Below are 72,089 nucleotides of genomic sequence, written 5' to 3'. Positions count from 1 at the left end.
TGGCGATCTGGAGCTGATGGTGAACAAGGAATTCCTGAGATGTCTTTGGCACAAAAAGATGATTTTATTAAAGCACGGGGATAGGATCTTGGGCAGAAAGAGTTGCAATGGAGTTGTAAGGAGTGACTGGTTATATTCTATGGAGTTGGGGCAGGTAAAGGCAAAAGGAAGGCCTCCAAAAGGACTTTCATACCCAAAGGAGGACTCCTAAGATACTGGGGGCCTAGCTATTGTCACCCTAAGGTTGTTTTTCCTCTAGTAAGGCATTAGCATTAGGACAGTAGGGGTCCTGGAGGAATATTCTACGCTGTATTGGCCTCAAGTATCTGTCAATGGGCTGCAGGTTATAAGGAAATTTAATTTTACCTGCCATTTCCTGCTTGCCTTTGTTCCCCACGTCACTATGGAAGGGAGGGTGGTGTTAGGGCTCCAGGAAACTGAGTCTATGGGTTTCTGGAGGTTGGGCTATTGATAAGATTGCCTTTTTTTTTTTTTGTAATTTACTAAAACATTTCTAAACTAATGGAGACTCTGTCTGCATGACTATGATCTCCATCAGTTAGTCATTGGTTTTCTCCTTCTCTTAGCTTTAGGGCAGCCAGGAATGCCTGAGGAATGTCACACAGATTCCACCTGTGGTGCTTTGAAGGGAGGGGTGGGGGAGTTGCTAGCTTGTGCTTTGCATCCAGCTGGCCTTTGGCTGCTTCCTCAGAAGGAGCAGCCCTACCAGACTCATGGCCTTCAGCAGAGGCCCTCAGTCAACCACGACAAGCCCACAGGGAAGAAGCTGAAGGGATGAAAACCCCTACCTCACACTCCTCCTTTGGACCTCAGATCTTTCATCTGTCAGTGTCTCCTATTGGCAAAAAACAACCAGAGACGAGATGTGGACTGCGTGTTGATGGCGTCCATGTAGGTCAGTCTCCCGGAGCATAGAGCAGGGTGGGGCGGGGAGGAGTGGAAAGAAGGTCTGGACGGGCAACGAGAAGATGGCCAACACAGCATGAATAACACTCAACACCGCACATGGCAAAAGTAAGATCGCTATAAGTGGCAGTACTGATGGGGGGAGTGCTGAGGGCATAAGGTGGGCTGAGGACAAAGTACAAGCTACACCACCCCCCACCCTCCAGGTGGGATATGTGTGGTAGTCCTTGGACACTCCCGCCTACTCAAAACCAGGAAAGGACAGAAAACAAATGGTTAACTGATAGAGATCACAGTCATACAGGACATGGGTCCCCTGTGTGTGAAATTACAAGAAAAAGGCGATCTTATCAATAGCCTAACCTCCAGAAACTCATAGACTGAGTTTCCTGGAGCCTCAGCATCACCCTCCCCTCCACAGTGATGTGGGGGAACAAAGACAAGAAGGAAATGGCAGATTAAATTAAATTTCCTTATAACCTGCAGCCCATTGACAGATACTTGAGGCTGGCAGAGTAAAACATTTCTCCAGGATCTCCCTACTGTCTTAATGTTAATGCTTTGCTAGAGGGAAAAACAACCTTAGTTCCACAGTATCTTGGCCTCCAATCATCTGTGAGTCTTTAGCATATGAAAATCGCTTTGGAAACTTCCCTTTTGACTTTCCCTCCCCCAGCCCCATAGTATATAACGAGCCACTCTTCACAGCCCCAATGCAGCTCTTTCTGCCCTCGGGTCTTGTCCCCATGCTTTAAAAAATCACCTTTGTGCACGAAAGACATTTTCAAGAATTGTTTCTTGGCCATCAGCTCCAAACCCCACCATCACCCCAAAACCTCATCAGTGCTGTTAAATAAGTTAACACACACACATATGCACACGGGAAACTCAAATAACTTCCCCAAATGATGAATAGAACCTCCACTAGAATCTAGTTGACCTTGAAGGGAAGGAAAAAAGTCTTTTCCCCTAACCATCTTGGGTTTTCTGGCTGAGGCCCCATAAATTAGACTAACAAAAGACAAATTAACAGGAGAAAAAAACCAGCAGAAGTTCATTAACACCCGCATCCAGTTCACAAGAGAGACAGAGAGAGAGAGAGAGACAGAGACAGAGACAGAGACAGAGACAGAGACACACACACACACACACACCCTGGAGCTTAGAGATCAGTATCTCAAAGGAGTGATTAAAACTTGGGCTTGTACAGCATCTTGACAAAAATGTTTTTAGAGACCTGACAAGACAAAGGAAAGGACTTTGAGTTTCCAGGGGCACCAAACCGTGGGAAGGCAAGGATATGGGGAAACTGGTGGTTAAGAAGGACCTAGAATTTTCTGCAGTGATTAACCTCTGTCCTTGTAGGGGTGTGTGTGGTGGTGGGGGGGGGGCATCTTTACATATTATGTCCTGCTTTTAGGCAAATATAAGGGGAAGGCAAAGGGCTTTTCTTATATCTGCTTTGTCTCAATTACCTTCAGCTCAAAATCATCCTTATGCCCAAGTGCTGTATTTGGGAGTGGCATATTCTGCTACCTTTCAACCTCTTCAGTCAGAGTCGAAGGCTTTTTCGACTGCATTCTTCCACAAAATATGCCAACTTTCTGCATCAACACTGACAAATTGCCCTGAGCCAAAGACTCTCGAAACTTAAAGACCGTAATATTTGCCCTCAAAAGATGTTAAGGGGGATGCTGTCCAGGCAAATAAACCGCATTTAAGCTAGAGATTCAGGGAATCAGGCATTTCCAACTCCTCACACACAGCATTGGATAGCAAGTGAGGCTGGGTGTTCGCTTGCTTAGAAACTAGGCTGGGGCAGTGGTGACCTTGGTTTAAACCAGCACCTTGGTTTAAATGCAGTTCCCGATGACCTTTAAGTAGCTCACGTTAAAACAAACACTTGAAGGGTAGAATAGCTTCCTGGATTGGTCCCCAAACCACACTGAGATAAAAGGCAGTCTTATTTGTCCTGACAGGCATTCAGGCAGAAACGTCTCTGAAGCTGGTTAAAGCAGTTCCTCTGCAGCCCTGGGATCAGCCCTAAATGTTTATACAACTCTCTGACTCTTGGGAAAGGCAAGGCCACCTGATTGTTCTGCTATTTCTGTGAGCCTCAATAGTTTCAGAAGACTGAACTGTCAGGTGGGAATTTTGTAAGCAGAACAGCCAGGGTTCTTGGAGTCAAAAGAAAAATTAACACATCTCTTTGTATACAGAGTAGATTAGCAGCTTCTTTTTGACTTCACATGCTTTCAATTTCAAGGACTAAAAAAAAAAAAAGAAAAGAAAAAAAAACCCCAAAAACCCACAGGCAGAGGCACCAGCCATCTCTGCTCTGCCAGGTTCACATTTCCCTGGCTGGAGCTGGGTGTCAGGATTCTGAACAAACACCTTTTGAAATGTCACTTAGTTTCCCAGAGGATCAGATTTGGATAAATCTCTTTCTTTTACCCAGTGACCTCAGGTGACTTTTCCTCTCAATCCCCTGTCAACCCCATATGCCACACAACAGAGAACTTTAAGATAGTCTTTTGATTCCAAATCTGTCACCATGCTCCAGGCAAGATGTTGTCAAATCCAGAAATTTGCATGTGCACATACTCTCTTTATGTAATAATCCAAACCCATAAGCGTGCATGTAGCCTTATCTCCTCATCTAAAACCAAAAGTCCAAAAATGTCATTAATACACACAGACAGGAGCTCCTGGATGGCTCAGGTCGTTGAATATTCGACTCTTGATTTCAACTCAGGTCATAATCTGAGGCTCATGGGATCAAGCCCTATGTCACTACATGTGGGGCCTGCTTGAGATTCCTCTCTCTCTCTCTCTCTCTCTCTCACTCTCACTCTCTCACTCTTGCTCTCCCTCTGGCCCTTTCCCCTACTCATGTTCTCTCTCTAAAATAAAAAAAAACATATATTTAATAAAAAAAATACAGACAGTTGCTCAGATAGAAACCCAATCTATAACCACCAGAATTTGTACCACACTTTTCACATAATATATCTTATTTGTTCTTGTTAGAAACCTCTGAAGTTATCATTAGCTTGTATATTTTACATATGGAGAGAAAGCTGGTTTGCAAGATCTGTCCAACAACACAGAGCTGATAAGGGGCAGAACCAGGACTAAAGTATCAGTCTATTCCAATTCAAAATTCTTAGTCAAAAGAGAATTGTGGCACGCTTTCCATTTATTTAAGATAAGCAACATTAGAACATAAGTAAGTTTACAGTATTTTGAAATGACAAAAGTCAAATCTATTGCATTACTTGGTGTTTGAATAAAAATCTTTAAGCTTCAGGATTTATTTTCTCAAAGAACTCTTTACATGGAGTCTGAAACAGGTTAAAACTTACTGAATAAAATGATGCTGATTAATAATACAGTTTGCTTAAAAAATAATTCATTTTTGTTATACATCTTTCACTGTTTGATCCACGAGCCCACTTAATATTTAGGGATCTTCATATGAAAAGCACTGAATAATAACAAAATAGCTCACAGCCAAGAATGAAAGCTCGTAGAATTGAAATACAGTTTTGTCGTAAGTTATGAATTTTATTCTCGAGATTTTAGGCTTAACTAGTATCCTTCATGACAATATTCTTTTAATATTGTGACCAACTAGTACATTTGCTTGTGATGAAACCCAGCTCATCACCCCTCATCATTATCACCATCATCATTATCCAAAAATAGAGCTAAGAAAAACTCACTGATAAAGAAGATGGGACAAGAATTAAGTTTTCAAAGAAATGGTGAGGGACATCTAACTACCCTCTACATAGACAAGTCTATTTTTCAATTTGTGAACAGAGTTCCTACTGCCACAGCTCTCTGGCTCCTTTGGGACTTCCTCCCCTACCATGATGAATTCTTCAATGAAAATGAAATATCTTTTAGTAACTCTTTTATTTTTAATTTTTTTAAAAATTTACATCCAAATTAGTTAGCATATAGTGCAACAATGATTTCAGGAATAGATTCCTTAGTGCCCCTTACCCACTTAGCCCATCCCCCCTCCCACAACCCCTTCAGTAACCCTCAGTTTGTCCTCCATATTTATGAGTCTCTTCTGTTCTGTCCTCCTCCCTGTTTTTATATTATTTTTGTTTCCCTTCCCATATGTTCATCTGTTTTGTCTCTTCAAGTCCTCATATGAGTGAAGTCATATGATTATTGTCTTTCTCTGGCTAATTTCACTTAGCATAATACCCTCCAGTTCCATCCACGTAGTTGCAAATGGCAAGATTTCATTCTTTTTGATTGCCGAGTAATACTCCTTTGAATATATATACCACATCTTCTTTATCCATTCATCCATCGATGGACATTTGGGCTCTTTCCATACTTTGGCTATTGTTGATAGTGCTGTTATAAACATGGGGGTGCATATGTCCCTTTGAAACAGCACACCTGTATCCCATGGATAAATGCCTAGTAGTATAATTGCTGGGTCATAGGATAGTTCTATTTTTAGTTTTTTGAGGAAACTCTATACTGTTTTCCAGAGTGGCTGCACCAGCTTGCATTCCCATATGTAACTCTTGATGTAAATGCAGTATGAAGTGTGCAGGATCATCTCTGAAATATTCTTGTCAAAAATGTTTAGCCCGAACTTAGTCAAGCTTTCAGATCTCACTTCCAGTTCATAGAAAATATAAGGGATAGAAGATCAAGCTGAACACTAAGAAGAAATAATTAGACAAATTCAGAATATGGAGGAAATTCCAAAAGTAACCATCATGGGGAAAATGAAGGAACTGTTCTAGATTGGAAGATGGAACAGACGGATGTAATGAATAAAACTTGATTGGATCCCAACTCAAGGAAATCTAGCTATAAAATATGTATTTGGCAAATAATCGAAGATATTTGACTACTGTCAATATAATAGATAAGAGACACTTCTGTTGATTTTCTTCAGAGAGATGATGTTGTGGTAAATAGAATGACCTTACTCTCTCCTTCAATATGGTCTCTCCACATAACTAGCGTGGTCTTCCTCATAGCGTGGTGGACTCTGGGGAGTTGGACGATTTATGTAACTTCCGGGGGGAGAGGGAAGGCTCCTAGGTTCTTAAAGACAAAGCCCCAAATTGGCATAGCTTCACTTTCACTACATTCTGATGTTCCAAGCAAATTGCCAGACCAGCTCAGATTGAAAAGGAGAGGCAGTCTGCACTTCCTGATGGGTGGAATAACACACGCTTACAAAGTGGGAAGGAACTAACGACCGCCATCTTTGAAGACTATCTACTCTCCACCTCCAAAAAAAACAGATTAAATATCTCAAGTGGTGGAATGAAAGCCACACCCTCCACAATCCAAGAGAAATCTAGACATTGAAAACATGCCTCTTTTATAAATAAAAAATTCATTGAGAAGCTCAAACCAAAGGCAGTCAAGCATTTAGTCTACAAAGCATTTCTTTTCTCTCCCTTGTATGCAAGTCTAAGGAGCAAATGCAGAAAAGGACAGAGGTAAGACACACAAAGATTAGGATATTATTCCCTCGAAAATATTTTATTTTAGCCCTATTCTCGTTTTCAGGTTTTCTTTCCCGCTCTGAGCAGTACTTGAAGAGTGAATCCAATTGAAACAGTTGAAAATGTATTTTACTGATTTTTGTCTTCCTACTATCTTTGAGAGAATTTGACATACTGAGTACCCAACAAATGTCTGTTGAATTCACTGAATGATTTATATTTATCATACAAACCGTTATGCATCTAGGAGTTAGGGTTTTAGGAAATTAAAAAGAGCTAAAGAAATTCGTGTATTTGCCACAATTGAGAAATGAGCTGTTCTGGTTCACAACTATGTAGAACAGAACCATGAGCCCAGCAGTAAGCAAGAACTTTATCTCCGCAGTCAAAAATAATTACTAACGGGGGAGCAGAGTGGTTCAGTCAGTTGAGTGTCCGACTTTGGTTCCGGTCATGATCCCCCAGCTCATGGGTTCGAGCCCCGCATTGGGCTTTGTGCTGACACCTTGGAACCTGGAGCCTGCTTCAGATTCTGTGTCTCCTTCTCTGCCCCTTCCCTGCTCATGCTCTTTTTCAAAAATAAGTAAATATTTTAGGGGCACCTGGGTGGCGCAGTCGGTTGAGCGTCCGACTTCAGCCAGGTCACGATCTCGCGGTCCGTGAGTTCGAGCCCCGCGTCGGGCTCTGGGCTGATGGCTCAGAGCCTGGAGCCTGTTTCCGATTCTGTGTCTCCCTCTCTCTCTGCCCCTCCCCCGTTCATGCTCTGTCTCTCTCTGTCCCAAAAATAAATAAACGTTGAAAAAAAAAATTAAAAAAAAAATAAGTAAATATTTTAAAAAAATAATGATAAATCCCGTTGAAAAATTCTACACTTATTAAGAAGCGCTTTCAGACGTCGCTTCAGAAAATATTCACGATGACCTTAGTCTTCCATTAGGCATATGACGATGGAGGTGGCTGGGACTGCAGAAATGGCTGCGACAGATGCTGATCCTGACCACATTACGAGGAACCAATGCAGATGTAGATGCTTGCAAGTTTTTTACTTTGGGTGGTGGTAGGTACTGAACTGTGTCCCTCCCAAATTCATATTCAGAAGTTCTAACCCCCCAGTGTGACTATATTTGGAAACAGAGACTTTAAAGAGGTAAGTAAGGCTTAATGAGGTCATATGGGTGAACCTCAACGAATAGGGCTGCCTGTCCTTAGAAGAAGAAGAAACACCAGGGTGAGTGCACAGAGAAAAGGCCATGTGAGGACATGGTGAGAAGGTGGCTTTCTGTCAACGAGAGACATACCTCACCAGAAACCAATCCTGCCAGCACCTTTATCTTGGTCTCCCAGCTCCCAGAACTGTGAGAAAATAAATTTCTGCTGGTTAAGTCACTCAGTCTGTGGTATTTTGTCATGGTAGCCGTTGTACGCTAATAAAGGCTGGCAAACAGAGCATTCATATAAATATGCTCCCATAAAAGCTTATTTTTAAAAATGAGATAATTGAAACATACAGAAAATAGCAGAGAATTAAATATATACACACATGCATATATATACACATATGTATACACACATATACATGTGTATATATGTATGTATACATATATACACACATACATATATACATATATATGTATACACATACACACATATACATATATATCTATATATGTATATACATATATGTATACATACATATATACATATATGTATATATATATGTGTATACATATATACACATACACCCATATATATATATATATATATACACAAACACACACAATATATACATCCAACCACTGATGTACCACTCAGATTTTAACAAATGTGGACAGCCTGTATTTGCTTCAGATCATTAAGAAATAAATTTTATATTTCAAGTGTGCTTGGTGCCCTTTAGATCTGCTTCCATATCCTCCTACCCCTCACAACTATTCTGAAGCTGGAGGCCGTTCCTGTCCACACTTTTTTGTACTTATATATATGCATGTGTCAAAAAGCAGCATATGGCACTGCTTTGTATTTTACATAAATGATGCCTGTACATACTTTTCTTGCAACTTTACTTCTTTCCCTCAACATGGTCTTGAGGTTTATGTGCGCATTTTGATCCATGTAGTTACAGGTGAATTATTTCCACTGCTCTGTCGTTTTCCACTGTATGGGTGTGCCGCTGTTGACTTCTCCATTTTCCTGCTGACAGATACTTAGGTTGTTAGCAGGGTTTCAGAATTCTAAACACTACAGCCTAGACCAACCTTGCATGCGCGTCCTACCACAGAGTGCTTGCGTCTGCAATTTTACTAGCTATTGCTCTCCCAAATGATTGTGCCAATGGTTGGGCTTTTAATTTTTCCCAGATATGATAGATCTGAAACCTTTATTCATTGTTTATTGTTTTATGAAGAATAAGTTACACACAACGAGCGGTGCCATCCGATGATCTTTGATGAGCATATTAACCTGTGAAATCAGAACGATCATCCTGTTTCCCAGTGCTCCCATGCAATCCATCTCTCCCTCTGCCTCGACTCCCAAGGAAGCACTGGACTGTTTTAACAGTAGACTAATTTTCATTTTGGAAAATTTTATATAAATGGAATCATACAGTATGCTTTCTTTGTTTCTCGCTTCTTTCAGTTTAGTGCTGTGATTTTGAAATTCATCCACAGTGCTGTGTGTAGCAGTAGGACGTTCCTTTTGTTGTATGGAGATTTTCTGCTTATCCATTCACCCTTTGGTGAATTTAAGTTATTTGCAGTTTGGGGCATTACAAAAAAAGCCTGCTATGAACATTTCTATGTGGCGGTTTGCTTTCGTTTCTGTTGTAAGGACAAAGGCTGCGTGGCATGATAGGTAGATGTTTAACTTTACTCAAGGTTTTTATTTGCATTTCCCTAATGGTAATGCTGACCACCTTTTCATGTGCTCATTGGCCATTCATAGATCTTCATTGGTGAAGTGTCTCCTTAAATCTTTCGTTCACTTCCTAATTGGGTGACTTCTTATTCTTGAGTTGTGTAATCTCTTTATGTATTCTGGAATTCTGGATACAGTTCCTTTATCAGATACTTTTGCCAAATGTTTTCTCCCAATTTGTGGCCAGAAATTTCATTTTCTTAAGCATGTTTTAAAGAGTACAAGTTTTTTGAAGAGCAATTTCTCAATTTTGTGTGTGTGTGTGTGTGTGTGTGTGTGTATGTGTGTTGTGTCGTTTCTGCTTTAAGAAATCTTTACAAATGCGGGGTTCACTAAGGTTTTCTCCAGTTTTCTTCCACAGGTTTTAGCTCTTTTCTTTAGGTCTACATATGGGGTGAAGGTGAAGATTCACTGTGTGTGTGTGTGTGTGTGTGTGTGTGTGTGTGTGTGCATGTGCATGTGTGTCTAGTTACTGGCACCATTTGTTGAAAAGACTATCTGTTTCTTTGAAATGCCTTGGCACTTTGGTTAAAAATCAGCTTACCATATGTATAAGGTTTATTTCTGGATTCTCTGTTCTGTTACATTGATCTATATGTCTATCTTTACACCAGTTATCACTGTCTTGAGTGCTATACCTTTATAGTTTGGAGATCAGGTAGTGTAAGTCTTCCAACTTTGTTCTATTTGTCCAGAAGTTTTGGCCAATACATTTCTTTTTTTTTTTTTTTAATTTTTTTAATGTTTATTTATTTTTGAGACAGAGAGAGACAGAGCATGAATGGGGGAGGGGAAGAGAGAGAGAGGGAGACACAGAATCGGAAGCAGGCTCCAGGCTCTGAGCCATCAGCCCAGAGCCTGACGCGGGGCTCGAACTCACAAACCGTGAGATCGTGACCTGAGCTGAAGTCGGACGCTCAACCGACTGAGCCACCCAGGCGCCCCTGGCCAATACATTTCTATGTACATTTTAGAATTAGCTTGTTGAGTTTTACAAAAATTTCAGATGGGATCTGGATTGTGATTGTGTTGAATCCATAGGTAAATTTGGGAGCACTGACATCTTAATATTATCAATACCTCACCATGGTATAGACCACCATTTACTTAAATCTTTCATTTTTCTCAATACTCCCCTAGAGTTTGGTGTAGAGATCTTGCACATCTTTGGTTGGACTTATGCCTAGGAATCTGAAATTTTGCTGCTGTTGTAAATGGTATCTTTTTTACATTTTCTTTTTTAAACTATGTTGCTGGTGCATAAACCTTGCAATACTGGTTCTAATAGTCCTCTGTACATGCTATTGAATTTTCTAATGCATAATGTCACTGAGTAAATAATGACAGTCTTATTTACTTTCTGATCCTCATACCTTTTGCCTCTTTCCTAGGCTTACCAGTGCAATATGGAGCGAGAATAGTGAAAGCAGGCATCCTTGTCACATAACCGATCTCAGAGGGAAGGTATAGAAGGCAGAATAGCCCCCAAAGATGCCCGTGTCTCGGCTCTCCAAAACTTGCAGACGTGTTACACGGCCAAGGGGGGGTTAACGTTGCAGATGGAATTAAGGTTGTGTATCAACGGGCCTTAAAGTAGGGAGAAAACCTAAATTACCTGGGTGGACCCAGTCTAATCACAAGATTCCTTAAAGATGCAAGAGGGAGAAGGAGGAGTCAGTATCACAACACGGTGATTGTAGCACAGTGAAACCTGTATCAGACTCCTAACCTGCAGAACTGTAGGATAACCGATCTGTGTTGTTTTTGAGTCACTAAAGTTTGTGGTAATTTATTACAGTGGCAAAAGAACACTGATACAGATATTTGAGACTTTCCAACAGTATGATGTTTGCTGTAGGGTTTTTACGGATATGTTGTCTCTTTGTTTTGTATTCCTTCCAGTTTATTTCTGAAGTGTATTTTTAACTCTAGTATTTGCTCTGAGCTGTCGGCTCTCATTTTCTTTCCTCCTGTTGCTTGCCTATCGAATCTGAGATTTTCCAATGTTGATGTTTGATTGTTCTTCCTTAGCTTCTATCATTTCTTGAATTTCTTTCTTCCGTTACTTTTTAAAGAATATTAGATCACAGTTTTTTGCTGCTTTGTAAACATTATTGGGCATCTTCGTTTTCTGTGGGTGTATTATACAGGTTGTTATCCTGTTTTCTTAGAGGATAGTAGGATGTGGTTGTGTGTAAATTGAGATGGATTTCCCTATATTTTTCGATTTCTGTGTAGGAGGTGAGGTGCGCCAGGACAGTTTCCTAGTTTTGGGGTCCTAGGGTTCTGTCCGCTGCAGTTACTAGGCAGTGGCTTTGTGTGTGCTGTTAGTGCTCTCTGAATTCGGTCCTGTTTGGTCCCCTCTTCCATCCATCCTTCCCTTGTCAATGCTTTACACCAACCACCTCCCCCAGGACAGGCCCACTAAAGGGTAAGAGCTACTTCTGATGACTCGAAGCCCACGTGGCCCCAGCACCCTCATACTTTTCTCTGCAGGCTCCTTCTACTAGCTGCCAACCACCGAATGCTGAACGGCCCTCTCTGCTTCCATTGTGGTTTTGGAGCCACCAGTGGGGATGGCCACATCGCGAGTCCCCCTTAGGTTGCTTCTGCTTGTTCCTCCAAAGCTGTTGTTCCCACGTGATCGCACGGCTACTGATGGTGTTAGCTCCAACTGCTCAGATTCTGGGATTCACAGGGTTACTCTACCACCTAATTTAGGGAAGATGATGTCACTGTGTTTTTCTTTTGCTATAGGATAGCTCCTGGGGGTTCGGGGAGATTAAAAAACCATCTGCTGTCGCTACCATTGTGCTTCTTAAAACTGATTTTTTAATTTAAAATGATTTGCATTTTTCTATTTATATTTTAATGCCCACGATAGGGCAGACTATGCTACAATAACACATAAATTCCAAACTTTACAAGCACTTCTTTCCTGCTCATGTAACAGCCCAGCTCAGTGGATGGGCTCTCCTGGTAGTTTTCCGAGTGGTGACGAACATGCCCTGGCCGCTTCCAATTGGCAAATTCCTTGTTTATATCCAAATGGGAAGAGAAGAGAGTGGTCAATCATGACCACTGCGTGTGAAGACAGGGAGTTTTATTGCCATTTTCAGAAGTCGCATATTATCACTTATCCCAACATCTCAGCACTCAGCCACACGGCCCCAAACTAACCACAACAGAGGCTTGGAAAGGTAGAGCAACATAAGAATCTTTGCCACAACTCTGCACCGTTGGCCAAGTAACCCTGGGAGAAAAGACAGACTGTAAAACATTAAGACCCTGCCTATCTCTTTATGCATCTGTAAAAGAATTTCAGATGTCATGTGATCAAAGAACACTCACCATCTGTTTTTAATAAGGTTTTAATTCCATCAGTACAAAACTTTAAATAAAACAAAACTTTGTGATTCTGATTGTTTTTACGTCTGCAAAAAACCTTCTGCTGGTTTTCCACAGCCTCCAATTGCTGGCAAATTTGGGGGAGAATAAGAAAGTATATAATTAAACAAAATTAAATCGTCTCCAATTATAAAGGTTCCAGTTACACATGGCTTTTGGAATTTTAAAGAATTAAACTATACCACTAATACACAAGGGGGATGGTGGTTTAGCATCACTTAGAAACATAAATGTGTTCACAAACATTCTAAATATCCAATATACATACTTCAGAAGAACAGTGACCTTAAGACAATGATTTTTATTACCTTTAGTCTACCAAGCTTGACACTATAAATATACTCATTCAAAAAATTAACACAATATTTAAATAAGAGTCAAGTTCATGAAAATTTACAAAATATAACCAATGTATTCTGACTTATGATCACATCTTAAATATTTCAGCTTTATTCTTCTAGCCTGGTCAGGCCATTTAAAAATATCTGCACACTATTTTAACAAATTCAGGATATAAAACAGTAGGAATTTACTAAGTTTTCCTATTATAAAAATTAATATAGCAATTCTCAAAATACTGAAAAAACCGTTTTATGAAAGCAGTACCCACAATATAACAACTTATTTAAGAACACATCTTCAAAAGGCACATTTGAATTACTAGTATTTATCTCAAGATAGTAGTTGAGTTTTGAATTTCCAGTCAATTTCCCATGATCTCAGCATTACGATCACGGAAGGCCGGGGTTGGAGGTAGGAGAACACAGGTGTCCAGTGAACTTTCCTTAAGGCAGCGGTGTTCTCACTTGCCACACCCATGGAGCCCAAGACAGGGGGGTGAGGGAAAGGGGGGGGGGTCTGCACATCTGTCTTCCGTCCTAATCGAACCCTCAGGAAACACCTTTTACACGAAAATACTTAAGTAAAAAAAAAAAGAAAATCACAAGACAGAAAGCTAAAAAAAAAAAAAAGAAAAAAAAAAAGGAAGGCCCAGAGCACAAACTGCCAGTTTAGTTTGAGTGGTAGTGTTCCTTGTTTGGGGCCCGAAGAAGAGGATGAAGCTTCTGGTTCTTCAGAATCACATCTTCATACTGGGCTCGTCTCAAGTTACATCATCCGGGAGTTCACGGTGCTACAAAATCCTAGCATGTCAGACATACTGGTTTTCAAAATCAAACCTAAATGACTTTATGGTTATCTCTGTCATGTTCCCCTTTAGCAAGGGCTGATATTCTACAGTTGACTGTAATTATATCAGCATCAGTAACCTCAATACCCTACAATACTATAATAACTACTGTTATTTTTAAGGACTTCTGCCTTAGGACCCCAAAATGCAATCCAATATGCACTTTGAGGTATGGTTTACTTTTCAGTGAAGTTAATACTAACTGGAGCACTACACAGACTAAGATCAGTAATCTAAAGTACTAATTGACTACGTAATTGATTCCATGGAAGAAACAAAAGGGACTTTTAGTGCTATGGTGGAATTTCAAAATATTGGCGATCTACTTTAATTTCGTATTATTCCTCTCCAGTCTCAGCTGAGTGCCTCCATTTTCTAAGAAGGGAGAGTATCTTTAGATTTTTCCCCTTACTTTAACAAAATAATTGACCAAAAATATTCTGAAGCACAGAAAATAAAATGGTCACCTGTTACTTAACCAAGATATAATTTTCCATTCCCTAACAATGGTCACTTTAGGGGCAATTATTCAAGTTCTAAAATAGCGGCTTTTTAAATTAAGGCAATATTATTCTTACCAGATTTTCTATTAACCACTCTACTGAAGTTCACATGAGCAGTTTCACCCTTGAAGGCCTTTTATAATGTAAGAAGAGTGAAGACAACGTCCTTCTCAGTGTTTATAAAGAATACAAAAAGTTATTCAAAGTCAACAAATACCTTATGTTTCTACTTGGAATTCTAAAGTAATTACAGTCATTTCAGAATGTGTAAACCATGAAATTACCTTTTAAACGAACAAAACAACATAAAATACAATTTTTCTACAAAAATACAATTTAGGAGATATACCACTTCTTCCCTGAAACAGAAATTTAATATTTGGACAAAAAACTGTAAACTTTTGATTACATTCAAAAGATAACCTTTTAAAGACTTACATTATTTGAGGTTTTGGCAACTGGAGATCTTAACAGCAGATTCGCCCTGCGGTAATGTTCTAACAACATAATAATGCCAAATGTTTTTTTCTCTTACGCTTACATCTGCTACCAGGAAGAGAAAAATGGCTTCCTGCAGTGGACGGTCTGGGTGAATGAACTGCTGAAGTGGACAATGCGGCCCTGATTTCTACCTTGACTGCGTTCCACAATCACACAAGGCATTTGTACCAACTGGACAGGACTCTTCCCATCTTTCAATGCCTGAGTAAGATTTAAGATCTGTGGAAAAAAGAGAGATTTTCACCAGTTCAAATAAGATAAAAACCTTCATTCAGTTCACTGAATAATGGCTATTTTAACCATTTATTCATAACTACAATCTTTATGTCATCCACTTCTGCCCAACAGAGATGACAAGGAGTAACTGCTATAAATACATACTAGACAGACACAAAAATAGACACACACGAGCGTACAAAATTAGCATTAAATAACTTTTGCCAATTAGTAACTTTAAAATATTCTAGAATGTACTGATGTCCAGAAGCAATCAGAAGACTGAATAAAGTGAATGGTTCCACATACTCCATTTGACATAGAAGCTAGACAGATTCTGGTCTAAAGAGTCTGCTTTTTCCATAATTTGGCTATTGTAGACAATGCTGCTGTAAACATCAGATACGTGTATCCCTTTGAATCAGTATTTTTGCATTTGCTGATTGCAGTGCAATGGCCGAATCGTACGGTAGTTCTATTTTTAACTTTCTGCAGCACCTCCATCCTGTTCTCCAGAGTGGCCGCATCAGTTTGCATTCCCACCAACAGTGTTTGGAAGGAGCTCAAGTGTCCATCGACTGATGAATGGATTAGGAAGATGTAGCACATATATACAATGGAATGTCACTCGGCCATAAGAAAGAATGAAATCTAGCCATTTGCAGCGAGGTGGATGGACTAAAGAGTGTTATGCTAAGCAAAATAAGTCAGTCAGAGAAAGACAAATACCGTACGATTGCACTCATATGTGGAATTTAAGGAACAAAACAAACGATCACAGGGGAAAAAGAGAGAGGCAAACCAAGAAACAGGCTCTTAACCACAGAGAACAAACTGATGGTTACCAGAAGGGAGGCGGGCAGAGGGATGGTTGAAATAGGAGATGGGGATTAAGGATGCATTTATTGTGATGAGCACTGGGTGTTGTACCTAAGTGCTGAGTCACTAAATTGTACACCTGACACTAACATTACACTATATGCTTACTGGAATTTAAATAAAAATTAAAAAAAAAACAAACATTATCCACTTATTCAACAAAAAAATTTGTTGCACGCCTACTACGTGCTAGGCTCTGTTCTAAGTGCTGGGGCTATAACAGTAGAAAAAAACAAAACAAAACCCCCATTTTCACAGAACTTACATTTTAGCAGGGGGAGGAGTCAATAAGCATGAATAAGTAAATTACAACATGTATCACAGGGTACAAGTGCCATGGGAAAGCATTACACAGGCATTGGGTTACAGAATTTGGGAAGGTACCCATTTAAAATAAAGTTTCATTTAAGAGTTCACTCTTAAATAGAAAAAATAAAACTAGAAAGAGTAAAATATATTACATGTTTAAACATACTCTTAGAATTGCTACTTGAGCACATAAATAAGGGTGTGAAACTCAACACATAGCTTACAGCCTATTCTACTCTGTTCAGATAATAATTCAGTTTCTTTTTTCCCCCTGCATATCAGGTAAAAAAAAAAAAAAACTCCCTTTGTTATGTACTTTAGAAATAAAGATGTCTTCTTCAAGTATTTGAAAATATCTAATAATATACAGATAGTATGCATTTTAGTGGTTCTTATAAAGATTATTTAATAGTGATAAGCATAAAGGTTTCAACATAAAGCCATACTAATAAATAAAATTCACATTACTTTGAACAGTATAAACTGGATGCTTTAGATCCTGGAAAATCTGAAGTATTTAATACCTCAGGGAAATAAATCTTTACTAGCTATAGTAGCTACTCAATGTATTTATGTTTTAGATTCCGTTTTAAGTTCTTCCCTTAAAATTTCCAGGCTGGATAACAAGACACAAAGAATTTATGAAATTCACATTTATAAACATTGTTCTTATCACAAAAATAAATGTGGGCACCAGCATGGCTAAGGAATGAAACGTTCTGGTTAGTTTCCTCTTCTGGTTTTAAAAATTCTATTCTAAAATTGTTAGTCTAAACACAAATTTAAGTAACACCTAATATTTTCCTGACTCTAAAGACATGGTTGTTGGGGCGCCTGGGTGGCTCAGTTGGTTAAGCATCCAACTTCCACTCACGTCACGATCTCACGGTTTGAGTTCGAGCCCTGCGTCAGGCTCGGTGCTTACAGCTCAGAGCGTGGATCCTGCTTCGGATTCTGTGTCTCCCTCTCTCTCTGCTCCTCCCCCCTCATGCTCTGTCTCTGTCTCTCTCTCTCTCTCAAAAATAAACATTAAAAAACAGTTAAAAAATAAAGACATGATTGTTGTAGAGAATCCAGAAAACAGAATGGTATAAACAAAATGAGAGTCATTCTACAAGATTAACAATTTTCAAATATATAATAGCAAATATTATTCAAGCCTAAGAACTATCCTAAATATTAATGTTTCTTTGAAAATTGTTAAGACACTTGATAATCTTGCATTTATTTACTAAAGAAACATCTACTGAGCATGTACTATGTTGGGGAGGAGAGAAGACTGAATAGGAGGAAAAAACTCATGAGAGCCCTCTAAATTACACACTTTCTAGAAACAAAAAGCCATATGAACAAATAACTGGAATAAAAATTGATAAACACTTTGGGGCGCCTGGGTGGCGCAGTCGGTTAAGCGTCCGACTTCAGCCAGGTCACGATCTCGCGGTCCGGGAGTTCGAGCCCCGCGTCAGGCTCTGGGCTGATGGCTCAGAGCCTGGAGCCTGTTTCCGATTCTGTGTCTCCCTCTCTCTCTGCCCCTCCCCCGTTCATGCTCTGTCTCTCTCTGTCCCAAAAATAAATAAATGTTGAAAAAAAAATTAAAAAAAAAATTGATAAACACTTTAACAACAGTAGACCTAGGCCCGGACTTAAAATCTGAACCCCTCCACTACATATCACCCATTTTTTCATTTCTCAAGAGATAAACAAATCTATTATTGTATGTTTAAAAATTTTTTAATGTTTATTTACTTTTGAGAGAGAGAGAGAGAGAGAGAGAGAGAGCACGCGCGCGCACACGAGTGGAGGAGGGGCAGAGAGAGAGAGGGAGAACCAGAATCTGCACCAGGCTCCAGGCTCTGAGCTGTCAGCACAGAGTCCAACGCGGGGCTCGAACCCACGGACCATGAGATCATGACCTGAGCCGAAGTCAGATGCTTAACCGACTGAGCCACCCAGGCGCCCCAATTACTGTATGTTTAAATTAGAGAAGACTATTTTTAGAAATAGGTTAAGCATTGTAGGCAAAGAAGAAACACTTCAGAAGTCTCCATCTATGCCGCGTTTGAGAACTCGGTAGTGATGTGACGGTTAGGCTGAGGGCGGATGGTATAAACTCTCAGACTTCTGCATATAGACTTTGCTCTCCTTTAGCCCATTTCACTGGTCCTCAAATGTTAGTGGGTATAAGAATTACTGTACTATCTAAAACCACCCATAATCGCTTTATGGTTGATTTTAAGCTATTTTTTAATAGTAATATTCCCAATATATTGTTTTCACATCAAATTTTTGAGTAAAATGGACATCAGTATGTGTATTTCCAGGGAGTGCTGCAGAAAACAGAATGGCAGGAAGAGTCTAGAAAGACAGAACTGGAGCTTGAAGGAAAACCGTCCTCCAGATGAAGAGGAAAATGCACCTGAGGAGTGGCAACAACACACACAAGGGCACCACTGGGAGACGAGAAATGGGAGGGAGTAAGAGTTAAGAGTGACCAGGCTTAGAGGAAGCCATGAGTGACGAGTGCCAGGGCAGGTGTACAGGACAGAGGCAGACTACTAAAGGTCTTGTTGACTGGCACTGGAGCCTGTACAGTGACAAATCACGGAAGCTGTAAGTCACAGGAGACATGGTCAGATTTGCTTTCAGAGACATGGCTCTGGTTGAATGTGAAAGACAGGAAAAGAGGCCAGGATACCATTTAGAAGATCATTAAATGCAGAGAAGTGATGATAAGGGTCTCAGGCAGAGGCAATGCCTAAATGCAGACTGAGACCCCCTCATTTCATAGATTCAACATCTTAACCCTTTTGAGCCAAGTTTCCTCCACGTAAAATGCAGATAACTGTGTAGAGCTGCTATAAGAATAAATGACACCAAACATCAAAGTATCTAGTAAAGGGTAAAGTACTCAAGAGGTACTAAAGTGTTACTTTCATTGTCTTTAACATCAATTGTTACTGAATCTGCAAATGAGCTTCCGGTTTATAAGTCACTGAATAGAAGTTCACTGTGTATTCATAAGACAGCTTTATTTATTATTTCTGCCACTTTCTCAGACCACGTGTAAAATTATTTCACCTAAGTATTTTCTGAGGTCCAGTGTTCCCAACAGGCATAGGCAGAACACAAAATGAATGGCCTTAGACTCTTAACTATAGAACAAACCGAGGGTTGCTGGAGGGGAAGCGGGTGAGGGGATGGGCTAGATGGGTGATGGGCATCAAGGAGGGCACTTGTGATGAGCACCGGGTATCATATGTAAGTGATGAATCTTTAAATCCTACCCTTGAAACTAATATTACACTGTATGTTAACTAGTTAGAATTTAGGTAAAAACTTGAAATATAAAAAATAAATAAAATAAAATGAACAATCTTATTGAACCTGATCATGACCTACTGCTATTTAACGTAACATTCGAAATCTTTAACTTTAATAAACATTACTAGTTCCAGACTGTTTTTAAAAAAATGACTTCATACTAGCTCTTAGTTCCAGTCCCAATCTTTCTGAGAAGAATTAGAACACGTCACTGATAATGTGTGTAAGACTAAAAACTTACTGTAAATTAGGGCAAAAGACTTGGCTGTACCAAAGCACAAGTCTGGAGTTAACTGGCAAAACTGGAGGGCAGAGGGATTTAAGGAAAATTATAAACAGTAGAAATAACACAAGTATTTTGACTTCGTTAAGGAACTGGCTGAAAAATGATTTTGTTGCTTGGAATATAGGTTACTGTTATTTGTTTTTGTTTGTTAAACTTCTGTTTCAAAGCACTGATTTACTTTAGAACATAAAATAAAACCTGATTTTTCAGATCAGCTTTTTGAAAAAAACAGTTAAAACCAGAAAGCTACATAATCATGCATGGTCAGGGTACCTTATTCTTTCCGGCTATCAGAAAGACAAAAACCAAACCAAAACCAAACTAAACAAAAATGGGGAACCTGGGTGGCTCAGCTGGTTAAGCATCTGATTTCAAGTCAGGTCATGATCTCACGGTTTATGAGTTTGAGCCCCACAAAGGGCTCTCTGCTGTCAGCACAGAGCCCGCTTCAGATCCTCTATCCGTCCCCACCTCTGCCTCTCCCCTGCTCACTCTCGCTCTCTCTAAAATAAATAAACTTAAAAACAATTTAAAAAAAAATCAAATTAAAACATACAACCAAGGCATCATTTTATTTTTTTTCTCCAGAACTTGATCTTGTCATTTTTAAATTTTATTACATGCATTTGTAGAATACCTTAACTCCTTTGTGAATGAGATAGGATATGAACAAATAAACCTAAAAGAGCAGACAGCCTCTGGTATATCTTTGTGACAGATCTCAGAACTGGAATGTCCCCTATCTTTTCAGACAAGCATTTTAAAATTTGTATTTAAGGGGCGCCTGGGTGGCTCAGTCGGTTGGGTGTCCGACTTCGGCCCAGGTCATGATCTCGCGGTCTGTGAGTTCGAGCCCCGCGTCGGGCTCTGTGCTGACAGCTCAGAGCCTGGAGCCTGTTTCAGATTCTGTGTCTCCCTCTCTCTGACCCTCCCCTGTTCATGCTCTGTCTCTCTCTGTCTCAAAAATAAATAAACGTTAAAAAAAAAAAAATTAAAAATAAATAAATAAATAAAATAAAATTTGTATTTAAATTCCTCATGTACTAACTTTAATTTACAACAAAAGCTTATTCAATTATTTAGAGCTTTTCCCTGAAAAACAAAATTCCTGAGAGGGGTGCCTGAGTGGCTCAGTTGGTTAAGCGTCTGACTCTTGATTTTGGCTCAGGTCATGATCTCACGATCAAGCCCCACATCCAGCTCATCAAGGAGCATGGCGCCTGCTTGGAATTCTCTCTCTACCCTCCTCCCCCCCATCTCTCTGCTCCTTCCCGCTCCTGCTTGCTCTCTCTCAAAATAAATAAATTTAAAAAAATTCCCAAGATAAATCTTTACGGATAAGAGAATTCCAGAAGATGGAGAATATTTATACATCACTTTGTTTTAAGCAAAATGGTCATCTTAGGGCATAATTATCTATGCCAGAAAATGTAGCTCAACTATAGTTTGGGATGGTGACACTCTTCGACATAATTATAATCATGGGCCACCTAAGCCCTTCATGCCTGCCTGAGTCACCTAACTCGGCTCCCTGCAAGGCCCCCTGTCTCTGGCCTCCTCACCTGCTGAGCAAATCTGCACCTGACTGTCCAGCCTCATCTTCCCTAGTGGTTCTTAATCTTTGCTGAGTTAGAGACACCTCTGGTTGAGATATAAATTCCACCCCAAAATGCACATACAAACAGAATTTAGCCTAATTCAGGCATTCACAAAAGAAGGTCTCCTCTCTGGAAATTAGTTTTTTGTGTACTTTTTTTCCCCCAGAAATTAGTTTTATCACAACCCTTTCGAATGGTAATCTCTCACTGCTCTGATCCCTTCCACGTGGAATCTATATTCTGGCACTTAAGGCTTCCAAGATCTGGCTCTAGCCTTCTTCTCCAGCCACTTCACTTACTATTTAAAACTTATGACTCCAGCAAAGCACTGCATGAATGCAGATAACAGAGAGCACAGAGAGGTGTACAAGCGAATAATCCATCCTTTTCCCTGACCCCTGGCCTCCTCATCACAGCAAATGTTCCATGACAGGAGGAACTGGGTCTTGCTCACAGTTCTATTTCAATCACTTCCTGGTACTAGTTCTGTCAATAAATATTTGGTGTATGAATGATTATTTAACTTAATCATATCTATTTGTTAAAGTTATATAATGTAATCCTCAGTACAAAAACTAGACTGGTCTTTTTTGCCACAGGTATGCAGCAAATAGTTACCTGAAATTAAACGTGTATTTTAGGAAGAAAAAGTTAATTAGTAAGTCACTAAAAGACAATGTTTACAGTAACTTATCTGTTCATTATACTTAACACTATAAAATTATTCACAATGATTTAGTTTCAAGTTTTCCTTCTGGAATCTAAGTACTGTCAGTAGAGTGGAAGAACTAGACATTATCCGTAGACCAGCCAGCCTGCACACCCACACCAGCAGACCTAACGCCTTGTACCTCTAATTAAAGAAAGACGGAGTGACAAGACTGAGTTACTATTAGTACTTTTTTGCCTCACTCAGTGTTCAACTTTGGTGATATGGCGATTTACTGACTGTGCCAGCAAAGGCCAAACACATTCTATGAGAGAAATAATCAAAAGGCAACAGAACTCGGCACTGAAACATCCAAGCAAGTGGACTTGAGGAGGAAAAATACAGTAACACTCAGGAAAATAGTTATCAAAATGAAGACAAAGAATTCACAGGAGAGTGAAACTGGTTAACTAAACAATACACAACAAGGTCAAAAATGCCTAATTTAGAACAAGACAGGAAAGATGCTATTGAAATCAACTTCATTTTTAATCATACGAGCTATTTTGGTTCAGCATAAAAGAATTGCATCTTTGGGTCACAATGGAGAGAAGGGTTAACTACTACCGTTTCAAAGAGAAACTGTCTTCTTAAGGAACAAGGTCATAAAAAGGTAACTTACCTGACCCCTCATAACAGACATCTGACTTTCAAAAGTAGCTTTGTTAAATCTTCTGTCAGTCTTTATGGGAAAGGAGGAAAAAAACCTACATTATTATAATTCCAAAAATCAAGAAATTTGAAACAAATATTTGAAAACAAAGGAACTCTTCAACTTAGCACATAAGGCCATTCCAGAGCTTTCCTAATAGATAAAATAACATGTAAAGAGTATTTTTACTTGAAGTATTTTTGTATGTCTCTAGAATGACAAGCATAGTTTATTTATAATCCACCTGGTCCCAAAAGGATTTAAAATGACCTTCCAGCCAATGGGTTTAGGTGTTTTTGAGAGAATTAAACTACAGCAGCTCACCAAATATTTATTACAATTTATGGAGTACTTTTGTAAAAATTCAACTTTTGAAGAAAACAACTTGTCAGATTTTAATAGAGTCTTACTTCAAAGAACACTCATAACCAGTGTAACTTCACAAATTTATGCTCCTGTAAAGTAAAGCTGTTAATTCCTTTTTAAGTCAGGCTCTACACCAGAAGCAGTAAACTGCAAATTAGCTCTATTAAGAAAATCTCGTTTGAGATTTATTTCGTTTTCCGCAAGAATTAAAACGAAAAATTTATTTACCTTAAAAAGTTCATGAAGATCTTCACATAAATCTTGCACAAAGTTCATGTCGGAAATATACGGTAGAATCAAGTTTCTTACTTCTTCAGAAAAAGGAACTTTTGCTTGAGGAAGCCAAGCCCAGTGAAATGGATCTGAAAGAAAAAGGAGAGAGAAAGAGAGGAAGAAGTTATCAGAGAATAATCATCCTGATTCCCAGTTTGGGTGGTGAATTCAGATGGTAAAGCACAGTAAAGTATTATTTAGAACTAGTCAGCTTCCTGAGTTTTAAATAGTAAAAGGTAAGAATTTTGATAATCAGTCTCTCTCAGACAGCCCTATATCAAAAAACACATCTGAATCCCTGGTTTCTAAACTTGGAAATTAAGGGACACCTATAATTTGTTCACATACACCAGATCAAATACCATGGCTAAGATTTCCCTGCCCTCCTCCCAGTTACAAATGATCAGGAATGGACCACTCACGAGTGTGTGTGTGTGTGTGTGTGTGTGTGTGCGCACGCATGTGTATGTGCACGCATGCACATGCGTGGAAATATATGACGTTCCAAAGTCTTATCTAAAAAATTTTTTTAAGTGTTATTTACTTATTTATTTTGAGACAGAGAGAGAGAGAGAGAGACAGGGAGAGAGAGAGAGATTGCAAGCAGGGGAGGGGCAGAGAGAGAGGAAGAATCCCAACCAGGATCCATGCTGTCAGCGCAGAGCCTGATGCAGGGCTTGAACTCATGAACTGTAAGATCACGATCTGAGCCGAAATCAAGAGTTGGAGGCTTAACCAACTGAGCCACCTGTGAATGTTCCAAACTTTTAAATCATTAGTAGGTGAATAGGCAAATGTCTCTAAGGGATCAAAGATCCATGACTTCAGGCTAATTCTAGTTCTCTCCTAAGAAGACTGTTAAATCTACACAGTACTAGGATGAGAAAGATTCGTAAAGTTGTAGAATCTTCTGGAGAGGGTGCATATTCAAATTCCTGCAAGAAAGTATATGTAAGGCTTATGACAAGATGATCACCCACGGAGCTACTGTGGGCACATCCAATGAGAACCTCCTACAGCTAGAGTCATTCCTTCTGACTTCTCTTTTATTATCTCCCCGTCCACTGTGGGAAGTACACAGTCCATTCCAAAGAAAGCCCTTCCTCCGGCCCACATCTCCCTGCAGCTATATCTAATTTCCTTTTTACTTTTCCCTGACCAATCACATAAAAGCTCTTATTCCATGCCTGCCTTTACTTCTGATCCCTATCCCTCAACTTCTATTATCACCATTCAAACCGCTCTCCCCTAAGACCACCAGCCATCTCATAAGAGTCTCTCCAAAGGCATACTTGCAGTCCTCATGCTACTTAATGTCTCTGTAGAAAGTAGCAGTCTTCTATCATCTCCCTTTGTGAAATTCTCTCCTGTGTGGCTTTGGAGATACTACTCTCCCAGAGTGTACTTTCTATCCTTTAAGCCACTTCTTTTGTTTGCTGGCTTTTCCTCTTGCCTTCAATGCCACCATTCCCCCCTTTCTCTCCTTCATTTATTTGCTAAACATTCATGAGACATTCACTGAGTATTTGTGTACCTCACAGTGTCCTAGTGGTGGTATTTGTTCTCCTTGAATTCCCTGAGGTAATAAACACCACCATGGCTTCCGCTACCACGGTGACAGTTTAAAAACTATATCTTCAATATCAACTCCTCTTTCAAGTTCCAGATCTCTAATCCTCAACTGCATATTTGGTAAAATTTCCCAGATGTATTGTAGGAGCCCTTAACACTTTTAAAATACAATTTGCATATAAATTCCAAACTATTAGAGGGAAAAAACAATGAAACAAAGACATCTCAAGCCAATTCAACAAAAGATAGGAAAGGAAAAATAAATTGGAATTCATGGTCAATAGAAAAAAGTAAGATGGCAGGAAAAGTTCAAACACATTATTTATTGAGACTTTAACTAGAGTTAAATGTACCTTTTAAAAGAATCTCAGATTGGGTAAAAAAATATCCAGTTAAGTGTTGGGCATAAGTCATATGCTTACAACAAAATGATGGAAGTTAAAAATAAAAGTATAGAATAACACCAGGTAAATGTTAATAAAAAGAAATGAGGTGTAGCAATGTTACAACAGATAAAATAAGAAAAGTAAAAAAAAAAAACATTGAGAGGGATAAAGTGAGATGTATTTCACACTAATAAAAGAACAAGCCACCAACAATATAAAATGCTGGGCCTTTATATATGTCAAATACACAGCAAAAAATGTACAGAAATGCAAGAAGAAATTGCCAAAATCACAATCTTAGTCAACTTCAACTCTCAAAAATTAACAGATCAAGTGGTCAAAAAAATAATATGATTTGACTAACAACTACAAGCTTTAATTAACAGACAGATGCAGAACTTAGTGTCCAGACAAGTTCTTTTCAAGTACCTTTTAACTGGCCATCAACCAGATTACAAAGGAATTACTAACAAATTTCAATCAGCAGAATTTATGCAGCCAGTCATAGGTCACAAAGCAATAAAACTTGAAAATAAAAATGGGCAGGTTTTTTTTTAATCAACTGACACAGAAATTTTATTTACTTATTCATTAATTTTTATTAAAAAAAGGTTTTTTTAGGGGCATCTGGATGCCTCAGTCATTTAAGTGTCCAACTTCGGTTCTGGTCATGATCTCATGGTTTGTGAGTTTGTAACTCAGGAAGTTCTTTTTTTCTTTAATTTTTTTTAATGTTTATTTTTTATTTTCGAGACAGAGAGAACATGAGCAGATAAGGGGCAGAAAGAGAGGCGGGGACAGAGGATCCGAAGTGGGCTCTGTGCTGAAAGCAGTGAGCCCAATGTGGGGTTTGAATTCACGAACCATGAGATCATGACCTGAGCCGAAGTCAGATGCTCAACTGACTGAGCCACCCAGGTGCCCCAATTATAATTCTATAAAAAAACTTTGTACCCATTAATCCAGATCTCAAGATGTCACGAACAATTTTAAACAAAATAAAACTAGCTCAAGAAGATGTAGCAAACCAGACCCTCAACCACAGAGGAGACTGGTAAGGCAGTTAAAGCACTACTCACTGCAAAGGGGAGAGGTAGGCCTAAACTGTTTTGTAAGTGAATACTACCCAAAACATTAAAGTTAAGTTCTATCCATATATTAAAATAGATGATTCTCATGTTACATACATTTAAAAACTTATTCTACAAGACTAACACAAGCCAAAAAACCAAAACCAGACACAGTCCCTCAAAAATAAGCAAACAAACATGGCAAGGCCCGTGTAGAATGTATCTTTGCATCCCCAACATCTAGAATGGAGCCCTAGTGAATGATTATTCTTCACCCAATTTTTCTTTTCCTTTTTTTGATATCCATAAGTTTTGTTCCCTTCCCATTCTGGAAAAGGGTGATTATAGAATGTATAGATGGTTCTAAACACTTACATGCTCTCCATTCATCAGGATGCTTAAAAGGAAATGCCAGACCATTATCAATTGCAGCTATTTTAATAAGTGATTCTTTATCATCAATCCATTTCGTTTCCTAAAGAAGAAAAAAATGGCTGCTGATAAAAAAATGTATATGAATATTTCTAAAAGATCAAGTATTAAATAAATTTTTAAAAATTATTGAAGTTTAAATACCTTTTATTTGAAGAGACTAAAAAATAAAAAATAAGTTGCCTTTTATTAAAGGTCTTACTATAAATAAAAAATAAGTTATCAGAAAGTACAAATTTCCACACTTGAAGGGAAGAAACCATCGTATAAATCAGTAAGAATTTCATAATCACTATTTTTTATTTGCTATTATAAATTCAGATAGTACTGGTTTCATTTCTTTCCTTTTGGGGAAGAGGACTTGGAATTATTAAGACTTAAAAATTTGTTGTTTCAGATAATTTACTGCTAGATATACTGCTTAAAAGTATGACATTTGCAAAATATTGGTATTTTTAAGAGAACTTAACAAAGCTACCTCATTAAAAATTTAGTCTTTCCTGGGGTACCCCGGAAATATTTAGTCCAAACACAAAATGTTTCTAAATAAAACTCTTCAAAGAACAATTATAAAAAGGTCCAGTAGAAGGAATCTCAAGATACCATTAATTACAGAAAGTAGGCCATTCCTAACTTCTACATTCTTGACAGCAAGAGGGATTTCATGTTAAAGAGTATTTATTATGGGGGTGCCTGGGTGGCTTAGTCGGTTAAGCGTCCGACTTCGGCTCAGGTCATGATCTCGCGGTTCATGGGTTCGAGCCCCGTGTCGGGCTCCGTGCTGACAGCTCAGAGCCTGGAGCCTGCTTCGGATTCTGTGTCTCCCTCTCTCTCTGACCCTCTCCTGCTCACGGTCTGTCTCTCTTTGTCTCTCAATAATAAACAAACTTTAAAAAAATTTAAAAAAAAGAGTATTTATTATGTAAAGATAAGACGGTTGCCATTAGCAAGTGGCCTAGATAAAAACAAAAGGTAAAAAAGACAATTTTAAAATGAGAAGTATTAGCATGAAGGTCCGTGTCATATATGTCTGGTTTGTTTCTTTTAGTTTATATCAAATATCTTACCTCACTGAAAATGCACAAAATACTTAAGAGCAAAAGAATAAAATTTTCAGTAAAATCTAATTGCTCAAAATACACCAATAAAATATATTTAGCAACTATTATGAAAATATATATTTATGTGTGTATTTTAAACCTATTTCTGCTGTAACTGCCATTTATTTTTATTTCTTTTCTTCTATTTACAATTTTATTGAGGTATAATTTACACACAATAAACTTCACATATTAGTGTACAATTTGATAAGCATCCGCGGATGTGAAACCTTCACCGAAAGTTTTCTGGTGTCCTTTGCAGTGGCTCCCTCTCTCGCTCCCTCCCTCTACCCCACCCGCAGGCAACCAGGGTCTGCTTTCTGTCACCAGGGATTAGTTTGCACTTTGTAGATTTTCACATAAATGGAATCAGTGTGTTCCCTTTGTGAGTAGCTCCTTTCACTCAGCAGGATTTTGAGACTCATCCACATTATGGAGTCATAAGACTCAGAAAGAAGTGAATTACTAAAATATAAACACGTCGACCAAAAATACCAGAACCTTTTTTACATAAAAGCAAAATAAATCTGGTGGTCGTGGTTCTACAACGAATTTCCCAAGTTCTAAAAAAAAGTACCAAGCTGGTATCATTCTTCTACTCTAATACAACATAAAAAATAAAGCTGCACAGAGATTTAGAAATTTAAAAAATGCAGTGTAAACAGGGGAGGAAAGAAAAAAGATGAGAAAAACAGCAAAAGGAGATAAAACCAAGGATCTAAGTGAAGGAAATGAAGAAATGAAGAAAAACATAAATTTAAGGAATCTTTTGGGGCGCCTGGGTGGCTCAGTCGGTTAGGCGGCCGACTTCGGCTCAGGTCATGATCTCGCAGTCCGTGAGTTCGAGCCCCGCGTCGGGCTCTGTGCTGACAGCTTAGAGCCTGGAGCCTGTTTCAGATTCTGTGTCTCCCTCTCTCTGACCCTCCCCCGTTCATGCTCTGTCTCTCTCTGTCTCAAAAATAAATAAAGCATTAAAAAAAAAAAAAATTTAAGGAATCTTTTATAGAAATTGTGTGTGTCTCTGTGTATAATTTTGAAATTTCCTTACCTTAACTTCCTTTCCCTGTTGCTTTTCGTATTTGATTAACCAATTGTCATTTCCCCTGTCTTTCAAAACAAAACAAATGTTACTTCATTTTTTATGGATATCATAGCTTAATATCAAAGGAAATATTCTAGTCACCTTTTGATTTTCAAGACCTTAACTGGTTATCTGTGGCACATGTGTACATATTAAAGGCTCCAACCTAACACATACAAGCCAAAAAATACTTACAAATGTTAACTAACACTTTTTGAGGGTTTACGCTGTGTCAGACATTGTTGTAAGTACTTAACAGGCACTAATTCATTTAATCCTTATAACCATTCTGTGAGGTATGTATTATCAAGAACTATTAAATCAAGGTTATTAAAATCAAGGATAACTTCTCTTCCCCTCAGGAAGAAAAAGCATGTACCTCTATTACCAAGCAAATTTCTGGGTAGGTTCTCACCTAATGTCTGTATAGAAGTACTCTATGACTCTACATCAAATTTAACATTAATCGAAGACCACATTAATTAAGAAGGCAACTCTGGAAAAGTATGTAATGCTTTTTCAGAAACTAGTATAAGTGAGCAAATATTTTGAACCAGTGGTTCTCAAATTTCAGCATGCTTCAGAATTACTGAGAGGACATGTTAAAACAGACTGGTGGCCCCCTATGCAGAGTTTCTGCTTTAGCAGGACTGGGGTGCACTCTTCTGAAAAGATGCATGTGTAACAAGTCCCCACATGAAACTGACCCAGCCAGTCCAGGGAACCATATTTGGGAACCACTGTTTCAGATGATCTACACCACTGCTCCATTCTAGCACAGAAAAAAATCAAGTTTAATGTATTTATAGACTATGCTAACAGTTACCTAAAGTCAAAATAAGCATCTAAAATAATTTACACAATCAAGTTTTAATTATTCATATTATGCAGATAATATTTCTGGCTTTGTCCTGCTGCTAAGAAATTCCCCAGGAGGGACAAGAACTGACCTCTACCACCCAGGCAGGAGACTGCTATGAGTTAGAATCTCCAGTACAAGATTAACTCTGCCCAAGGGAGTCAGTACTACATCTGTTTTCCAAGGCAGGTAGAGAAAAAGTGGCCTCCAGACTTCTGTATCAAAATTTTATGTCTTTGATTTAGATAACAAGAGTTGAATACAATCTGCAAACTAACAAGATTTGGGTAAACAAGTAAGAGAACTTCAATACCTGTATTTCTGATGATGTAATCCAAAATAACTAATCTTTCAAACTGTGACTGAAATTGTTTTCTAATATTCTCGGGCAAAGGGTCAGCTTCAAATTTCCTAAGCCAATATTCAGCCTCCTTGTAACCTTCAACAAATAACTGAAAGGAACCAATCTATAATTTTAAGAACTAGAGTTAGAAAAGAAAGTACAAGAACAAAGAAATTACTTCTTTAATTTCTCACCAGTATCATCATAAAATGTTATATAAACATTATAAGAAAAATAGAAGGGTTAACACTAATTTAGATAAGCCATATTTATCAAACTATTTTATACACTAACTTTAAACAGCCACATAAAGAATACATAGCAAAGTAAAAATGCTCAACCCTAGGCTTTTAAGGAGCATGGAAGCTATTTTAGGATAACTGAAAAAGAAAATGCACATGTGCCCTCAAGGTGAAAATCTCAACTCAGGCTGATGTTTTCTAAAAATATTCATTAAAATGAACTTAATTATAGTGGCCAAATATTACACCTATCCTGGTCATTTAATAACCGTGCATACTTTTATCTTATTGAAGAAATACTTTGGGATATTTTTTACAACATAAAATATGGAATATATCCTTATTTTTTTAAATGAATTCTTCAACTTTGCAGATTAAAGATCCGGTCACAAATTTTAAAGAATTAATCAATCAATCATAACATGGTTTTAAGTGGTTTTTAAGAAAATCCTTTCCTTGAAGATATGTCTGTTTTAAAAGGCATTTCTGTCATTAACATTACTAAATGTATTTATGGCACAGGACACATGGGTTACCTGGTTGGTCTCATAAATACAAATAACCACAAAGAAAATCTATTTCTTATCCTAACACTATGTTCTTATTGTTGGCCTGAAATTTTAACTATATATCTAAAAGGTTTTCTTTAAAGCACTTAATAAGTAGTCATAAATATGGAAATAATATCTTTCTTTAGTCACACTTAATTTTATCATATCCAAGGAATAACAGGCCTTGTAAAAATTTTCAAACTTCCTCCTTACTTGGAGTATAATTTTAAAAACAATTTAAGTTAACCATGAATTTCTATTCAAATTCTTTTATCTAGATATATGCTAGGCATAGCAACCACAAAACAAAATCACAGGTCACATTACATATATATATATATATATATATATATATATATATACACACACACACAAATTACATATATATATACACTTACATATATGTACACACATACATATATACATGCATATATTACATATACATATTACATACACATACATATTACATATATATAATGTAAAAATGTAAAATATAAAAAAATTAAAAATATATATAAATTGTATATACATATATATATATACACACACACACATATATATATAAAAGCCTGAAGTTTTTCTAGAATGTCTTCCCATTAACCCTTCCCACTCCTGCTTAGCCAGCTGCTAACCAATCCTTAGGTTTATCTAAAAGTGATAAGAAAAAACAAAATGCATTATGTAGTCCGTAAACAAGAATTACTACCACTTACTTTACACTATGTGCCAGGCACATACCAAGTACTTGACATGAATTTCTTCATTTTATCTCACAACCTCAAGAGGTAGTTTTTCTCATCCCAGTTTATAGAAACTGGGGCTTAAGGAGCAAGCAACTTGCCCAAGGGCTCAGAGCTAACTGGTAGAGGGGCTGTGAGAGAAACTTAAGTCTGTGCTTTTAGCCATTACTTTATAAAGCCTTAGATGCAAACTCCTCCTGGAAACAGTATCCCCAGTCCTCCAAGCTGGGTTAGACATCTCTCCTCTATCCTCTCTGAGAATTTAACCATCCTAACAGCTTTCTCATATCACACTGAGATTGCTTGTTCACTGAAAGCTCTTTGAGAATGAAAAAAACTATTTTCTTTATTATCATTATCCACAGCCTACAGCACACAATACTCAGGTAATACATGCTGAATTGTCCCCCCAAATAAAGTTTCTCACAGTAACTTACCTTAGGGGGGAGTCCTATCCGATGGAATTTTCTACCTACTTTTGGCACTTTCTCTAAAGCATACTTTTTGCCTCTAGATTTTGCACGGTCAATTGCACTGTAGTTAAATGTCTCACTGACAAGCCAAACCACCTAGAAACACACAGTTTAGAAAAATGGTTATGAGAATTTGCATTATAGTGTTTCTATTCATATACACCATGAAACACACTCTAAAGCTATAAATCAGCGAAGTTCAACCCAATCCTAAATGGTGCAGAGACTCTAAACTAGAAAGGCTTAGGGATTTTGCAAAGTCAGTTAAATGGTACATATTTTTGAGAGAGGCAGCTTAAAACTGGCCAGTAGAAGAAAGAAGTAATCATTCTGAGATGTAGAATTAGGAATGGATATTCTGAGGAAGTCTTCAAGTAAAAATTCATAAAGGCTAAATAGAAAGAATTTCTAGAACACCGATATTCTTCCGCCTTCTAAATGTTAGTTCTTTCTCTTCTTGTCTTGTCGTCAGCATCATCTAGGCATCAGCAGCCAGGGAGACTTGCTTGGACACTTTGAGCATCTCCCCCAGAATCAATTTATCGGTTACTCATGTCTCCGGATTACCAAAACAAGGGCTCAACTTCAGGTTCTGTCATCAGAAATATTACTAAAGTGTTTGCAGAGAAGTAGACTATAAATTAGAAGCACATAATGAAAACCAATTTTCTCCTTTACCTTTGTTTTAGGTACAATATTCAGATGCAGCTTTTCATCCACAAGGGAGGCACCAGCTTCAGAAAGGTATCCCTGATTAGGAAGCAGGCAGCCTCTACCAAAGCAGCAAGGGCAGCAGACCTTATGAACATATTTGGTCCATTTTGGATTCAGTTGACCATAAGGCTCTTCTGATTTGGGTTTAAATACACCAATAATTTTCTATATAAAATAGGAGACATTTTCTGAGACTTTTAATATAGAGAGATGATAACCCATAAAATGCATTTTGGTAATCTTTTTCTATTTCTTCCCACCAGATTTGGACATAACCCTTAAATATTAAGAGGTTTAGTTCTCATTGTGTTTTTATATCCATTCTCATTTAACAATGTAAAATCAGTAATCCTTTGGGCTAGTAGTTTTCAAACTGTGCTCTCAGCAACACTAGGAAAGGTGAGAGGGGAAATGAGAGTAGGGCTCTAAGACCCCCTACCACTTAACTAGATTAACTTTGACTTCACTTGTTTTATTACTGGACTTCCAACTTAAGAAAGGGTTCTGCTGATTTCATAATGTTTGAAAACTACTGCTCTAGGTCAGATAGTATCTATTAAATATCCATATTATGTGTTTACTTATCAGCTACTTTCTCACTAGATGTACATTCTAAAGGGCAAGGACTTTGTTAGGGCTGTATCCCAAGTACTCAGAACAGTGCCTGGTACACGGTAGGCATTCAAGCATTTGTTAAATGAACTAATAAAGCCAATGACAAAAAGTCATCTCTAAAATATAAAGGTAATGATAGGATATAGTGAATATCTATGTTGTCAGATTCTCCTACCCTAATCTTTTTCCAGTTATTTTTTTTGTGAATCATTTTAAATAAATTTTCTCCTCTTAAAAAAAAATTTGCCCATGGATGTCTAAAGTCTATAATCTTTATTACTGGTCTGATAAAATATATTCATATTAAATTTAGAGGGTGAATTATCCTTAGACAAGAAATAAAAATCTTACTATAATTTTAAGTACATAATTGCTTTATAATGCAGTAAAATCTGAGTCACTAGTAAAAAGTTAAGAAGAAAAAATTACTAAATCAAACTTGGAGGAAAGACTGAGAGACTGACATTACCATATATATATATATATATATATATATATACATATATATAGATATATATGTGCATATATATGTACATATATGTGTGTGTGTGTGTGTGTATATATATATATATATATATATATATATATATATATTTAAATCCCAAAAAAGACTGTTTTAAAATGTAACTTGGATCTTTGCAAAGAATATTAGGATGAAATCATAACCTTTTTTACTCCTGAAGAACTGCTGGTTATGTATCATTCAGGAAGCTTTTAAAGATAATAATACAGATTTCTGAAAATCTAGACTAATTGGAACAAAGTCCCATATCAACTTCTCTTTTCTGCCCTAGAATTCTACTTTGGTTCATTTCACGATGTCACATTCCAATGCCTTCAAGCTTCAGGCTGCCCAGGTTCCTCTGGCATAATGCTGGCAAATATTCCTAGGGCAAGCCTTTGAAAGTTTAAATTTCTACTTTGCTTGGCTAATATAGATACTGTAAAGTAAGGACTTACGAATATAAACTCAACAAATCTATAGCTGAATGTGAACATTCCGTAATTGCTTGAAACCAAGTACTAAAATAGGAAAGCAAACTGTGACTTAAAATGAATAGCGCTATTTCTAAATAGCAGAATGCTCTAGTTAAACACAAAACAACCCCCCACCTTTATTTTTGAAAAGAGGGTGCAATCAGATTAGGAAAATAGCTTCAGAACCTCATAATGACTCCACATTTAAATTAGTATTTTCCAAAATTTCTGTTATATACAGTAGATCTGTGAAATTCTCACCCTCTTAGGATCCTTCACAAAGTAACTTCCACTTGAACCTTGAGAGATTCTTTCTGGAAAAACTCCAAATTCTATTGCTTGCTCTGCTTTCAATATAACATCAGCAAATTCAGGATCATCCAGGAATGTATTCAATGCTGAAGAACCAACAATTATTGCATTAAAAAATCAATGTTGATATGGAACGTGACGAAGAAAGGCCAGCTATGAGAATGCTTGTGATAGGGACCTGTGATACTGGCTTAGGTTATTAGCATTAGGACATTAAGGTACAGAAGAACAAAAGCCATCACATGGCTTCCAGGATGCTCCTTCTCTAGGTTTAAGAAAAAATGTAATCGAGTATCACATGGGCTGCTTGGATCCTCGCTTTTTTCCCCCAACCCCACTTCTCTTTAAAGTTCAAGTACTGACGCATGAAAAACAAAATCCCTATTTGTTGAAATAATCATACTAATACCTCCGAGTGCTCTGAATTCCTCCTCTCTTCCAGTGATTCTGTTCTCCATTCCACCTCCCCTTCCAGCTGTGGTCACACCTCAGATCTATCATCACCAATACCTGCAACCTCCCCACACCTTTCCATTTCAAGCACCTTTTATCTTCCTCGTTCGTTCCCTCTAGTACCCTGAGTTCAAAAATTATTCCATCCCACTAGGACCCACAAGGCACTGACCTCCCATGCTGCTACTGATCTCTGCGTCCTCACATCCCTCGCTGGCCAGCTTAATTAAATTACGGGCAGGCATCATATAATCACTCTTCTTTTCCTCCCTCCCCTTATCATGGTCACCTGGAAAAATCCCATTAAACTCAACTGGTTAAACTCAACTGTCTGCAGAGTACACCTAGGCCTGGATAGCTGAACTTGACTACACAAACATACACAAACACAAGGCCTGAGAGCTCACTTTAATGTAAATGCATCCCCACAAACCTCAGGTGGGTCCTCCATGCCACCTGGGAAGCACACTACGTTCCTGTTTCGGACTGAATCTCTGTGTCCTCCCAAGGTATGTTCAAGCCCTAACTCCCCATGGAATTGTACTGAGAGATGGAATCTGTGGGAGGTAATCAGGTTTAGGTGAGGTCATGAGGGTAGGGCCCCCACAACAGGATCAATGCCAAGAGCATGCTCTCTCTCGCCCTGTGCCACGTGAGGACACAATGAGAAGGTGGTCCTCTGCCAGCCAGCAGGAAAGCCTTGATCTTGGACTCATCTTGGACTTCCCAGCCCTGATCGTGAAACTTCATCTTAGACTTTCCAGCCTCCAGGACTGGGAGAAATAAATGTCTGTTGTTTAAACCACTCAGTCTATGGTATGTTGTTCTAGTAACCTGAACTAGGACAACTCCTGGTACCGTTTCTCCCACTGTTCTGGGCAACTCTCTCATAACCTCCCCCCTCTTCACATTTCCAACACCCCCTCTTTCTCAGACGATCCTTAACAGATGCAATCAGAAATCAGTATCATCAGCCCTCCACACCACATCTGCCCACAACATCCTGTCTTCCACCTGTTACTACAGACGAACTAAGCTTGAAGATCAACTCATCCACTTTGTGTCCTAGACCCTATCTCTTCCTGATGATTCCAGGACATTTCTTCAGCAATCCTTCCCTGCATCAATATTTCCCTCTTTATTGGATCACTTCTATCACCATACTAAGCATGCTGTAATATTTCTCAGCCTAAATCTACTTACTCCCACGTTACTCCTAGATATTCCCTCATTTCTTTGATCCCCTGTATAGCAGAAGGTCTCTATAGTTATTTACATTTAATATCTCCAACATTTCTGCCTCGACTCTCTCTTGAACCCATTTCAATTAGGTTTCTGTCCCAACCACTCCATTGATAAAACTTTTGTGAGGTACACAGTGACATCCATATTGCTAAATCTAACCTCAGAACTTATCTTCCTTGACCAGTGCCACCATTTGACCCTGTTAATCACTCCTTCCTCCTTCACATGGCTTCCAGGATGCCCCTTCTCCAGGTTTTTCCATTTCATTGGCTCCTCTTTTTCAGTCTCTTTGTTGGCTCACTTTTACCTCGTGACAGTTTACCTTTAGGATGCCCCAGATTCAGTTCATGGTCCTCTCCTCTTCGTTATCAACACTGATGACTCCCAAATTTATTTGTCAAGCCTGGACTTCTACCTTCAACTCCAGACTACGATATTCAACATCTCTACTTAGATGTTTAATGGACAGCTCAAATTTTACCACCCAAAACTCAATTCTTCTCTTTATAACTCCACCTGACTGCTTCCCTCTCAGGTTTCCCTATTTCAGTTATTGGCAACTCCAAATCTTCCAGTTGCTCATGGAAATCCTTGGAATCACCCATGATCTTATAGTCTCACCTCCAACATCTAATCCATCGGTAGTTCGCATGGCTCTACCTTACACGAACTCCAGAATCCAATCACCTCTCACCATCTCCATTCCTTCCATGTGATTCAAGGGACTATCAACTCTCACCTAGATTATTGTAAGACTCTCTTAACTGCTTTCCCTCTTTCACCCACGCCTTCTCTATACTTGACAGAGAAGCTAATCATTTTTTTTAAGTTTATTTATTTTAAGAGAGAGAGACAGCAAGCGTGCACATGTACACATGAGCAGGGGAGGAGCAGAGAGAAAGGGAGAGAGAGAATCCCGAGCAGGCTCCTCACTGTCAGCACAGAGCCTGACATGGAGCTCAATCCCACTAATCATGAGATCATGACCTGAGCCGAAACCAAGAGTCAGGTGCCCCAACCCAGAACTTTTATAGTTCTTGGAACATAACAGGTAATCAATAAACACTTGCAAAATGAATGAACAATTAATCATTTAAAGTGGTACACAAGGCAAAAATTATTCATATTTTACTTTGGAAGGTATTTAAATGCTATTACATGCATTCAACATTATGAAAATTCAAAACATAAACTTACTTATTTTAAAATTTGCCCTTCATTTAGACAGAAATAAATTTTTTTTGTTACTAATTTTTAAAAGTATGTGCTAAGAAAAATGCTACAAAAAGTACTATTGGGCATATTTAACCTACTTAAATGAATAAATAATCCAAGTATTTTAGTTACATCACTACAATTGATGTGATAATTCCTAATCCTTATCTATCCCGTGAAAATAATTAAGAATGGAGAAACTTAGTCTTTCTTTATTCACTGTATATCCTGAGCACCTGGATGAGGAGTCAGCATTTAGTGGGTACTTAATATTTAACTGAATAAATGAAGTATTATTTATGTACTAGAATATGCCAGTAATAATGATCATTAGTCAAATGAGATTTCTTCTAGGCAAAGGCTTTTTTTTTTTTTTTTAAGTTCATTTTGAGAGAGTGAGTCGGGGAGGGGCAGAAAGAGGAAGAGAGAGAATCCCAGGCACTGTCAGTGCAGAGCCCAACACCGGGCTTGAACAAAGGAACCATGAGATCATGACCTGAGCTGAAGTCGAAAACTTAACCCACTGAGCCACCCAGGTGCCCCTAGGTGAAGCCTCTTAATAAGAAAGAAGTTGGAAAGTTTTTTTATTTCAACCCTGCCCCTAGCACTAGTGTACTTTTTACAACACGTCACTAGGAGGTGGTCTTCGGAGGAAATGTTTAAACACTTTCAACAAGACATCACTACTTTTTTTGTGATCCTTTTATTTGGAAGCGAAACAATGTATAAGCTTCTTCCTTTTCCAGAAATTAAGTCTCCTGTAGTTTCACACCATGTCCTAGACCTGCTATCTGGAGCAAAACAAAAGCGTACTTACTCCTTTCTCTACAGGAAGAGCCCTTCAAAAAGCTGACGATCATTTCATCTTCCCCTAAGTCTCCTCTACTCTTGCCTCCTCCCATTGGAAGTGTTTTCAGGCTTTTCAGCACACGAGTTGCCCTCTTATTTCATGCCTCAGGTTTTCAATGTGCCCCCTTATGAAATATGGTCTCCGGAATCAAGCAACCCATTGCAGGGAAGACACATCTCTCAGCATTGACAGTATACCAAAATGAGAAGCACTCTGGTGTCACATTAGTTGTTTAGAAATCTGGTCATACTACTAATGCATACTGAACTTGGACCACTCTTGGTCTCTCCCATGCTGTACTTGAGCAGTTCTTGCGGAAACTACGTGTAGACTTGGCCGGTATTACTATTAAATGTTATCAAATTGTTTTACGGGCTAAGCTTTATGAGTTCATCATGTAACAACCTGCCTTTGTTGCTCTCATGGAGCCCATGCTTATACTCTGAATAATAATAATCAATATAATAATTATTATTATAATAACTGCATACTAATTCAGTTTCAACCAAAATCAGATCAAGCAGAACCATTCCTATAAAATCAGCCAGGATGTTCTTAATCCCTTTCGCTTTAATTTGTCCCTTATTGAGCAACTCTTTTAAATAAATGAGATAATCTCCCCACATGAAAATGGGCGTTCTTTGAAGATGTCCTGGATTTACCATCACTATCTAGAATGACGCTTAAAAGACAACTGGTCCTGCTATCCAAATTGCTGCTGGAAAAAATGACTACCTACCAACTGTTCTAAAATCAAAGAAACTGTTTTTTAGGAGATAATTTTTCTTGAACTCATAACTCACAATTACATTCTAAAGCTTTCTTCATTTACTTAACTGTACATGTGGCAATTAGTTTAAGTTGGAGGATCTCTCCAAAACTTATGGCGCTTCATGCTGTGAGTGCTCTGGAGATTTGGGTTGAAGGCCTGTCGTCATTGCTAGTTTTGATTTTTAATAGTTGAGGGCCATGGTTAGTTACATTTTCTTTAATGAAGAAAACCTTTTTTTCCGGCAAAATTACTGTTGCTCCTTTTAAGGAATAAACTATTAGGGTTTTGATTTGTCTCTGTATCAAAGAATTTTCTGAGGAAAATCTCAATTCCACCTCTGTGTATTCCCTTCAGGTCTCCTCTAAGAAGTGGTGACCTTCTAGTCCAGCTCTGGTCCTGTTTGAGCTCCTCACTTACACCAGATACCCAGCATACACTCTCAACATTTGCCAATGCTGTTCCCCAGTATGTTCCAAGCTTCCTTCCCAGGCTAATTCTTATTGATCCTTCAACTCCATCTGATCACTTGTAACACTGTAACAAAATGATCCAAATCCAAGAAGGGCAGACATTTTTGTTTTGCTGATATATTCCAAGTGCTTAAAACAGTGCCTGGTATGGGGCGCCTGGGTGGCGCAGTCGGTTAAGCGTCCGACTTCAGCCAGGTCACGATCTCGCACTCCGTGAGTTCGAGCCCCGCGTCGGGCTCTGGGCTGATGGCTCAGAGCCTGGAGCCTGTTTCCCATTCTGTGTCTCCCTCTCTCTCTGGCCCTCCCCTGTTCATGCTCTGTCTCTCTCTGTCCCAAAAATAAAATAAACGTTGAAAAAAAAAAAAAAAAAAAAAAAACAGTGCCTGGTACATAGTAGGCCCTCAATAAGCCTGAAAATTATTTATTAACAAACTCTGCCCTTAACCACATATAAGCCTTATCACTGGTCCTTTAGGAAGCAGAATTGAAAATGGAATTAAGAGAATCCATTTTATAAACCTTTCATATAAGGACATGTGGCAACATATCAAAACAAGCCCCTCCTCACTTGAGGGTTGGGTTGTATCTTACCCACTGACCAGAATTTTCTAAAGAGAAAAGTCGTTAGCTCACCAGTCTGCTGATCTGAACACTGCCTCAGAGGTTCAAGTGCCCGTCATCCTTCAGGCCTCGAGTTGGATGCTCCTTCCTCTGCTAAGTGTTCCCAGGCCCCTAAATCCAGGGCACAGCTCAATGGAATCCTCAGTTCTCCCCACCCAAACAGATCAGCTGTGGGAACTGTCTGTTTTAATTGACCATTCCCTCCATTACTATAAAGCTCTGTGGGACAAGGCTGGTGACTGGGCATCCATTTGCTATCCGGTCACCACTGTGTCCCGAGGCCTCAACTTCCACTGGCACACAGCAGGCACTCAAGCATTTGAGAATGATGCATCTCAGCAATACACGGAAAACAAAGAATAAGCGTCTTCTAATTACTGGTTGAGCAATAACCGCTTGACAGTGAGAGGTAGCTGCTCACCATCTTTCAATAGCTCAGTTATGGATAACTGTCAAGACGCATAGGACATCTACTCTTCTAATATTGTCCTCTAAATTCAGCCAGATTATCAGTGTCTAGGATCTGGATCTGGCAATACTGAGAGCACCGTCCATTAGAATTCCTTTATTAAAATGGGCTTCAAGGAGGTTATGAGAAATACTCCTATGAAATTCATCACTTTTATTACAAAGATACTATTCAGTACATAGTCTCTTCTCCAAAAGATACACGACAGGTTATCCTTTGTCAGGTCAGTTTAGATTCCAATAGCTGCTTTACCTTTATGGGCACATTGTGCTTCTTTCTGTAACCTTAAACATCAGATTTGTGGGCTGCCTGCAGCAAGCATCTCCTGTGCATGCTGTGTACTATGATGGCCTCCACCTTATTTATTTCATTACCTCAGTTCCCACCCTCGTCTTTCTTCCTTATTTTTATTTATTTTTTTTTTTTTAAATTTTTTTTTTTTTTCAACATTTATTTATTTTTGGGACAGACAGAGACAGAGCATGAACGGGGGAGGGGCAGAGAGAGAGGGAGACACAGAATGGGAAACAGGCTCCAGGCTCTGAGCCATCAGCCCAGAGCCCGACGCGGGGCTCGAACTCACGGACCGTGAGATCGTGACCTGGCTGAAGTCGGACGCTTAACCGACTGCGCCACCCAGGCGCCCCTCTTCCTTATTTTTAAATGATGCTATTTTGTTCATACATTTATAAGCCACCATGAATCATTAAAAGGCTTTTAAATACACACTTCCGTTGACTTTGGCAGTTCCTAGTATATTCTAACACCATTCTCTACTTGTAGGCTCTCCAACAAAACTGGTAAGTGCTCCTGGTTTGTGTTAACTGGGATCCTGGAAAAGTCACTTCACCTCTCTGTGCTTCCTTAAAATGAGAATAAAAAATAAAACTCACTTCGTGGGGTTAGTTATATATTAATATAAGTGAAGGGCACAGAACTATGCCCTTCATATACTGTTACCTAGGTATTATCATTTTTATGACTCTCCAACTCACTGATTAAAATGACAACTAACGAATGAATGCCACTAATCTTTCTACTTTGACACTGACCCAACAATACTATGTTTATGCTGGTTCCAGACTGTCAATGTCTTGCTCAAGTAAAGGTAACAGATACTCTTCCACGTAAAGCTCCTATTTACATAGACAAAATAGTTAAGCATAAAGGCTCATGCATTGAGCGTAAGATAAATGATGTTAATATTCATCTAAATGCAAGAATTTCTTAGAACTAGTGAGGTGGCTTCATGGAAATTGGATGCTAAAGGACAAAGGAAGTTAATGGAACTCGCCTGGGCGGCTCAGTCGTTAAGCTTCTGACTTTGGCTCAGGTCATTATCTCGCAGTTTGAGTTCGAGTCCCACACTGGGTGAGCTCAAGCCCTGCTTTGGCTAAAACATGAGCCCTGGGTGAGCCCCACTTCTCTGTCTCTGTCTCTGTCTCTCTCTCTCTCTGCCCCTCACTGACTTGCACGCTCTCTCTCTCAAAATAAATAACTTAAAAATCTAGTTACATTACTCAATCATAAACTTTTTAGGAGACTGGTTTGAAATGTTTAAATACTTATTGAAATTCAAAACTATTTTTAAATCCATTAAAAACAAGACCTCCATTAATAAATCACCAAAAGTAACAACTATTTTACAATACTTGGGATCTACAGCAAAATGGAAAAAGTGCAGGACACAAAAAGAAGGGCTAGGCTCAGTCTGGCTTTACCACTTCCTGTATACTTGCCTTTGGCTTACCTCTGAACTTCTATGTACTAGTCACTACAGTTTTATTCATTTTCAATTCTCACAACAAGGAGTAACAACTAACTTGCCGTGCTGCTGTAAGAATTAATGAACTACACAAAGAGAGATCTCCGCAAAATGTAAACCGTGATATAAATAAATTATTACCATTTTGGAACGTAGGAATTCTCTTTAGTAATCCATTTGTATTATGAGTACTATATTCTATCCCAGTTACTTTTTCTAGCCTTAATACTATTTGTTTACAAGATCTCACTTTCCGGGGCACCTGGGTGGCTCAGTCAGGTAAGCATCTGACCCAGGTCATGATCTCATGGTCCTGAGACTGGACCCCACACAGGGCTCTGTGCTGGCAGTACAGAGCCTGCTTGTGATTCCCTCTCTCTCCCTCTCACTCAAGGTTTCAGGCTCTTTTAAAATCTAGCTACACAGGTAAATTTACGGCAGCAAAAAGGAAGCTAGCCACACAGATCTTAGTTACTTCACAGAAGGGATTCTAGGTAATACAAAAACACATTACACAGCTGGGGGAATGTGGGTCCATTTGTGATCATCACATTTGTTCTGTTCAACGTCAATGCACCTGTTAGCTAACACAGTGGCAACAGACCTGCATGTCAGACCAGTCTGCTAAAGCTTTATTCATGAAACACCTGAACAGGAAATCGTCTGCTTCTCCGAGGCCTCTCCGATGTATCTGCTTGAGAGTGTCTGAATGTTCAGTTCACCTACGACTTGAATAACCTATTCCATCCAAACTTTCTTAAATTGTGGGAGGCCCATTAGTGTACTGACAGCAGGACATGTAAAATCTAAAGACTCCAGAAAGACTAAGCAGTAGTAATGACAAGTACAATTTCTGTGGCTTTTCTTCAAGCTGTCATCCAGGGAGTTCTACAGGCACAGTGCACACACCATCTCACTTAAACCATCCTAACCACCAACAAATAGGTGTTATCCGAATTTTACAAACTAGCCCGTCTCATCTCCAGCTATGATTCATACAAGCCCACTCTGTTTTACTATCAGATTAGGCTAACTCGACCCGACCTGCCAAAAAACCCTTCATCGACAAATATCCATGCCTGCAATAGCATGCTTACCCTTGATTAATTTTCAACATCCTATCAATTATCCTCGTTTCCACCTGAGGCTACCAGTCCATTCGATAGTGAAAAAGTCCCCGCCCCCTTCTTAAAGTACAAGAATACAAATGGTTCCAGAAAGAAAACTTTGCGCACGAGATAGCAGCTGGAGAAATTCAACTGCCTCTGCCCCCTCTGGCTAACGTCACAATAACATTAACTGCAAGAAGTTTTGAAACGTGTCGCAGTGGCAACTAGATATTCTTGCTCTCCGGCTCTCTGCCGTCATCCATCTGCCTTGCAAATTCACAACTCCGGGAACTTTCCTGATAGTTCAGGCTTCTTATTCCAAAACTCAAGTCCAAACTTGAGAAACGACTTACGTCATGTTACCATGCTAAGTTTGGGTTTTTTGTTTTTTTTTTTTCCTTTCAGTGTCTGATTGCAAAAGTTGAGGCTTACTCTTAGGAGAGGCCTCAAGGGTCAGAGTTTAACGACAACCTCGGGCCTTAAGTGAGGTGGCCTAAGGCCCCTGGAAAAGGTGCAAGGAAACTGGGGAGCAGAGAGAAAGGGAAGGTGTCCAAGCTTCGACCGGCCCCGGGTCTGTGCTCCGCATGGGAGGGATGCCCGGCTAACTGCCTCTCCTACCAGGCAAGGGCTGGTGTGGGACAGAGGTGGGACCCCGGGAGGGGCTGGGCGGCGACGCGCGCGCAGGGAGGACCGCGGGGTGGAGATTGGGGCCGAGTCGCACCTGCACCCAGGGGCGGTTTCCGGTTCGGGTGGGTGGGCGAGCCCGAGAGGACCCCCACGCCCCAGGAGGAGCGGCTGGGCGAGTCCCGGGACGGGAGCAGCAGTTCCTCGTCTCCAGCCTCGAGAGGGGAGGCCGCGCCCTCCTCGCCGGCAGCCTCCACGAGCCTGACGGCGCTCCCGGGGGCGCCCTTAGGCGGCTGGGCCCAGGCGAACCGCGGCAGCAGCGGCTCCCGCTCCTCGTCGTCCTCCTCCTCCAAGCTCCCGCCGCCGGCTGACGCCCGCAGCCCGGGCTCGGAGGACTCCGCCATGGCCTCCCTCCGTGCCGTCCGCGCTGGGACCAGCTCAGAGAGGCGAGCTGCCCGGCTCTGGTCTCGACATCGCGGGGGACCGGAGCCGCTGGGTCGGGGCGAGATCACCTCACAAACTCGCGGCCCCGCTCCGCGCGGGCCCGGCAGTTGTCCCCGCGCAGCCGCCAGCCGCGCCCCACCTCGGGCCAACCCTGCGCCTGCGCAGAAGGGCGGGGGCGGAGGTAGGCGGGGCGCGGGGCGGGGCCGCCACCTGCCGCTGCCAGCGCCGGAAGATGTGAAGTGGGGTGGGTGCCTTGGAGCGGTTGGCTTTCATTTACTTCCGTCTAGGAGCCCCCCCCCCCCTCCACCCCCGGAACCCCAATCAGCCTCTCCTCCACCGCAGAATTTTCTCAAAGAGTTTACCACCATCATTATTTCTGTGACTAACTTTTGTTACTCCCACTACAAGCCCATGACAGCAAGGACCTTGTTCTTTGTTCAGACATTTTGGATATTGGTTGTATTTTGTCTCTTTTTATTATGACTAATTTAGCTAGAAGCTTATCATTTTTAAGAATCTTTTCAAAAAGCCATCTTTTGGTTCCACTGATTTTCTGTTTTCTAGTTCACTGATATTTGTGCTTATTATTTCCTTCTTGCTACTTAATTGGGATTTGATTTCCTCTTCTTTTTCAAGTTGGGTAGAGTAGAAGAGTGTATTATTGATTTTGGACCTCTCTAATTTTTTAAAATATAAGTGTTTAAAGCTATGCCTTTCCCTCTATGCACTGCTTTATCTGCATCCACAATGTTTGCTATGTTGTGCTTTAATTTTCATTCATTTAAAAATTAATTTTATTTCCTGTATGGTTTCTTTTTGACTGCTCTGAAGTGTGTGTGTAATTTCCAAATATTTAGGGGTTTTCCTAGAAATCATTAATTGATTTCTAATTTAATTGTGCTGTGGTCAGAGAAGATACACTAAGATTTCAACCTTTTTTGAAGTTTATTGAGACTTATTTCATAGCTCAGCATATTATCTACCTTAATGAACATTCTGTGTGCTCTTTAAAAAGAATGTGTGTTCTTGGGAATGCAAACTGGTGCAGCCACTCTGGAAGACAGTATGGAGGTTCCTCAAAAAAACTAAAAATAGAACTACCCTAGACCCAGCAATTGTACTATTAGGCATTTATCCATGGGATGCAGGTGTACTGTTTTGAAGGGACACATGCACCCCCAAGTTTATAGCAGCACTATCAACAATAGCCAGAGTATGGAAAGAGCCCAAATGTCCATCGATGGATGAATGGATAAAGATGATGTGATATACACACACACACACACACACACACACACACACACACACACACACAATGGAGTATTACTTGGCAATCAAAAAGAATGAAATTTTGCCATTTGCAACTACGTGAATGGAACTGGAGGGTATTATGCTAAGTGAAATTAGTCAGTCAGAGAAAGACAAAAATCATATGACTTCACTCATATGAGGACTTTAAGAAACAAAACAGATGAACATAAGGGACAGGAAACAAAAAAATATATAAAAACAGGGAGGGGGACAAAACAGAAGAGACTCATAAATATGGAGAACAAACAGAGGGTTACTGGAGGGGTTGTGGGAAGGGGGATGGGCTAAATGGGTGAGGGGCATTAAGGAATCTACTCCTGAAATCATTGTTGCACTATATGCTAACTAATTTGGATGTAAATAAAATAAATAAAATAAAATAAAATAGTACAGAGATCAATCAATCAATAAAAAGACTGTGTATTCTGCAGTTGAGTGGTTCTATAACTATCAATTGTTTCTATAAATATCAATTCAGTATTTATAGTGTTATTTGCATCAACTATATCCTTATGGATTTTAAATATAGTTACTCTATCACTCACTGAGATGAGGGTTACAATCTAACTATGATTGTAGATTTGTCTATTTCTTCTTTTAGTTTGGTGAGGTTTTGCTTTATACATATATATATGTACATACATATATATACACATACATATATATATATTTAATGTGTATTTATTTTTGAGAGAGAGAGAGCATAAACAGGGGAGGGGAAGAGAGACTGAAGGGATAGAAGATCCAAAGTGGGCTCTGTGCTGAGAGCACAGAGCCTTAAGCGGGGCTTAAACTCATGAACCATGAGATCATGACCCAAGCCAAAGTCAAATGCTTAACTGACTGAGCCACCCAGGTGCCCCTGCCTTATATAGTTTTGAAATTGTGGTATTAGGTGTAGACACAGGTTTTTTATGTCTTCAGTTAGGTTTTTATTTCTTCCTGATGATCTGGCCCTTTCTTTATTTTGTAATAAACTGTCGCTCATCCCTTGTAATACTCCTACCTTGAAGTCTATATTGTCTGACAGTAATAAAATCACTCCACTTTTCTTTTTAAAAAAATTTTTTTTTCAACGTTTATTTATTTTTGGGACAGAGAGAGACAGAGCATGAACGGGGGAGGGGCAGAGAGAGAGGGAGACACAGAATCGGAAACGGGCTCCAGGCTCTGAGCCATCAGCCCAGAGCCTGACGCGGGATTCGAACTCACGGACCGCGAGATCGTGACCTGGCTGAAGTCAGACGCTTAACGACTGCGCCACCCAGGCGCCCCAGTCCACTTTTCTTAGGCTTACTGTTTGCCTGGTAAATCTTTTTCCATCCTTTTCTTTTCAATATATTTGTGTCTTTACGTATGCATGTTTGTAAATAAGTATACATCTCCTGTAAATAACTTATAGTTGGTTCTTGGTTTTATTTTTTATTTAAAAAAATTTTTTTTTCAACGTTTATTTATTTTTGGGACAGAGAGAGACAGAGCATGAACGGGGGAGGGGCAGAGAGAGAGGGAGACACAGAATCAGAAACAGGCTCCAGGCTCTGAGCCATCAGCCCAGAGCCCGACGCGGGGCTCAAACTCACGGACCGCGAGATCGTGACCTGGCTGAAGTCGGACGCTTAACCGACTGCGCCACCCAGGCGCCCCTCTTGGTTTTATTATTTACATTTAGTCTGATAATTTCTGCCTTTCAATTGGTGTTTTTAGTTTACTTACATTAATGTAATGTTAATGTGTTCGGATTTCGTTTACTGTCATTTGCAATTTGTATTTTATTTTTTTCATAATTTTTGTTCCTCTGTTCTTCCTTTCTTGCTTTCTTTTGGGTTAATCATATTTCTTCATATTTCATCTTAGTTCCTCTATTGACCTTCTGCTAAACCTCTTTACATTAATTTTGAGTGTTTATCCTAGCACTTACTGTATGCATCCTTAAATTATCTTAGTGCACATAAAGCTTATATTGTAGCACTTGATGTAAAATATAAGAACCTTGCAAAAGGGTCATTCTATTTATCCCCCATCCTTTATGTTATTGTTGTCACATATACTAGACCCACATATATTTAAATATAGTGAATAAGTTTTGTCTTAAACAATTACATGTCTTATAAAGAAATTAAGAAAAGAATGTATTATCTTTTATATTTGCCCCCATATTTACCATTTCCAGTGTTCTTCCTTCCTTCCTGAAGATCTGAGTTTCCAACGAGTATAATTTACCTTCCCTCTGACGAAGTTTTTAAAGGACTTCTGGTAAAGTAAATCCATTGGTGATAAATTCTAAATTTTCATTGATCTGAAGTTATCTTTATTCCTCCTTCATTTTTAAGGTTTATTTGAGAGAGAGAGAGAGAGAGAGAGAGAGAGAGAGAATCCCAAGCAGGTCCATGCCCAGTGTGCAGCCCCAGGCAGGGCTCTATCCCACAACCCTGGGATCATGACCTGAGCCAAAATCAAGAGTAATTTCATTGTCCTCTACCCTTCATTTTATCTGAATTATGTCCTTCCACACACCCAGCCAGCTTGCACTAGGTCATTTTTTTGTAGCTGCCTTTAAGATTTTTTCTTAATCCTTGCTTTTCAATAGCTTGATCATGATGCTCTTGATATGAATTTCTTTATCTATATCCTGCTTCAGTTTTGCTTAGGTTGCTCAGACCTGTAGATTTATGTATTCCAGAAAAATTGGAAAAATCTCAGCCATTATTTTTTCAAGCTTTTTTTTCTATGCCATTCTGGGATACCTATTACATATATATATGTTAGACTCTTTGATATTGTCCTAACATTAGGGCTCTGTTAATTTTTTTCAATAGTTTTTTTAAAATTTTTTCTTGTTTTTATTTTGAGACAGAAAAAGCATGAGTGAGGGAGGGGCAGAGAGGGAGAGACAGAGAATCCCAAGAAGGCTCTATACTGTCAGCATGGAGTCCGATGCAGGGCTCAAAGCCATGAAATGTGAGATCATGACCTGAGCTGAAATCAGGAGTTGGATGCTTAACCCAGTGAGCCACCCAGGTGCCCCAACAGTTTTTAGCTCTGTTTTTCACATAGTATAATTTCTCATTACCTGTTTTTAAATTCACCAACCCTTCAGCCATTCTAATTAGCAATTAAACCTACTCAGTGGGCATATTTCAAATTTTGTACTTTTCAGTTCTAGAATTTCCATTTGGTTCTTTTTTTTTTTTAAGAGTTTCTATATATCTGCTAACATTTTTCATCTGTTAATTCATTATGGCATATATATTTTGAAGTCCTTGAATATACGTATAGGTGTTAAGTCTTTGCTAATTCTTGTATCTGAGTTATTTTAGAGTCAGTTTCTATTGATTACTTTTTTTTCTTGACTATGAGTCAAACTTTCCCATTTCTTTCCCATTTCCCATTTCTTGCATATATGTCACCTTCTTATGGATGTTGTATATTGTGGATGATATATTGTATCATCACATTGTATACTGGAAATTCAATTATCTTCCTCTGATGCGTGTTGATATGTTCTGGTATGTAGTTAACTAAACTAGAGTCAAATTCCACCTGAAAATTCTGATCATTTCTTTCAATAATCCTGATGCTGCTTTTTGCTGGGCTCCATGGAGTCTCCCTTATGCACTCAGAGTTTAAGAATCAACCAATTTTTCAGGTGGGGTATATGTGTAGATTTTGGAGCTTTCTCCCTCTGTTATTCCTTCCTTTTCAGGATTTCTGTCCTCAATTTTCAGCTATCTTGGGAGCCCCAGACTCCATTCTTAAGCTATTAAGACTGTGGCTTTCTGATTGAGTTCCCACTGTACTGTACTGTACTTTCACAGAACAGACTAAGCAGTGATTTCACATGAAAAGATGTATAAGCATAAATCACACTTGTTATATTTCAATTCTTTGAAGAGTGGCCATCCCTTCAATCACTGCCTAACTGCTTTTGGTTGCTTTCCAGTATCCTCAAAAAAAAATTTTTTTATTAAAAATTTTTTTAAACGTTTATTTATTTTTGAGAGAGAGAGACAGACAGACAGAGCGTGAGTGGGGGAGAGGCCGAGAGAGAGGGAGACACAGAATCTGAATGAAGCAGGCTCCAGGCTCTGAGCTGTCAGCACAGAGCCTGATGCAGGGCTCAAATTCACGAACCACAAGATCATGACCTGAGCCAAAGGTGGACACTCAACCTACTGAGCCACCTAGGTGCCCCAGTAATTGTTTTTATATTTTCCCCAAAGTTTATCATTTTTATCTATAAAGGATTAGTCTGATATAACTCCCTCTGACCTATTTTTTTTGGAAATGTATCCTTTAGTGTATTCAAAATGTATTCAAAAATGAATATTTTTGTCAGTAGTTTACATGTTAGCATAGGAATATTACTTATTGTTAGATAAGGCAGGGTTCCGCATCAGTTCTATTTGTAGTTTTAGTTTTTATAGGCATAAACATTGAGAAAATCTGTTCAAATAAATAGATGAACATGGGAAACATTTTATAATAGCAATGTCACTCAAATCTTTGATCTTCTTTCAAAATATATGTTAAACATCACAGAGTATTTTATTTCATTACCCCAAATTATTTTTATGATCAATCATCAGTTACCTCATTCAGGTCCTCCTTTGAGTTTTTCATTTTCTCAGTTTCTGGGAAGTATATCAAAAAGGCTTTTTTTTTTTTTTTATTTTTGGGACAGAGAGAGACAGAGCATGAACGGGGGAGGGGCAGAGAGAGAGGGAGACACAGCATCGGAAACAGGCTCCAGGCTCCGAGCCATCAGCCCAGAGCCCGACGCGGGGCTCGAACTCACGGAGCGCGAGATCGTGACCTGGCTGAAGTCGGACGCTCAACCGACTGCGCCACCCAGGCGCCCCTCAAAAAGGCTTTTAAAAGACGTATCCAGGGGCGCCTGGGTGGCTCATTTGGCTGAGCATCTGCCTCTTGATTTCAGCTCAGGTGATAATCCTAGGGTCGTGGGATCAAGCCCCAAGCCCCTGGGGAGCATGGAGCCTGCTTAAGGTTCTCTCTCCCTCTGCCCCCTCCCCTGCTCATGCACTCTCTCTCACTCTCTCCAAAATAATATAAAATTTAAAAAGACTTTTCCAATTATTAATAATTGTAGTGTAATCTTTTCATTTCAAAGCACCTTATTTTTAACTCAGAAATGAGAAAGTAAAAATATTAACATTTCTATAGAGCTTTCCCAATATGATATTATTTGCTAAAACTCTTGTATCTCATCAAAACCTTGGAACTATAGGTTTGACTCATTCCATGTACATAAAACATCTAACTTAAAAGGTACTTGGTAAAGACAGTGTTCGTTATCAAATCAGTCAGTCAAAGCAGACTTAAACATTTACACAAACATGACAAAATATGCCCTGTGTCAACATTTCAGTTTCTCTAAATTTTTTTTATTTTTTTATTTTTTTAATTTCAAGTAAACTCCATGCCCACTACAGGTATTGAATTCACAAACCCGAGGTGAAGAGTCGCATACTCCACCAACCAAGTCAGCCAAGCACCCTCAACATCTCAGTTTTCACGTTGTTCCCATGGACTATTCCCTTAGGAGTGCATTTTTTTTTTTCATAGTAGTCAGGGTTTAGAAGAGGCAAGATCTTTAAATGAAACTTGTCACCACTCCCACAATCTCATTCTACAATACCTATGTATTTAGAACATCCTAACGCAGGCCTAAGTGCACCAGGTCTAATGTTGTCATCGCTTTGAAAATAATGCTCCTTTAATAAGAAAATAGAGAATGCACTGCTGCTATTTTATGGGGCCTTTGTATACCTGTATTTGAAATCCAGTCTTTGTTGGGAGCCTGAAGTTTTATGCACCCGGAAGCAAGGAGCCTTTGGATGATTCAGGACAGATATTCCTACACCAACTGGTATAGTACAGTTCAATTCTGGCACTAACCATCTAGAGTTAGCACAGATTCCACAAGTTAAGGGGTCAGTCCTCCATAAAACTGCCCTCACTTCAGATGCCAGCCATATTTCGGGGGTCCCCAGGCTACCTGCATTTATGACCGACTGTCTACAAATTTGAGGGGGTTTCATGACTCCCTTGGGTTCTCTAATTTGGTAGAACAACGCACAGAACTCTGCAAAGAGCTCAAGGTTCTTACCCTCGTGGAGATTATGATGAGATGGAACTTACAGACAAATAGGCAGTTTACAAAAACAGTATGCTAAATGCTGTGTGGAGGAAGAACAGGCTGCTATGAGGGCATGTAAGAGGGGCAGAGATCAGGAAAGGGGGTTAAGAAAGAGAATACAGGAGTAGGGAAGAGACTTGGCTGGAGTAAAATCTCATCTGAAATTTCTGACATTTCTTTCAGCAATCCAGCTGTGGCCTTTTGTGGGGCTAATAGATGACAGAGGAAGCCCTCAGGGCGGATGACATTTATTTATTTATTTATTTATTTATGTATGTATGTATGTATGTATGTATGTATGTTTATTTATTTTTCAGAGAGAGAGAGCAGGGGAGGGGCAGAGAGAAGGAAAGACAGAATGCCAAGCCGGCCTCGCACCCCCAGTGCTGTTTGTGAGAAGAATGGGGAAAAGAGCAATCCTGGCAGGGGAGCCAGCTTGGTGACAGGTGCTATCCTCCTGCTGGAGACAGAGGAGTGAACACGTGTCTGTTCTCAAGAAGCTCCCATTCTCATGGGGGAGACACACGATAAGTAAGGAAGAGGATCTTAGCATGTAAAATGATAACAAATGCTATGAAAAAGGACACTGCGGGATGGGAAATACAGAATGATGGTGGTGTGAATGGGTAGGTGCTATTTTACGTTAGGTAGTGGGTTGAATGGTGGCACAAAAGATATGTCCATGTCAAATTCCTAGAACCTGCGAATATTGTTTTACTTGGGAAAAGGGGTCTTTGCAAATGTGATTAAGTTAAGAATGTTGGGATGAGATCATCCCAGATTATCTTGGTTGGCTCTAAATCTATGACAAATGTATTATAAAAGAAAGGCAGAGGGAGGTTTGAGAGAGAAGAGAAGACACACGGGGGCAGATGTGAATACGCACAGATTGGAGGGATGTGGCCACAAGCAAAGGAAGTCGAGGAATGCCAACAGCCACAAAAAACAAGCGCAACAGTCAAAGACTCAAGGAGAGTCTTAATGGAATTGAGGATGATAGCGATAGCTATGAGGCTAGCTTGGAGAATGTTCCAAATACATGCTTGCCACTGAATTCTTTCTATATGGAAATTTTGGAACTTCTACTGCTGTATACCTTTTCACACTGATTTTTTTTAACCAAAAAATTACATTCAAAAATGATTTAGTGTATCATAAGGCCCTTATAGCAATGGGAAAAAAAACAACCAAGAACTACTTGACTAAGGTGAAAGTTTTAATTAGATGTGATTTTAAAGGTTGTGGTTCAACTGCTATGCAATCAGTAAACACAGAAAACAGAGGACACTTGTCTTTGAGTAAATCTGATAACTGCCACTAGGCTGATAATCTGTTTTGGCTTTGTTACCCTAGCTCCAGTGGACTTTTGCTTCATAGGGAATCTATTATTACCTTGAGAAAACACAGAGATCCTCTAGATGACCCCTTCAATCTGTATTCTACTCCACCTCAATATTTACTTGTATAAGTTGTGATTTGAATACAGATATGTTTTAAAAAATAACTCCCAGTTTCCTATCACTCCCAAAATTTATCTTATACTAATACTGGATCTTGCTTTAAGCAGAATCTGTTCTCCAAAACTTAAGTACAAGTAAAATGCTGCTTTAATGCAGTGTTAATCAAGGCTACAGGCTACTGAAAGCCAGACTGCTGTTGCATGCACTTTGAGTTTATTAGCATATTCACCTCCACAGCAACTTATTGAGACAGGAGTTCTTATTATCCCTTTACTCATGGGAAAACTAAGGCATATAAAGATTAAGTAATCTGTCTCCGATTACCCAGAAAAAAGTGGCAGAGTTAGCATTGAATACTGGTGGTCTGAGTTCATCTTCTTAAGCCACTCCTATTCTAACTTCTCTTCACGTAGGAAACCAGTGGAAAGTTCTTTCAGAATCACAATGCTGATCACTGTCACTAACTTCTAATGTTATCCCATTGGTCACCAAAACACAAAAACAAAAACAAACCTAAAAATTTACTGTGGCATGTAATTTCTCCCGAAGAGTAGGTTCTAACCTCTAACATAAGCCTTACATTTTGCCTCATTTCAGCTACAGCCATCCTGAACTTCTCCCTATTTCTAGAATCAGTTATTTCATGTCTCCATGTCTATCCTTGCTGTCAGGATATCCTTACTCTCTTCCTCACCAGTTTAATATCAATTCCTTTGGAATACTGTCCCCAGTTTCCTAAGCAGAGATCATAATGTCTCTGCCTTGTGTCTTCCACAAATCCTTGCTCTGACCTCTGATGAAGCCCTCTCCCACTGAAGTTTAATTTTTTCCCTATTCGAAGGTGCCATGAAAATGTGAGCCCCTTGCCTCAAATGTGAGCCCCTTGTGTTCCCTTCTCTGTAGTTCTCTCTCTCTCCCTCTTCTGGTAGAACAGTGACTAGAACATAGTGTGTGCTTGACAGAAGTTTTATAGTTCATGAACCAATGAATGAATGAGTAAAATTATATTTAAAAGAATTATGTCAATGAATTTTGTAGTAGAAGCCAACAACCCCTAAGTTCTCTTTGGTAGCATTGATATTTGCTCTCCAAATATCATCAAGACAATCTATGTTGGGGGTCCCTAGTTTTGAAGATTCACTAGGGCGACGATTCACTAGATTCGCTAGATTCATTTTGACGACTCACAGGGCTCAGTATATAGCCATATTCGTGTCTATGACAGATTATCATGAAAGGATACAAAGCAGAATCAGCAAAGGGAAAAGGCCCATGGGACGAAGTACAGAGGAAACCAGGCACTCACCTCCAAGAGCTCTCTCCCAGTGGAATCACATAGGAAGCTCACACCTCCTCCAAACTAGAAGCCACGACAACACTGAAAGACTGTCTACAAGGGAAACTCATTAGAGACTCAGTGCCCAGGGTTTTTATTGGGGCCAGTCATGTGGGCACCCTCTGCCTTGCATCTACCAAAGTTCCAGATCCCCATAGAAGCAAGGCAGGCATCCAGCATACACCATATTGTTTGCACAAGCAGTTTAGTCCCAGTGAATCACTCTTACCAGGAACGGTGGGAACTCTCCCCAAATCCAAGTTCCCAGATGTCAGGCAAGGGCCATTATGGCCTTTTCAGTGATGATCACAGCTGCCAAATGAGAGGAGGTGCTTCTGAAGGGAAGGATGCATCTCAGCAAGAGGAGGAGAAGGTTGGTCAGCTCCGTGCTCTAGAATGAACAAAACGGACAGAAGCCTAGTTCCTCAGGGACTATCTCAGAAGGAAGTTAAGAAAAGAGTTGTCAGATTTTCTCTTCCAGAATCCTGGTTTGGGATACAGATGGGGATGGGTTCACGGGATGCACGGCTGAGGTGGTGGCGAGAAATGTATGTACTTAAATAAAATGCATTGATTGGTACTTCCAGTTTGTGCAGCTTACTTTAGGAAAAAATGTAAAAACACTTTAGAACTGTATAGACGTACACAATTCAAATTTTGTTTTTCATTTTAAGAGATAGAGAGCTAAATTCCCTAAGTGCCAACTTGATTGCAGAGGCTAGTTAAATCCAGGAACCTCGGGAGCAGGACTGTGGTTTAACAAGTTTTATAAACTTTGTAATTTCCCCAGGATTCTTATTTGTGTGGTTGCCTGTTTGTCTGCAGTAAAGAATAAAAAACAAAACAAAACAAAACAAAACAAAGACAATAAGGAGAGGGCTCTGGGCTTGTCCGTAGGAAAATGGCAAGCTGGGGAAACGGGGTACCCTTTCTGCTGGGCTTGGTGGAGAGCAGGCGAGCGAGTGACCACAGGTGCTGAAAGAAAAGGAAAACTGACAAATCCTTAAGGCCTGAGCAGAGAAAAAGAAATGGGGACAGGTGCGGCCCGCAGAGAGCCTGGGGCTGAGCCTTTGAAGCCTGTGTTCATTTTCTGGGGCTGCCCTAACACATTAACCCAAACTGGCTGGTTTAAACAATGGAAACTTATTCTCCAATAGTTCTGGGGTCCAGAGATTGGAAATCAAGGTGTCAGCAGGGCCACGCTCCCTCCAAAGGCTCTTCTTTGCCTCTTCCCGCTTCCAGGAGCTCCCAGCATCCTTGCCTTGTAGACCCATTACTCCAATCTCTGCTCCAAAGCCACCTAGCCTTCTCTCTGTGCATCTCTGTGTTTCTTTGCCTCTTCTTTTAAGAACACCGGTCATTAGATTTAAGGTCGAGCCTAATCAAGTATGACCTCATCTTAAGTAATTATATCTGCAAAGACTCTATTTCCAAATGAGGTCACATTCTGAGATTTTGAGTGGACATGAATTTTTTGGGGGGTAGAGTGTCGAGGGGAGCTATTCAACTCACTATAAAACCCCATCACAGTAATTTGCACCTGTTATTATCAGATGGAAGATCCCCCCGTCAAAGCCTCGGTATGTGTATTAGCACAGGGTTACAAAAAAGGAAACCATTGACCAAACCTAGCAAGTAGTCACAAAAGAGACAGAGTGAGCAAAAGCAGAACTGCATCCTGTACGTGACCAGATTTATGCTTTTCCTTGGATGAAAAGGCCATGATTGCAAACTTCACAATGAAAGGTCTTTGTTGAAGGAAACCTGCCAGAAAATCTGCCTATGAAACAACCACAGCCGAATGGGGTTCCATTAATTTTTCGGGACATCTCGAACGTGCTCTGAGCTTCCTCACACAGTCCCCTCCACACTGAGTGTGTGACAGGCCCACCTGCCAGGATCCAGGTGCAATCAAAGGCTAAGGAGGGGACAGGATGCACATGCTTGTAAACATATCCACACTGGTCCGAGCCATCCACAAAGATGCCCCAGCTATACTAAATGACCTCCAGCCACCCCCTTCTAGAGGTTGCTCCTCCGCTAGGCTTTCTCATTAAGCTGGTCTCAGAATAAAGGAAAAGTTGCTTTGTTCAAGAAAGTTCTGGCGGTTGGAAATGGTCATTCTTGGCTTTGAGGAAACCCTTGAGAGTGGCTGTGCATTAATTTCTGCTCCCAGTTAGACTTTTGGATGCTGATATAGATTAACAAACACACTTAACATGCTGATACTATTTTTTTTTGTTTTTTGAGAGAGAGAGAGAGAGAGCATACAAGTGAGTCAGGGGCAGAGAGAGAGAGAGAGAAAGAGAGAAAACCCCAAGAGGGCAGAGAGAGAGAGAGAGAGAGAGGGTGAGAAAGAGAGAGAGAGAGAGAGAAGTGGGGCTCACCCAGAGTGGGGCTTGAGCTCACCCGATATGGGACTCAAACTCACCAACCATGAGATTATGACCTGAGCCAAAGTCAGATGCTTAACAGCTGAGCCACCCAGGCACCTGCTGATACCATTTTTAACTTGTGTCTCAGAGTTAGTATTGTTGGCCAATGAATTAGACACAAAAGAACCTCAGAAGTACAACTGCAATCATTCCTGGTCCGCAAGAAATTTTCAAATGACATATTAAGCGGTTAAGAAATTAGCAGAGGGACGCCTGGGTGGCTCAGTCGGTTAAGCATCTGGCTTCCACTCATGTCATGATCTCACAGCTTGTGAGTTCGAGCCCCACGTCAGACTCTGTGCTGACAGCTCAGAGCCTGGAGCCTGCTTTTGATTCTGTGTCTCCCTCTCTCTGTCTGCCCCTCTCCCACTCACGCTCTGTCTCTGAAAAATAAATAAACATTAAAAAAAAAAAGAAATTAGTAGAGACTAAATGTGCTTGGCCAAAATTCATTATGTTGGTATCTAATCCCTAATGTGATGGTATTTGGAGGTGTGGCCTTTGAGGGGTGATTAGGTCATGAGGGTGGAACCCTCACTAAGGGATTTAGTATCCTTACAGAAAAGATCCCTGGAGAGCTCCTGTGCCTCTTTCCACCATGTGGGGACACAGCAAAAAGATGTCTGCCTGTGAATCAGGAAGTGGGCTTTCACCACACACCAAACTTTCTGGTGCCACTAATTGGACTTCCCAGGCTCCTGAAGTGTAGAAACAAATTTATAGTGTTTATAAGCCACCCGCATATGATATTTCTATTACAGCAGCCCACATGGACTAAGACAGTCATTGTCAACATGGAAAGAACTTTCCTAATGATTTAATCTATCCATCCTTCCATCCGTCCACCCTTCACCCTATTGATTCTACTTCTGAAATATCTCCTGAATCGTCAACTTCTCTTTCTCTTCATCACTACCACCATGGTCCAAACCTTCATCATCTCTGTCTTGACCATTCCAACAGTCTCTTAACTAGACTCTTATTTCTACTCTAGTCCCCAAACTAGTTAGGATATCATGGGAAGCAAAAACAGAAATCCCAACACAAATCGGTTTAAAAGAAATTCATTCTCTTCCAAAGGAGAAGGCCGGCAAGTGGGCAAAATTGGGAGCTGGTTGACTCAGGGACTCATTACTGTCACCAGAGACCCAGGTTCTTTTCCATTTTAGTTCATCCATGCTTAGTTTGTTGGCTTTACCCTCAGGATGCTACCCTTATGGGTGAACAATGGTGGCAGCCGTTGTAAACAGCTTCATACCCAGACATGGCCACATCCAGAAGCAGGAAGGGACTGCCCCCTGGTGCATTTCTACAAGTGAGGATGCCTTTCCCAGAAGTCTTCCATGATAGACCTCCCATCAAAGCTCACTGCCCAGAACTAGTTCACATGCCACTGTGGAACCAATGACTGACAAGGAGAATGGGACCATTGTACTGACTTGGGACAATCAGAATTTCTCCTTGGAGTTGGGAATACAACCCCACTTTCTTGAGTCACCTTGAAGAAATGGACACCAGACCAAATTATAATTCCACTGGCAGGAGGTAAGCGAGGAAAAGATACTGGACAAGACACCAAAGGTGTCAGCCAGGCCTTCCACCCCAAATCTCTTTTCTGTGGAGCTGCCAGTGTGATCTTCTCAACTCACATTTCTAATTATGTTTCTCCTCTGCTTAACGTTTTGGTGGTTTCACCTGATACTTAGAAGGTAATCTAAAAGCATTATTTGGGTTTACAAGTTTTCGCAAGCTCTACACACTGCCCTCCTCACTTTCTGTAAACCATCCTTCTGGCTTTGCCGCCAAGGGGCTTGTGCCTATCCCTGTCTGTGGACTGTATTAGTCAGGGTTCTCCCAAGAAACTGAACCAATAGGATATAAAAGATTTATTTAGAGGAATTGGCTCCTGTGACTGTGGGGGGTGGCAAGTTCAAAATTTGCAGGGCAGGTGGCAGGCTGGCAACCCACGGGTTGATGTTCTCGTCTTGAATTTACTCTCTGGGAAACTTCAGTTTTTGCTTTCAGGCCTTGCACCTGATTGGGTGAGACCAACCACATGATGGACAGTAATCTCTTTCACTTAAAATTCACTGATTATAGATGCGAACCACCTCCCCAAAACACCTTCACAGCAACACCTAGGTTAGCGTTTGATTAAATAACTGGGCACTACGGTCTAACCAAGTTGACACATAAAACTAACCATCACACGGACCGTTCTTTTCTTCCCGTCTAGCCAGAACATGCCCACTCTTCTTCCAGGTCTCAACTTCCTCAGGAAGACTTGTATGCAGGCCTCCTTCCCCAACCAGATTAGATGCCCCTCCTCACTGGCTCCAAATGAACTCTCTAACTAGCACTAACATCATGCAACTTTGTAATAATCTGTTTACCTGTTTGCTAACTGGCACACAAGCCCGAAGAGCAAAAACTATGCTCAGATCACTGTTACGCCCCATCAGCCAGCACAGAACTTGCCACATAGCAGAGGCACTCGATAAATGGTTACCAAGGGGATGCATCCCATCCAACTCCATGTTATGGTTAAAATAATAGGCTTCGAAATGAAAACCACCTTACTTACGATTACCTTGCAAATTAGTAGCAGAGCTTGATCAGACCTCAGGGCTCTTGCCTACGACTTCAGCCTCCTCTGCACTTTGCACCTCCTCTTTGTGCAGGAAGGTGAAGATCCACCAGTTGTGTCAAGGTTTAGTTTTTAGAGGCATCTGTGTCCAGCTGTTTTGTATTTAAAAAAGAGATGCACACTTGGGTTCCTGTAATAGGGGTTCGTGGGTTTTTGTTTGTTTGTTTTGTTTTGCTTTGGGGTGTACATATGATGGTAGGAAGCTCTTGTGACAGGAATGGCCATCCAGCCGACTTTGAGGGAAACCTGGCCAGGAACTAGCTTCTCTCTCTGCTCCTTAGCACCAAGGGGTCACCAGTTCCCTGCCATCCTGCTGTTTCAGCCCTGCCAGATCTTATCCTTTTCCTGTTGCCCACTCACTCCTTGTCTGATCATGCTTTCCTGACGCTGTGGCTGCTGCTTATGAGTACTGTGGGCTCACTCATGCCTTCTCTCTGCAATTGTTCAGTCTCTTCCTGCCACCCGAATGCCTTGCTCTTTGTATTTTCTAAATGTAGTTTCCAACCGGGCACTCTGGTAGGCTTATTTTGTTACTATCTTTCCTATTTGGATAGAATTTTTCATGCCTCATCACCTCAAAGGTTAGCCCATGAATGGGCTGCTTTTAGATCCAATTGGCTGTGATGGAAGTGGTCTGGAGGCAGGCAGATCATGTGGCATAGAACATTCTAGAGACTGTGAGAGGGCATTTTTTTTTTTTTCTTTTCCAGTGGCTGAGAGTGAGGTGGGTACCTTCATTGACCTGTCCAATACAGCAGAAGAAAAGATGACCAGAGTTTTTGGATAATAGTCCGAGGTGTTACCTCATGGCAAGGTATGACAGTATTTTAAAGAGGCTCAGGTGACCTCATTTCTGGCATATGGTGCCTTTAGATTTTCCTTTTCAGGTTAAGAGGCTGGGAGTAAAACATGCCGGGGGGCAGTGTGAAGAAAATGGGAAAAAATGGAAAATGGAAAGAATGTTATAACCCTGAGATTATAACATTATTTGACTTGGACAATAACAAGTGAATTTAAATGAAGCTAGATCTCAAAGTGATTTCTATGAAAAGAGACAACGAAGTTTTATTTTTCTTCCTTTCTTCTTCTTCTTCTTCTTTTTTTTTTTTATAAAGACTTTAATCTAATCTGGTAGAGTAGAAGAAAATAACTCAATGTTCTGAAAATAAATTTCCCAGAGGAGGCCATTAAGGCAGCCCTTTTGTTTCCTGTCATACTCTGAATCAGTTACAAGGACAAACTCTATTTGTTTGGGTACATTAATTTTGCTCAATGGCCTTTCTAGAAAATGAGCATCAAATTGATGGGACTGGACCTCAGCAAAGAAGAAGTTCCAATTTTCTCTGGATGGATTGTTCTGGACGTGCAGTGGAAAATTATTATTAATAGCGATTCATGTTTACTATCCAGTGAGCATGAGAGAAAGATGGAGTTTAGAAATGCAGCTGTATCCAACTAAGCACTGAGCATCATGGGACAAATTACTAGGCAGTGATGACCCCAATCTTTGGCTCCTGTGTGGCTAGTCTGTTTGGGCCATACTTGGTGTGCTGGATCATCTATTTTCTCTGACTATGCTTTGGTTCGGGACCTTCGGAGAAGCAAGATAGGGTTTTGAGATGATTTACTCATTTGGGTCGTCTTCTTGCAGGTTCCGTGTGGTGCTTATGCCCCAGATGCATTCATGTGTTTATTTCAATCATTCAACTGAGCTGAACAGACATGTCCCCTTCCCTCATGGAGTTGATATTTTAGCGATTAAATTTGATACCTAGGTCTTTCTGATTCTGATTTAGCCTTCAAATATCAAATAAAAGGAGAGGTATTTCATGGCTTTGGATTTTGCTCTCCAGGTTAAGGGGATAGGGGTATAAACCATGCTCACAAAGAGGGTGTAAAGAAGGAAGTACAAAGAAGTAAAATAACTCTATCTTCTTGGGACTTAATGAGAACCCAGCTAGTCCCCGTGGTTAGTGGAGTATGGAGAGTTACTATAACGCTCATTTCTCATAAATGTATATGCCTTTGTTATTTGCATTCTGTGTGCTAAGCTCATTCCTGAATTTATTTCTCTTTCTCTTTTCTGCAGAAATGAATGAAGACAAACCAAACGAGAATAGGCAAGGTGTCTTTATTTAGAGCTTGCTATAGCAAAGGAGTCAGCCACCATCACTTGTGTTTTGGCAGAGATTGAAAGGCAGGCAGAGGGGAAGGAAAAATTTGTAGTGAAACAAAGGGAAGGCTTTAGGTATGTCCTGATTGGAGGCTGTTGGCATGGGGAAGCTAATTAGAAGGCTAATTAGAAGGGGCCTAATTAGAAAGGGGCATTCTATATGATTGGTTAGGGGCACATATTGGGCTGTCTCTGGTTGGTCCAAAGTTCAAAAATTAGGCATGTTAACTTACTAATTAAATCCCAGCTGTTTGTGGTCAGTTGCTACAGAGATCATTGTTTAGCTTCCTAGCTGGCTGATAGATAGTGGTTTGACTTGTAGACAGAAGATTGGTTTCCTGGGCTGGTTACTATAGATGATAGGTTGGTTTCCCAGGCTGGTTGCTGCAGGTTGTAGGTCAGAGCTCTGTTTTTACATATAGTCTGGCCATTGTTTGTATATTCAGTCTCTCATTCATTTGTTTTACTTAGATTGCTTCATGTATTTTAACTTTTAAATCCTTTATTTTATACATATCTATTAACAGACATCAATTCTGCAACCTTCATGGTACATTTTCAAAAAACTTTTAATTACAAAATAATGCATGTTCACAAACAAAGAGTTTTAAAATAGAAATAAGGAAAAGGAAAAATAATTTTATAAACTTCCACCAACCGCGTCCCTGCTGACAATTTGCTATATGTTCTTCCTATGCATATGTATTAATATAATCTCATGGTACTTTGTATATTCATGACTCTCTTATATATAGTAGTTGGTGTGTATTTCTCCCACTGGGGGTTTGCAGAGATGAAGTGTATTTCTTACTCAATTGTGACTTCCCAAACCTTGCACAGTACTTTGAACATAGTAGTATATTCAACAAGTATTAATTGAATATTTTGTATCGAACCACATTAAGTTGTCTGTCTTGTAAGTAAAAAAAATCAAATAATGGCAATTTGATGTGGTTAAATCTATTGGATGGATGCCTGGATGGTCGAACAGACAGACAACGGATGGATGAATTATAATGCCCTTTACCATTGTCTGTTCTGTTCCACATAACTGATGATCTAAGCATCGATGTTCTGGATAAATGTGTTGTGGCCTCTTGACAATGATGGGGAAAATTCTGACTTCTGCTCCCAACTTAGTTATTTCTTCCATTTATTTATGACTTATTTAGCCAATTACCAAATGGCAGCATCAGTCCTTTTCATCTATATGTACATCAACTTTTTTTTTGTAAGACTTCAATCTCCTTGTCATGAGTAGGTGGATCATTTCATTTTCCAATTATTTGAGCTTCAGTTTAGGATTTTGGTTAATGGTTTTGCAAGACATTGATTAGAGAGGTCTTTCTTTCCTGATTAAAAGCATATATGATAGCTTTTCTCTAGCTCTCTTTTATTTGTATCTAGTAATTGTGGATATAAATATATGACTATGGAGATCTGTCACATACTATATTATGTGAATTTTTCAGGAAGCAGAATCTTTTTTTTTTTTTAATCATTTCAGAAGGTTGTCATTAGTCAGACTAAGGATTCTGGAAGTAAATCTTAAGTAAAATGAATTGTTTTCAATAAAACACTGTAATAGCACATCACTGCTGCCAACTCCTATTTAATATTCCTCCTATTGTAATATCTGTGTATAATATCTAGAGTAGAGTTGCTGTATAAATTATCTCTAAGGCTGTGGTCTTTAGGGCTTGGTGTTTAAAAACTATAATCAGTTGGTAATTTAGTATAGTGGATAAGAGTGCAAGGTTGGCTGTCCCTACTTGTCTTTTCTTCCAGGTCTCTCTGTTACAAGTCCTTCTACCTCAATATGTTACTTTCCCTCTTGGAGTCTTGTTACCTCCCATGAAAAATGGTGCTGTAGACTGAATGTTTGTGTGCCTCCAAAATGTGTACGTTAAATCCTAACCACGAATGTGAAGGTATTAAGAGATGGGGTCTCTGGGAGATGATTAGGTAATGGGGTAAAGTCCTCATAAATGGGATTAGTGCTCTCATAAAGGAGACCCCAGAGAGCTCCCTCACCCCTTCTGCCATGTAAAGTTGCATGGAGAAGACTGCCACCTATGAATCAGGAAGTGGGACTTCATCAGACACTGAATCTGCCAGAGCCTTGATCTTGGACTTCCAAGCCTCCAGAACTGTGAGAAATAAATCCTTGCTGTTTATAAGCCACTCAGTCTATGGTATTTTGCAATAGCATTCTGAATGGACTAAGACAAATGGGGGTAGTATTATCTTGGATGATAAAGTCATTCAGTCTTTCATTCAATATGCACTCAGTCATGTGTCCAGACCTTGTCCTTGGCAGTGCTATTGGGTAGCACAATTCCATGCACAATATCGTTACGCAATACATTCACTTTGCTTTCTGTGTTCTGGTGATGCAGAGAAAAAGGAGGCAGGCAAGCCTTTTTCCACTCTCTTTTTCCATTGTAATATCCCTGGCAGTTCAAAGACATAAGTCAAATGTTGTAGTTGGAGGAAGGAATACTTGGGTTCAAATCTGTTATTAGATCTTGGGAAACTTCTGTACTCTTCCCTCTCAATTCCCTCCTGGGCAACATGTAAATAATAGTTTCTGCCTCTTTTACCTCCCAGAATTGTCCAGGCAGTTACTTTACACAAGTTATCATAATTTAATGAGATCATCAAATGATATTAACTCCTTGAGTGCCCCTTATAAACTGTAAATGTAGTAGTGGTGATTAAAATTCTTACTTTTTAAAAAATAAAGCTCAGGTTGGTTTGAAGAAAGCAAATGTTTTTCCAGTTTTTTTGGTTGGACAGTGAGGCATTCCCAGAGGAGTTTTAGAACACTTCCCTGCATTACAGGGAGATAATTTATCCACGGTATTTCCAGAAGGCATCACTCTCCAGTCTGCTTATCAGGATTAACTGGGAAACATCTTAAAAATATCCGTACTTGAGGGGCACCTGGGTGGCTCAGTTGGTTAAGCGCCTGACTCTTGGTTTCAGTTCAGGTAATGCATGATCTCACGGTTCATGGGTTTGAGCCCTGCATCAGGCTCTGTGCAGATGGCACAGAGCCTGCTTGGGATTTTCTCTCTCTCTCGCTCTGCCTCTTCCCTGCTTACCCTCTCTCTCAAAAAAAAAAAAAAATCCATATTTGGGTTGCACCCCAAGCGATTGAATTGCAATCCCTGGAGGTAGCACTTTTTAAAAAAATTAAAAATCACCTCTGAATGATTCTAATGTGCAGCCTGGGCAGAGAAGCACAGCCTCAAGAAATGTTCTAAACTAATGCCCGTGGTTTTGCCAGAAAAACTACTGAGCATTACAATTGTCCTGAGTGGACAGATCGTGGTTTGCCCTGCCTGCTTCCACCTTCTGAAGGTGGCAGCTGTGGAGAAACTGCGTGTTCAGGCCGCAGGATAGAGGGCCTGCCCTCTGCTCTTACAAATGGCATTGACAGCATTTCACATGTTTTACGGTAGTTATAAAGTCACCTGTAATTGAATTGCTTCACAGATTACAGCGTGCTTTCAGATGCATCATCTCATTGAAATAAATTTATTTCTTTTTTGCAGATACAAGGAAACATATGCTCATCATAGGAATTTTACCAAGTCTAGAAAAGTGAAAGGAGGAATTAAAAAAATCTCTCAAATCCTGTTATCCAAAGACAACTATTGTTAATATTTTACAAATTTCCTTCCAGTTGTTTTTAATGAGTTACAATGTTATCATAAAATCATGCATATTCATTGTGAAAAATCAAATACAGAGATTATAAAGCAAAAAATGTCCCTGTCCTCTCCCTAACCCCCCACCCACCCCAGCCCCTACAACCACTTTGCCAAATCACATTCTTCAGAGGCAGACATTGTTAATGTTCTTTACGTGCAAACACTTTCAGGCTTTTCCTTCTACGTTAAAAAGTTTTTGCTTTTCATGGTCGTATTCTTAAAGTAAATTCAATTTCTATTCTGTTTTACCCCATTGAACATTACATCAGAAGCTTTCTTGAACATAATTTCTAATGGCTGTATAATATTCTATTGAGTATATGTATTATCATTTGCTTAATTATATGCTGTTGAATAATTGCCTTGTTTTCGGTTTTTCACTATGATAAATTCTGCAATGATTATCTTTGTACATAAAACCTTTTCTGTTACCATCTAGGCAACTTCTATAGAAAAATCCACCTTCAGGAAGAGTATTCCTGGGTCACAGTGATGCTTTCTTCCATGACCTTGGAAAGTTTGGCCATGCAGGTACCTGTACATTTTATAGTAATACAGAGAAAGCGTCATGGGTCTTAGGATCAGATACATTTGTATTCAAATACCAGCTTTGCCACTGATTAGCTGTGTGACCTTGGAAAGTAACTTAATCTCTCTGACTCTCATATCTGCATCTGTAGTATATAGATAGCAATGCCTACGTGATAGTTATTATGAAGCTTATTTTGTAAGGCACTTAAAGTAATACCTTCCCCAAATAAATACTGAGTAAAAATTGTTTCCTCTACCTCCTTTAAAAGAAAAACAAAACTTTTTTTGCTTTAAGAAAAATTGAGGTAGAGGTGCCTGGGTGGCTCAGTCGGTTAAGCGTCCGACTTCAGCTCAGGCCATGATCTCACCGCTCACGAACTAAAGTCCCGCTTCGGGCTCTGTGCTGACAGCTCAGAACCTGAAGCCTCCTTCTGATTCTGTGTCTCCCTCTCTCTCTGCCCTCCCCCTCTCACGTTCTGTCTCTCTCTCTCTCAAAAATAAACGTTATAAAAATTTGTTTAAAGAAAAATTGAGGTATAACATATACAGGAAGTTACACAGCTGTTAAATGTATAGTTTGATGATTTTTTTACATGTGCATAAACCCATGTAATCACAATTCAGATCAAGATATAGAAGAACATTTCTGTCACCGCAGGTGATTCTCTTATACCCTGTACCCCTCAATAACCATCCCCACTTCCCAGAGGTAACCACTGACTTCTATCACCTTGGATTAATTTTCCTATTCTTGAACTTTATTTTTATTTTTTAAGCACATTTTTAAAAATTTATTTATTTAATTGAGAGAGGGAGGGAGAGAAAACGTGTGCAAGCAGAGGGGGAGCAAAGAAAGAGAGGGAGAGAGAATCCCAAGCAGACTCTGCGCTGTCATTGCAGAGCCTGATTCAGGGTTTGATCTCACAAACCGTGAGATTAAGACCTGAGCTGAAATCAAGACTCGGATGCTTCAGTGACTGAGCCACCCAGGCGCCCCTTGAACTTTATTTAGTGGAATCATATAGTAAGTATTCTTGTGTGTACAGTGTCTTTTGCTCAATATTATGTCTGTGAGATTCATCCATGCTATTGTATTAATAGTTTATTCTTTTATATTGTTTTATAGTATCCCAAAGCAAGAATATTCCAACACTGACTTATCCATTCTCCTGCTGATGGACAGTTGAGTTGTTTCCAGTTTGAAGCCGTTATGAATGCTTTTCCTGTCTATTGTAGACAACTAACACATTTCTTTTGGATATATACCTGGGAGTGGAATTGCTGAGTTATGGGTGGATGAAGATTTATTTTGGGTAGACATTTCTTTTATCTCCTCTGAAGACAAATTGTGAAAAGTTAAAACCATTCATTTATTCATTCAACAGATGTTTGTGAAGTGCTCTGTATGTATCAGGCACTGTGCTAAATCCTAAGGTAGCGGGGTCCCAGGGTTAGTTAAATGAGAGGTTCAAAGATGTCACTAGAAACCACTCTTCCTTCTCACCATCTTCAGAGTACTTTAGAGTATTCAACTTCAGGTTATACCTTCACTCTCAAGAAGGCTGCTGCAGCTCCAGGTATCACATCATTACAAGATCTCATCCACAAACAAGAAGTAGGGAGAAAGAGCATCCTTCTTCGTGTGTGTGTGTGTGTGTGTGTGTGTGTGTGTGTGTGAATTTTGTTTGTTTATTTGTTATTTTTGTGAATTTTATTTTCTAATCTGAGAGAAAACTTTCCCTCAAATTTCCAGTAGATTTTCCTTCAGGCCCTATGTCATACACTCATGCTCTAGCAGCAAAGATGTCTGAAATGAAGTGTATTCAGCATTTTCTTTCCTGTTTTTTAATGTTCATTTATTTTTGAGAGAGAAAAGGATATCAACCGCAAGCAGGGGAGGGGGAGAGAGAGAAGGAGGGGTAGAAGCCGAAGCAGGCTCCAGGCTCTGAGCTGTCAGTACAGAGCCTGACGTGGGGCTCGAATTCACAGACCTCGAGATCATGACTTGAGCCGATGTCAGATGTTTAACCAACTGAGCCACCCAGGCTCCCCTCCCTTTATACTGTTCTGATGCTCATTCTCACGTCACTCGATGTTGTGGGGATTTCATCAAGAATTGTTAAAATGAAAGATCAGTTGAGAAAGGTGAAGAGGAGAAACAAAGAGAACACATTTCATGCGGTGATGGAAGTCTATGTAATTTATAAATTGTATGGCTAGAGAAATTGTAGCTTATTATTTTAGGATGCAAAAGAGAATGTGGAAATTGGAATCAGTTACAAGGAGATGTATTGCAGTTAGCCAACGTTTGTTGCTTCACAAATACATGAAAAAATACGATCGTGTGAAGGATATTGGATACCAAATGGGCTTTATTTTTAACTGTTTGTTTTAATAGCTCATGAAAATATGGTGGTGCTTTTTATGGCTGTAATGAATTTTAAGGATATGAGGCTTCACTTCAGCTTTCTAGTACTAAATCTTTTTAGGAGAGAGAAGATACTCAGTATGCTGGTATCCCTCCAAGCTCCTGGTGGTCAATTCCTCCTTCTGTTGCTCTTCATACTTTTCTAAAAATTGCAGGCTGTATGGGTAGAAGCAGTGACAATTTCAGCAGGTGGTTCCTAGGAAACTGGTATCATGCTCGGTGAGCCTCATTTGCCTTCCTCAGGTTTCTTTTCATTTCTTGAATACAAACCTTTCTCCCTTCCTCTGGAGGATGTATGATGGCTTTTGTGGCACTGGAACTTTAAAAGGGGGGAAATATATGGGTGTATTGAGACTCTTTGGTTTCAATGTCAGAAATTCAACTTAACTTCTTGGCCCTAAAGAGAGACTTGATTGTAAGAGACTCTTAAATACAAAAGACAAACTGAGGGTGGCTGGAGGGGTGTTGGGTGGGGGGATGGGCTAAATGGGCAAGGGGCATTAAGAAGGGCAATTGTTGGGATGAGCACTGGGTGTTATATGTAAGTGAGGAATCACTAAATTCTATTCCTGAAATCATTATTACACTGTATGTTAACTAACTTGGATTTAAATTAAAAACAAAATAAAACGAAATAAAAAAAGAGAATTGATTGGTTCACGTAACTGAAAAGTCTAGGATGTACTGACCTCAGGCATGGCTGGATCCAGGAGCTCAAATGTTAAAGGATTGGTTTGCATGTCTTGTATCTTGTCTGCTTTCCTCTGTTGTGGCTCCATTCTCAGACAGGCTGATCTCCAGTGGTGACAGGATAGCTGCCAACATTTTGTCTTCTCAGCAAACTCAGTACGAGAAAACACATTCTTTCCTCAACAGTTCCAGGAAAAGGTATGCACTCTGGAGGATGAAGGGTAAGGATAGGGCTGATACTGAGCCAGAAGGCACCAGTCCAGGTGGGAATACAGTTTGTAATTGCCATCAGATGGGGCAGTGCCTATACTGTACCTGTTGACTATTCTGAGGTAAGGGGAAGTGGCAAAGAGTTATCCTATTGTGCTTTTTGCACTCTTATTTCATTCCATTCACCCAAATTTTAATTTTTCCTTTACCTCTTTCTTTGCCCCTCCAAAGTCTCAAGAAGCGGGTAGGCAAGATTCTATCCCAGTTGGGGAGAATAAGTGTGATACAATGGTCATAATGGTGACTGTGCATGTGGCTAATGGGACCTGATTATTCCAGGCCCTGTATTTCATCCTTTGTCCAAGAAGAAAGTAAGACAAACCTCAGCTTCATTGGGGCAAGTGCCTAATGTCACATTCACCATTGTATTTCCAGCACATCACAGACCAGTGCCTGGCACAGCAGGAGTATTCATCAAATAATATTTGAATGCAGAGAAGAAGAAACGTGAGGAAGCAATACAATTTTTTCCTTATTGTCTTACAGAGCATGAGCTATGGAGCTGGAGTACCTGGGCTTAAAACCAGGCATTTCTAGCCCTGGCCTCACCGGCCGCATGACTTGAGGCCTGACACTTAGTAGAGAGGTAAGATACTCAGTTATCATAGATACTCCCTGTGGCTCAGTTTCTTTATTTGAAAAATGGAGACAGTAGTAGGAATTGTTGAGAGAATTAAGTGAATAATACACACAAAAAACACTTACATGGTAGACTGGATCTCTAGTCACCTATATCTAATCATCTATGGGAAGAATGTACCTCCCCACCCCCTTTGAAGTTAAACTTGGCCTTGCGACTTGACTTAGCCAAAAAAATGTGAGAAGTGCCTGCCATGTGTTCCTTCTGAGTGGAAGCTTTAAAGGCCAGTGTGTGTTTTGACATAGGGTGTGTAGTGAAGAATTTGGCCTTGCTCTCCTGAAATCATTGTGGCACTGTGTGTTAGCTAACTTGGATGTAAATTAAAAAAATAAATTAAAAAAAAAAAAAAGAATTTGGCCTTGCCCAAAGAAAGGACTGGCCTTTGCTCTCAGCTTCCACGAGGCACTCAACGTCATACTTGATAGGAATGTCTTTGGTGAGGGTGGGGGTTGGCCACACCAGGAAGACCAACCATGTGATTTAGGGTGGGGACCTTGGGTCATGTGTTGTCAGTCAATCATTCAATCAATCATTAAATCCTGCCATTAATCATGCCTCTCTAACCTCAATAAAAACTCTAGATGCAGAAGCTCAGGTGAGCTGCCTTGGTCAGCAATATTCTGTGAGTAGCATCAGGGATTGATGCTGGGAGAGTAATGCATCCTGAGGACTGCATAGTTTTGTGTCTGGAAACTTCCCAGATTCTGCCCTATGTGTCTCTTCCTTTAGCTGTGTAACTGTAAGTGCAAAAGCTTTCGGCGAGTTCTTAGAGTCCTTCTAGTGAATTACTGAATCTGAAAGTATTTGGGGGAAACTTCTGAACTTGCAGTTGGTGTCAGAAGTGAAGACAATCTTAGGGATTGTGTCCTCAAATTTTTCAGTTTGGGTAATTTTCAGTTTGGTTAACTCTGAATATACGTTTCTGTTTTTTCTATTGATAGGGCCCTGGCAGTGTTCCTGATATTGTCAGCTTTATCAGTCTGGCTCTTAGGATAAAGGGGATGATATGTGGGAACACAGTCCCCAGCCCACCTGTGTCACATGAGTGAGAAATAAACTTTAATTTATTTAAAACAAAATTCTGCTTATTTGGGGATTGTTTGTAGTCACAGTGTAACCTAACCATCCTAACTGATGTAGCCTGGCCAAGGGCCTGGCACATAGTAAACACTCAATAAATATTAGCTACTACAAATTAGTACTGTAACACGAATACCTTTTTATAATATA

At 39.7% G+C, this 72,089-nt stretch overlaps 1 protein-coding gene across 1 annotated transcript; it reads right to left on the bottom strand.

Annotated features, from left to right (window-relative positions):
• Positions 1 to 12,694: 12,694 nt before the first annotated feature.
• Positions 12,695 to 45,190, bottom strand: PI4K2B (phosphatidylinositol 4-kinase type 2 beta). The gene is made up of 10 exons (XM_047091060.1): positions 44,713 to 45,190; positions 34,972 to 35,108; positions 33,082 to 33,282; positions 32,368 to 32,499; positions 30,368 to 30,521; positions 29,163 to 29,221; positions 26,958 to 27,057; positions 23,510 to 23,643; positions 22,886 to 22,945; positions 12,695 to 15,161 (listed from the first exon to the last, which is right to left on the bottom strand). The coding sequence occupies exons 1-10, from the start codon at positions 45,017 to 45,019 to the stop codon at positions 14,988 to 14,990; spliced, it is 1,458 nt and encodes a 485-aa protein (XP_046947016.1). The 5' UTR covers positions 45,020 to 45,190; the 3' UTR covers positions 12,695 to 14,987.
• Positions 45,191 to 72,089: the final 26,899 nt, after the last annotated feature.

The sequence above is a fragment of the Lynx rufus genome, unplaced genomic scaffold, assembly GCF_022079265.1.
Source record: "Lynx rufus isolate CCGP_SWC_20201006 ecotype Redwood Valley unplaced genomic scaffold, mLynRuf1.p SCAF_3, whole genome shotgun sequence".
Taxonomy (NCBI): Eukaryota; Metazoa; Chordata; class Mammalia; order Carnivora; family Felidae; genus Lynx; species Lynx rufus.
The sequence above is the reverse complement of the archived record's forward strand: the minus strand, read 5'-3'. Positions and strand labels throughout refer to the sequence as shown.

What these genes read in the sequence shown, in the direction of transcription:
- PI4K2B (XM_047091060.1), bottom strand. Translation starts at nt 45,019, where the DNA reads ATGGCGGAGTCCTCCGAGCCCGGGCTGCGGGCGTCAGCCGGCGGCGGG. An exon ending in GAAACCGCCCCTGGGTGCAG is followed by an intron (nt 35,109 to 44,712) that starts GTGCGACTCGGC and finishes TTGGTTCTTCAG; the next exon opens with CATTGAATACATTCCTGGAT. An exon ending in TTACATCATCAGAAATACAG is followed by an intron (nt 29,222 to 30,367) that starts GTATTGAAGTTC and finishes TTGTTTTGAAAG; the next exon opens with ACAGGGGAAATGACAATTGG.